Source organism: Salvelinus alpinus, chromosome 24, assembly GCF_045679555.1.
Source record: "Salvelinus alpinus chromosome 24, SLU_Salpinus.1, whole genome shotgun sequence".
NCBI lineage: Eukaryota > Metazoa > Chordata > Actinopteri > Salmoniformes > Salmonidae > Salvelinus > Salvelinus alpinus.
In genome coordinates this window covers 11,061,308-11,133,396 of record NC_092109.1, presented here as the reverse complement: position 1 = coordinate 11,133,396, position 72,089 = coordinate 11,061,308, and the positions used below count along the sequence as shown (strand labels likewise).

At 43.0% G+C, this 72,089-nt stretch overlaps 2 protein-coding genes across 5 annotated transcripts; both read right to left on the bottom strand.

Moving 5' to 3' along the window:
- Nucleotides 1-46,655: 46,655 nt before the first annotated feature.
- Nucleotides 46,656-61,520, bottom strand: LOC139552145 (V-type proton ATPase subunit B, brain isoform). The gene is made up of 14 exons (XM_071363580.1): nucleotides 61,323-61,520; nucleotides 60,942-60,997; nucleotides 60,689-60,787; nucleotides 60,472-60,565; nucleotides 55,860-55,937; nucleotides 55,611-55,750; nucleotides 55,022-55,123; nucleotides 52,171-52,268; nucleotides 49,960-50,083; nucleotides 49,589-49,739; nucleotides 49,233-49,315; nucleotides 48,974-49,078; nucleotides 48,424-48,553; nucleotides 46,656-48,300 (listed from the first exon to the last, which is right to left on the bottom strand). Exons 1-14 carry the CDS (start codon nucleotides 61,459-61,461, stop codon nucleotides 48,170-48,172), a joined length of 1,530 nt encoding a protein of 509 aa, XP_071219681.1. The 5' UTR covers nucleotides 61,462-61,520; the 3' UTR covers nucleotides 46,656-48,169.
- A 3,763-nt stretch (nucleotides 61,521-65,283) lies between these two features.
- Nucleotides 65,284-71,847, bottom strand: LOC139552144 (RNA/RNP complex-1-interacting phosphatase-like). Of its 4 annotated transcripts, none has more exons than XM_071363576.1 (10): nucleotides 71,625-71,847; nucleotides 71,320-71,370; nucleotides 71,151-71,226; nucleotides 70,498-70,629; nucleotides 70,280-70,403; nucleotides 70,084-70,144; nucleotides 69,935-69,981; nucleotides 69,783-69,858; nucleotides 69,568-69,696; nucleotides 65,284-66,394 (listed from the first exon to the last, which is right to left on the bottom strand). In XM_071363576.1, the coding sequence occupies exons 1-10, from the start codon at nucleotides 71,750-71,752 to the stop codon at nucleotides 66,001-66,003; spliced, it is 1,218 nt and encodes a 405-aa protein (XP_071219677.1). In that variant the 5' UTR covers nucleotides 71,753-71,847; the 3' UTR covers nucleotides 65,284-66,000. The 4 variants fall into 4 exon arrangements, with proteins under 4 accessions (XP_071219677.1, XP_071219676.1, XP_071219678.1 ...); XM_071363575.1 differs by having other exon boundaries at nucleotides 70,498-70,599; nucleotides 71,625-71,838; XM_071363577.1 differs by having other exon boundaries at nucleotides 71,320-71,412; nucleotides 71,625-71,825.
- Between the last annotated feature and the right edge of the window lie 242 nt (nucleotides 71,848-72,089).

Here is a 72,089-nt window from a genome sequence, read left to right as displayed (position 1 = left end):
GTCACCTACAGTTCTACACACATACACATAACCACATAACCACGGGCACACACTCAGGGACACTATTGTTATGTATGTTATGTAAGGTTAATGGCCCCCCGAGCCAGCCTGACCCATTATACACTACTGCAGAGAGAGAGAGAGTGAGTGAGAGAGAGCATGAGAGAGAGCATGCGAGTGAGACACAAAGAGAGAGTGAGTGAGAGAGAGCATGAGAGAGAGCATGCGAGTGAGACAAAAAGAGAGAGAGAGAGAGAGAGAGAGAGAGAGAGAGAGAGAGAGAGAGAGAGAGAGAGAGAGAGAGAGAGAGAGAGAGAGAGCATGTGAGAGGGCGAGAGGGAGAGAGCGAGAGAGAGAGAGAGCATGTGAGAGCATGTGAGAGGGCGAGAGAGAGAGAGAGAGAGAGAGAGAGAGAGAGAGAGAGAGAGAGAGAGAGAGAGAGAGAGAGAGAGAGAGAGAGAGAGAGCATGAGAGAGAGCATGAGAGAGAGAGAGAGAGAGAGAGAGAGAGAGAGAGAGAGAGAGAGAGAGAGAGAGAGAGAGAGAGAGAGAGAGAGAGAGAGAGAGAGCATGTGAGAGAGCATGAGAGAGGGCGAGAGAGCATGAGAGAAGGTGAGAGAGAGCAAGAGAGCACGAGAGAGAGAGAGAGAGAGAGAGAGAGAGAGAGAGAGAGAGAGAGAGAGAGAGAGAGAGAGAGAGAGAGAGAGAGAGAGAGAGAGAGAGAATGAGAGAGAATGAGAGAGAATGAGAGAGAATGAGAGAGAAAGAGAGAGAGACCATGAGAGAGGGCGAGATAGCATGAGAGTAAGAGAGAGAGAGAGAGAGAGAGAGAGAGGGCATGAGAAAGAGAGAGCATGAAAAGGAGGAAGAGCATGTGCGAGAGAGGGAAGAATATATGGAGTACATGGTGAATGTTGAGACTAGCAGACAGAAGGTCAATTCAGAACAAGTAACTCTAAGTCAGACTGGAACTCACTCACTAGTGTCATTGGTGCAGATGTGCGTGAGTGTGTGTGCAAGTGCACGTGTGTGGTTGTGGCCTCAGACAGGAGTAGAAATGACAAGGCAAACACAAAGTACAGCTGAGCCCTGGAGCACTTCATGTGTTTGGAGTCCAAATGAAAAGGCATAGCATCAGAGCACAAATAGGTGCAGGCCAGGCAGGATGACAAAGGCTGCAGGGGGCTCAGGTCAGTCCCTATAAAGAGGTACAACCTGGGCAGTTGTATTCTGTTTGGCTTTGCCGGCTCCCTAACCTCTGTTGCTAATGTGGCTAAGGCAGTCTTATATCCTTGCAAGGATGCCTGGAACTGCTTAAATGCTTGGTCTCAGGTGGGATTATTAGGATATTGCTTATCCGAGGATGGAGGGAGGGGGCCAGAGGGTGATGGTGCCATGTCATGGGATTGCTGTCCATAGTGCTGAATATGTTGGGAGTGATGCTGCAAAAAAAAAAGCTTTTCAGTGGCTGCTGTCCTTGGTTCTTAAAAAAAGATTTGCAGTGCTGCAGAGGTCGCATGAGTTCAGGGTGGCAGTACTGAAGGGATTCTGTGTTTGTGTGTGTTGTACTAGGAACTCAGACATTTCTTATTTTCATCAAAACGTCCTCTTTCCTGAGTGCAAGTATTTTCAGATAGTAGAGAACTATATTTATTTCCGAAATTAATAGAATGATCTATTCAGAAACTAAAATTGAACTCAATTACGGTGTCTCTCCTGGTCGGTCATGCCTTTCTAGCGGTAATTGTGGCTTGGCTTCTCAGACTCAGATCCTTTGAACAGTAAATTACAGCGGAACTCAAACCTTGAGCAGAACGGTGGGGACCATTCTAATTCTGACGACAGTGCCTGGAGTGAATCACGCGCAGACACCCACACACTTCTGCACACGTACACACATACAGACACAGGGGAGGGGGTAGGGGGTAGGGGTGGGGGGCAACCAAGAACAGGTAGGTACAAGTGTTTGAGAGTACTTGGAGCTTGGAATGACACATTACACACAACCACACACACACACCAACTCAAACAAAAACTCACACCAAAAAAAACCCCACATTTGTCCATATCAGCATGCTCGAACGGCCACAAGCATGCTAACACAGACAGGGAAACAAGGATTATGCAAAGCTTTGAGCTAATGAATTTGTAAATTCCAACCAAGGCACGTGATGATAATGACCTTAGTCTGTCCTGAGATCACAGAGCATACACACACACACAAGCAAACACTCCCACACACACATACAAACACAGGGTCGTGCACAAAGAAAATGACTTGTTGAACAATTATTACAAGATGAGGGGAAAGCAGCACAATCTGATGAGTGAAGTATTTTGCTAAACTATTTGGAAAAGGAATGTATGCTGCACTTATTGGCAAAGACCAACCCAATTCCAGTCAAAATAGGAGATCGTAAGAAATACTGTGTCATACTATTACTATATCCAACCCAACTAAGAAATGTTGTCACTATCATGTATTCCAATGGTTTTCAAAATGTTTGACCAGCTAACCCCAAAAGAGAGCGGTACAAAACGTGCGACCCCCGCGCTCGCACCTGCATGTGTGCACACGCGAACATGCGCACACAATCGCGGCTGAAATGTATAGCCTGTCATTACAGCCATAAACGGTGATGCATTTTCAAAACGCAAGATAGGCTACAGAAATAAACTGCGTTTTACACCTGCATTTGGAGCTGAAAGTCATTTTATGTTTAGCTGCCAATATCAACTAGGGATATATCATGTCACTTCTCTGGAGACCAGAGCAAGGAAAATCACACGGCTTACTTGTAGCAGAGGTTGCGTGATTGGCTGGAAAGCATGTTTTTTCTGCACTGCGCCATCACGTTGGAGGGCAGCATGCCTGCAGAGTGCTTGTTCAAGTTGCCAGCCGGGTAGCCCTGTTCTTTATCACAAATATCATAATAAATTCCCCAGAAATATGTTACATCTTCTTCCCATAATATTGAAGGCGGTGGGATTTTACAGCTGCTTATCTTTAGACATAGCCAGTAGCCACCCAAACTATGCCTATCTGAAATATGAAAGTAGTCAGATAGCGTATTGTTCTGGCAATGACTCTTAACTTTCCAACCTGTATTTTTTATTATGGATTATAAACGTAGGCCTAAACTGTATTTTTTTATATGGATTATAAACGTAGGCCTAAACTGTATTTTTTAATATGGATTATAAACGTAGGCCTAAACTGTATTTTTTAATATGGATTATAAACGTAGGCCTAAACTGTATTTAAAAAAAAAAATGGATTATAAACGTAGGCCTAAACTGTATTTTTTAATATGGATTATAAACGTAGGCCTAAACTGTTTTTTTTATATGGATTATAAATGTAGGCCTAAACTGTTTTATTTTATTTTATGGATTATAAACGTAGGCCTAAACTGTATTTTTTAATATGGATAATAAACGTAGGCCTAAACTGTATTTTTTAATATGGATTATAAACGTAGGCCTAAACTGTTTGTTTTTTTATATGGTGTAACGGTCCTGACCTGTTTTATGTTGTTTTTGTATGTGTTTATGGTCAGGGCATGTGTTTTGGGTGGGCAGTCTATGTTATCTGTTTCTATGTTGGTTGTGGTTGCCTGGTATGGCTCTTAATTAGAGGCAGGTGTTTTGCGTTCTCCTCTAATTAAGAGTCATATTTAGGTAGGGTGTTCTCACTGTTTGTTTGTGGGTGATTGTCTTCCGTATCTGTGTTATGTCTTGCACCATACGGGACTGTTCGGTTGTTCGTTTCGTTTCGATGTAGTCTGTTTCCTGTCCGTAAGTGTTACGTTTAGTTATGTAAGTTTATGTTCAGGTTTCGTCTACGTCGTTTTCTTGTTTTGTATTTTTTTAAATGTTTTGTTTTTTCGTGTTGCCATCGTCGTGTTAAATAAAAGATGGCTTATTTCCCTAATGCTGCATTTTGGTCTGATGATCCTTCTCTCCTCTCCTCATCCGAGGAAGAGGAGAACGACAGCCCTTACAGAATCACCCACCACGCTAAGACCAAGCGGCAAGGGAATGCTCAACAGAGCAACAAGGACTCCTGGACTTGGGAGGAGATCCTGGATGGTAGAGGACCTTGGGCTCAGCCAGGGGAATATCGCCGTCCCAAGGAGGAGTTGGAAGCAGCGAAGGCTGAGAGGCGCTGGTATGAGGAGGCAGCGCGTTGACGCGGTTGGGAGCCCGTGAGTCAGACCAAAAAATTTCTTGGGGGGGGGCACACGAGGAGTGTGGCAAAGCCGGGTAGGATACCCGAGCCAACTCCCCGTGCTTACCGTGGAGGTAGAAGGCGTCGTACTGGTAAGACACCGTGTTATGCGGTAAAGCGCACGGTGTCCGCAGTACGCGTGCTTAGCCCAGTGCGGGCTATTCCACCTTGCCGCACTGGGAGGGCTAGGTTGGGCATCGAGCCGGATGTCATGAAGCCGGCCCAACGTATCTGGCCTCCAGTACGTCTCCTCGGGCCGGCGTACATGGCACCAGCCTTACAGGTGGTGTCCCCGGTTCGCCTGCATAGCCCAGTGCGGGCTATTCCACCTCGCCGCACTGGCAGGGCTACGGGGATCATTCAACCTGGTAGGGTTGGGGAGGCTCGGTGCTCAAGAGCACGTGTCCTCCTTCACGGTCCGGTAGACCCGGTGCCACCTCCATGTACCAGTCCTCCGGTGGCAGCCCCCCGTACCAGGCTGTCTCTCCGGGTTCTCTCTCCTGCTGTTTCCTCCTCTCCAGCGCAGCCAGTGCCTAGACCACGCACCAGGCTGTCTCTCCTTCTCCTCCCTACAGAGCCGTCCTGCCATGACCAGCCAGAGCTGTCCTGCCATGATCAGCCAGAGCCGTCCTGCCATGACCAGCCAGAGCCGTCCTGCCATGACCAGCCAGAGCCGTCCTGCCATGACCTGCCAGAGCCGTCCTGCCATGACCTGCCAGAGCCGTCCTGCTATGACCTGCCAGAGCCGTCCTGCTATGACCTGCCAGAGCCGTCCTGCTATGACCTGCCAGAGCCTTCCAGCCGGGACCTGCCAGAGCCGTCCAGCCGGGACCTGCCAGAGCCGTCCAGCCGGGACCTGCCAGAGCCGTCCAGCCGGGACCTGCCAGAGCCGTCCAGCCGGGACCTGCCAGAGCCGTCCAACCGGGACCTGCCAGAGCCGTCCAACCGGGACCTGCCAGAGCCGTCCAACCGGGACCTGCCAGAGCCGTCCAACCGGGACCTGCCAGAGCCGTCCAACCGGGACCTGCCAGAGCCCCTCAGCCGGGACCTGCCAGAGTCCCTCAGCCGGGACCTGCCAGAGTCCCTCAGCCGGGACCTGCCAGAGTCCCTCAGCCGGGACCTGCCAGAGTCCCTCAGCCGGGACCTGCCAGAGTCCCTCAGCCGGGACCTGCCAGAGTCCCTCAGCCGGGACCTGCCAGAGTCCCTCAGCCGGGACCTGCCAGAGTCCCTCAGCCGGGATCTGCCAGAGTCCCTCAGCCGGGACCTGCTCCTTGTCCCGGTGCTGCCCCTTGTCCCGGTGCTGCCCCTTGTCCCGGTGCTGCCCCTTGTCCCGGTGCTGCCCCTTATCCCGGTGCTGCCCCTTGTCCCGGTGCTGCCCCTTGTCCCGGTGCTGCCCCTTGTCCCGGTGCTGCCCCTTGTCCCGGTGCTGCCCCTTGTCCCGGTGCTGCCCCTTGTCCCGGTGCTGCCCCTTGTCCCGGTGCTGCCCCTTGTCCCGGTGCTGCCCCTTCTCCCGGTGCTGCCCCTTCTCCCGGTGCTGGCCGTTCATTTAGGGGATGTTAGTTTTAGGGTGGTCATTGGGAGGGGAAGAGAGAAGCGGGGAGGGACTATGGTGGTGTGGGGACAGCGTCCAGAGCCGGAGCCACCACCGTGGTCAACTGCCCACCCAGACCCTCCCCTGGACTTTGTGCTGGTGCGCCCGGCGTTCGCACCTTGAGGGGGGGGTTCTGTAACGGTCCTGACCTGTTTTATGTTGTTTTTGTATGTGTTTAGGTCAGGGCATGTGTTTTGGGTGGGCAGTCTATGTTATCTGTTTCTATGTTGGTTGTGGTTGCCTGGTATGGCTCTTAATTAGAGGCAGGTGTTTTGCGTTCTCCTCTAATTAAGAGTCATATTTAGGTAGGGTGTTCTCACTGTTTTTTTGTGGGTGATTGTCTCCTGTGTCGTCGAATGTATGTACCATACGGGACTGTTTGGCTGTTCGTTTATTTTGATGTCGTCTGTTTCCTGTCCGTGAGTTTACGTTTAGTTATGCAAGTTTATGTTCAGGTTTCGTCAACGTCGTTTTCTTGTTTTGTATATTTGAAAGTGTTTTGTTTCGTGTTGCCGTCGGTTTAAATAAAAGATGGCTTATTTCCCAAATGCTGCATATTGGTCTGATGATCCTTCTCTCCTCTCCTCGTCCGAGGATGAGGAGGGAGACAGCCCTTACATATGGATTATAAACGTAGGCCTAAACTGTATTTTTTAATATGGATTATAAACGTAGGCCTAAACTGTTATTTTATATGGATTATAAATGTAGGCCTAAACTGTTTTTTTTTTTATATGGATTATAAACGTAGGCCTAAACTGTATTTTTTAATATGGATTATAAACGTAGGCCTAAACTGTATTTTTTTAATATGGATTATAAACGTAGGCCTAAACTGTATTTTTTAATATGGATTATAAACGTAGGCCTAAACTGTATTTTTTAATATGGATTATAAACGTAGGCCTAAACTGTATTTTTTAATATGGATTATAAACGTAGGCCTAAACTGTATTTTTTCATATGGATTATAAACGTAGGCCTAAACTGTATTTTTTAATATGGATTATAAACGTAGGCCTAAACTGTTTTTTGCAAAACTGGAGGAGATTTTTATTTATTTATTTTACCGTTATTTTACCAGGTAAGTTGACTGAGAACACGTTCTCATTTGCAGCAACGACCTGGGGAATAGTTACAGGGGAGAGGGGGATGAAAGAGCCAATTGTAAACTGGGGATTATTAGGTGACCGTGATGGTTGAGGGCAAGATTGGGAATTTAGCCAGGACACCGGGGTTAACACCCCTACTCTTACGATAAGTGCCATGGGATCTTTAATGACCTCAGAGAGTCAGGACACCCGTTTAACGTCCCATCCGAAAGACGGCACCCTACACAGAGCAGTGTCCCCAATCACTGCCCTGGGGCATTGGGATCTTTGTTTAGACCAGAGGAAAGAGTGCCTCCTACTGGCCCTCCAACACCACTTCCAGCAGCACCTGGTCTCCCATCCAGGGACTGACCAGGACCAACCCTGCTTAGCTTCAGAAGCAAGCCAGCAGTGGTATGCAGGGTGGTATGCTGCTGGCCAATGAAACAAGTTCTTTCTGGTCACAAATCTGGAAATGAGCAACTGCCTTTGCACGCCAATGGTGATGACTGGTAATTTGGTCAACAATCAAGACACGCTTTTTGGTTCTGATGCATAGATGGCAATTTAACAACGACCTGCTTGTAGTTAGTTCAGAACGATGAGAGAGAAAAAAAATTACCTGTAAAAAAAATAAACATTTTTGGGGAAATTATACCACCACCGAAAAGGGCACTTTGGAGACTGGAAGGGTAAAGGGTCATTTGCTCTGCACAGGTAGAGCCCTATCTGTCCATGTGCCTGTGCACACACACAGCTATCAGTAAGCGTATCATGGGTAAATAGCTAACAGCCGGACAACCGATGCAATATTAATTACAGAACATACTGGGACTGCTTGCATGGGGCCATGAGAGAGAGAGAGATAACGAGAGAGAGCCTGAGTACGAGAGAGAGAAAGAGAAACTAACCAGGGGATAAGCTAATATCTGTGTTTTTTCCCCCAGGGGATGAAACAGCAACACCAAAGCTATAACATGAAACTGTCTTTGTCTCCTACCAGATGTAGCGGTGATAATGTAATCTGCGTTTTGATGTTTTGCAGAATGAGGTGCCTGTATCTGAGATTCGATTCACGCAGTATACTCTATTATTATTATTTCACAGATCGCTCTCCTCTGATGAGAAAGGCAATGATCTGATAAACAGACAGATTAGACTTGTTAGAGAGTTTAGGCACTGGGGCAGGGTAGCATTTACTTCTCAACAGCTTATGAAGAGAATGTCACAAAACAGTTTTGAGAGCATGTACTGTACCTGATAAGAATGATAGAATGTGATGTCATGTATGAGTGCAGCCAGGTCACCCGTGATACAAGTCAGTATTCGACGTCTATTAATATCTGAGGACATAGGGAGATGACGTGGAAACTGGCCACTAGGAAAAACAGTGACCGCTGTTACCTTCAAGTAGGTTTCATTTTTGCTAGGGCATTGCGGACGGGGATAGTGGATGAGTGTAACCATCTACCTCTGGTGCCAAAGGTTCCATGTTTGAATCCAGCGATGGAAAGTTGTTTTCTAAGATTTTAAGTCTCAAGCTTATCTCGAACCTTAACCCTTACCTTAACCATTCGGAGTTAATGCTTAACCTTAAGATTTCAGAGTAAAGGCCTAAACTTAACCCTAACCTTAAAATAATGTGGAGTTAACGCCTAAACTTAACCTTAAACGCTTAAAAACGTGATGTTTGGAACATCTTCGAAATGTGACATTTGTGAAAGATGGATGAACGTCTAATTCTGCCGTGAGACCGTGAGAGTGATGACCCTGACGACCTTCTACATAGAATACCAAACAGAGCTCGAGCTAGCTGCTAGCGCAATCTCAACCCTTATGTCTTATTCAGTCTACTCACCTTAACTCAACCTTTCTTTTCTGAAGGAAATAGCACCTGATGCAATGCTTAGTAACCATTGACCTGGTCCTGACTTAAAACTACACAACCAATGTGTGTTGCATGTGTTACGTGAGCATTGAGTATTCTGTTAGGTTTTTGACTGCACTGGGGGGGGGAAATCCTGTTATTTTTACGGTAATTTACTTTACCTTTAAGTTACTGTCAAAATGAATGTACTGTTAACCAACGTTTTGGGGGAATTTACAGTAACATACTGTACCTTTTTTACAGTAATTACAGGTAACTGGCTGTCAGTAAGTTACCGTAAAAACAATGGGATTTTTTTTTACATTGTGCCAATGTTGTTTACACTTCACAGTCTCATAGCACCCTTGAAAATAGGCTTAAAAAGACGGCTACCTCACTGAAGTGTTGTTTGTGAGGCCGGTGTGGCATGTCTCATTGGTTATAGGTGATGCGTTTCAACGGTGGCTGACCAACGTTCAAAACACCAGATACGCTACGGTTGCAGTGTGGTCTCTTTGGGAACCGTGTCTGTCTGTTTGTAGCTGTCAGAACACAGGACAGTGTCAGCTAGAGAGACAGAGCTAAAACCCACAAGCCAGGGCACTCGAGATCCAAGGCAATATTCAACATTTGTCCAGGTCCCCAGGATGTCCGGAGATGCCTTCAAAACCACCCGGTAAATGTTATTACCATCAAGTAGGCTTGCGGCTTGCTAGGGCATTGTGAAAGCTGCGAGCTCCAGCTCGGAGGCTGTGTTCAATCTTAATGCTAGGCACTTTTTGTATTTTTTGGTTTTAACCGTATGCCAAACCTTAACCCTTACCTTAACCATTCGGAATTAATTACTAAACGTAACTGTAAAAATGTGATTTTATCCCCCCTGGACAAACGATGAATAGTGAAGTCAATCCGTATCCATTTGTGAGATCTTGTTGCACACACAGCCGGAGATCATCTTAATTAATTACTAATTCAGAACTAGGATGCTCTCACGCCTAAGAAGTAGGTCCACAAGCATGCATGCAAGCACGTATGCACAAACGCATGTATGGACACACACAAGCATGCACATACACACATTCCCACACACTTAGGGCTGTTGCAGTGACCGTATTACTGCCACACCGCTTAGTCACGAATATTAGGCTTCTCCAAACTTTGATGCTGCTGATGGTCATTAGTAGCCTACCAAACTTGCTAACTGCCTGGTACTCAGCACTCTATTGTCCCTCTAATCACTCTGACATCAATGCAAATGTCATCAAAAATCGAATCAAACACTTCATGAGAGCCCATGAGCTCATGTTGCGCAACATTTCTTTAGGCTATGCAATTGCGCGAGAAAATAGAGTGATGGCCTCTATTAAAAAGAGGAGGATCCCATCAGCTTTCTATAGTAATGGGTCAGCGGTCAAACAACCTCCACTCATCACTGTCAAATGCTCCCTGAAACACTTCAGCGAGCAGGCCTTTCTAATCGACCTGGCCGGGGTATCCTGGAAGGCTATTGATCTCATCCCGTCAGTAGAGGATGCCTGTTTTTTTTTTTTTTAATGCCTTCCTTACCATCTTAAATAAGCATGCCCCATTCAAGAAATTTAGAACCAGGAACAGATTCTCTCCAGACCTGACTGCCTTTAACCAACACAAAAACATCCTATGGCGTTCTGCATTAGCATCGAACAGCCCACGTGATATGCAACTTTTCAGGGAAGCTAGAAACCAATATACACAGGCAGTTAGAAAAGCCAAGGCTAGCTTTTTCAAGCAAAAATTTGCTTTGTGCAACACAAACTCAAAATAGTTTGCACTGCACTGAGGACAGGAAACACTGTCACCACCGATAAATCCACTATAATTGAGAATTTCAATAAGCATTTTTCTACGGCTGGCCATGCTCTCCACCAGGCTACCCCTACCCCGGTAAACAGCACTGCACCCCCCACAGCAACTCGCCCAAGCCTTCCCCATTTCTCCTTCTCCCAAATCCAGTCAGCTGATGTTCTGAAAGAGCTGCAAAATCTGGACTCTAGAAAATCTAGACAATCTGAACCCTTTCTTTCTAAAATTATTGGCTGAAATTGTTGCAATCCCTATTACCAGCCTGTTCAACCTCTCTTTCGTGTCGTCTGAGATTCCCAAAGATTGGAAAGCAGCTGCGGTCATCCCCCTCTTTAAAGGGGGGGACACTCTTGACCCAAACTGCTACAGACCTATATCTATCCTACCCTGCGTTTCTAAGGTCTTCGAAAGCCAAGTCAACAAACAGATTACCGACCATTTCGAATCCCACAATACCTTCTCCGCTATGCAATCTGGTTTCAGAGCTGGTCATGGGTGCACCTCAGCCACGCTCAAAGTCCTAAACGATATCCTAACCGCCATCGATAAGAAACAATACTGTGCAGCCGTATTCATTGACCTGGCCAAGGCTTTCGACTCTGTCAATCACCACATCCTCATCGGCAGACTCGATAGCCTTGGTTTCTCAAATGATTGCCTCGCCTGGTTCACCAACTACTTCTCTGATAGAGTTCAGTGTGTCAAATCGGAGGGCCTGTTGTCCGGGCCTCTGGCAGTCTCTATGGGGGTGCCACAGGGTTCAATTCTTGGACCGACTCTCTTCTCTGTATACATCAATGATGTCGCTCTTGCTGCTGGTGAGTCTCTGATCCACCTCTACGCAGACGACACCATTCTGTATACTTCTGGCCCTTCTTTGGACACTGTGTTAACAACCCTCCAGACTAGCTTCAATGCCATACAACTCTCCTTCCATGGCCTCCAATTGCTCTTAAATACAAGTAAAACTAAATGCATGCTCTTCAACCGATCGCTGCCTGCACCTGCCCGCCCGTCCAACATCACTACTCTGGACGGATCTGACTTAGAATATGTGGACAACTACAAATACCTAGGTGTCTGGTTAGACTGTAAACTCTCCTTCCAGACTTACATCAAACATCTCCAATCCAAAGTTAAATCTAGAATTGGCTTCCTATTCCGCAACAAAGCATCCTTTACTCATGCTGCCAAACATACCCTTGTAAAACTGACCATCCTACCGATCCTCGACTTCGGCGATGTCATTTACAAAAAGCCTCCAACACCCTACTCAATAAATTGGATGCAGTCTATCACAGTGCCATCCGTTTTGTCACCAAAGCCCCATATTCTACCCACCACTGCGACCTGTACGCTCTCGTTGGCTGGCCCTCGCTTCCTACTCGTCGCCAAACCCACTGGCTCCAGGTCATCTACAAGACCCTGCTAGGTAAAGTCCCCCCTTATCTCAGCTCGCTGGTCACCATAGCAGCACCCACCTGTAGCACACGCTCCAGCAGGTATATCTCTCTGGTCACCCCCAAAACCAATTCTTTCTTTGGTCGTTTCTCCTTCCAGTTCTCTGCTGCCAATGACTGGAACGAACTACAAAAATCTCTGAAACTGGAAACACTTATCTCCCTCACTAGCTTTAAGCACCAGCTGTCAGAGCAGCTCACAGAGTACTGCACCTGTACATAGCCCATCTATAATTTAGCCCAAACAACTACCTCTCCCCCTACTGTATTTATTTATTTATTTTGCTCCTTTGCACCTCATTATTTCTATCTCTACTTTGCACATTCTTCCACTGCAAATCTACCATTCCAGTGTTGTACTTGCTATATTGTATTTACTTCGCCACCATGGCCTTTTTTTTTGCCTTTACCTACATTATCTCACCTCATTTGCTCACATTGTATACAGACTTATTTTTCTACTGTATTATTGACTGTATGTTTGTTTTACTCCATGTGTAACTCTGTGTTGTTGTATGTGTCGAACTGCTTTGCTTTATCTTGGCCAGGTCGCAATTGTAAATGAGAACTTGTTCTCAACTTGCCTACCTGGTTTAATAAAGGTGAAATTAATAAATAAATAAATAGGCTAGGCCTACTATATTTATTTCTCAACTTTCCTAATATTAAGCAAATATTGAGCACATTGCTTATCTTTACAACAGGAGTATAGCCTACCTGGCTGGTATGAAAATGGACCACAGGAAAAGCGTCCTCCATTCGCTATTTAAGTGCAGAGAAGACATGAATGTCTTCCCTTTCCCCTGTTTTCGAGAGGGGCATGATAATGGTCCATTCTAAATCAAAACAAATTTCAGGGTTTTTCTTTATTACTACTATTTTCTACATTGTAGAATAATAGTGAAGACATCAAAACTATGAAATAACACATATGGAATCATGTAGTAAGCAATAAAGTGATAAATATATTTTATATATTTGAGATTCATTAAAGTAGCCACCCTTTTCCTTGATGACAGCTTTACACACTCTTGGCATTCTCTCAACCAGCTTCACCTGGAATGCATTTCAATTAACAGGTGTGCCTTGTCAAAGGTTAATTTGTGGAATTTCTTTCCTTCTTAATACGTTTGAGCCAATCAGTTGTATTGTGACAAGGTAAGGGTGGTATGCAGAAGACAGCCCTATCTGGTAAAAAAACAAGTCCATATTATGTCAAGAACAGCTCAAATAAGCAAAGAGAAATGACAGTCCATCATTACTTTAAGACATGAAGGTCAGTCAATCTGGAAAATGTCAAGAACTTTGAAAGTTTCTTCAAGTGCATTTGCAAAAACCATCAAGCGCTATGATGAAATTGGCTCTCATGAGGACCACCACAGGAAAGGAAGAAACTGAGATACCTCTGCTGCAGAGGATACATTGATTAGAGTTACCAGCCTCAGAAATTGCAAAATAATGTTTCACAGAGGTCAAGACAGACACATCTCAACATCAACTGTTCAGAGGAGTGTCACACCCTGATCTGTTTCACCGGTCTATGTGCTTGTCTCCACCCCCCTCCAGGTGTCGCCCATCTTCCCATTATCCCCTGTGTATTTATACCTGTGTTCTCTGTTTGTCTGTTGCCAGTTTGTCGTGTCTTGTTAGGTCTTACCAGCGTTCTTTCCCGCTTTCCTGTTTCTCTAGTTCTGTTTCCTAGTTTTTCCTGCTTCTGACCATTCTGCCTGCCCTGACCCCGAGCCTGCCGTCCTGTACCTGCCTGACTCTGACCTGATCACGAACCGCTGCCTGCCCTCGATCTTCCATTTGCCCCGTGTTTCGAATAAATCATCTGAGAACTGTACTATCAGCCTCCCGTGTCTGCATCTGGGTCATTTCCTGAGTCGTGATAGTACGAACTAGCCATGACTGACCCGGCAGACTCGGAACAGCTCCGCAACGCCGTCTCCTCCCAGGGAGCCACCATTGGAAGACACGAGGAGTTACTTCAAGTTCTTATGGAAGGATTCCAGACCTTGGCGGAATGCCAGGACCGTGCCTTCAACACATTGCTGGAGCAATTCCGCTGATTGTCTGTGAGGCAGCCCGCCACTACTGTAACCTCCCAGACTGTCAATAATGCTGCTACCAGCGGCGTTTCTCCCCAATCTAACCTGGCTTCCCAAGAACCCCGCTTACCTCCTCCGGAGCGCTAAGCGGGCGATCCCGGATCCTGCCGGGCATTTCTCTTCCAGTGTTCTCTCATCTTTGAGCTGCAGCCCTCTTCATTTCCATCTCAAGGATAGCGTACGTGATAACACTGATGTCAGGGAGGGCTCTTGCCTGGTCTATGTGGTTTGGAAGCAACAGTCCACCGTTTGCCTCAGATTAGAGGAGTTTTTGGTGGAGGTACGGAAAGTGCTCGAATCTCCGCTGTCCGGAAGAGAGGCGGCTCGTAATCAGCTCCAATGACGTCAAGATTCCCGTAGTGTGGCAGGCTACGCTGTGGAATTTCGTACGTTGGCGGCTGAGAGTGCCTGGAACCCGGAAGCCCTGTTCGACGCATTCCTTCACGTGTTGTCGGAGGTGATTACAGACGAGCTCGCAGCCCCTGGACCAACATTGAAGAATACGCTGATTCGGTGAGCGAGTTTATTAGCAAGTGCATCGGTGATGTTGTACCCACAGCGTCTACTAAAACATTCCCCAACCAGAAACCGTGGATTGATGGCAGCATTCGCGCAAAACTGAAAGCGCAAACCACTGCTTTTAATCAGGGCAAGGTGACCGGAAATATGACCGAATACAAACAGTGTAGCTATTCCCTCCGCAAGACAATCAAACAAGCTAAGCGTCAGTATAGAGACAAAGTGAAGTCACAATTCAACAGCTCAGACACGAGAGGTATGTGGCAGGGTCTACAGTCAATCACAGACTACAAAAGAAAAACCATCCCCGTCGAGGACAACGATGCCTTGCTCCCAGACAGACTAAACAACTTTTTTGCTCGCTTTGAGGAAAATACAGTGCCACTGACACGGCCCGCTACCAAAACCTGCGGGCTCTCCTTCACTGTAGCCAACGTGAGTAAAACATTTAAACGTGTTTACCCTCGCAAGGCTGCAGGCCCAGACGCCATCCCCGGCCGCGTCCTCAGAGCATGCGCAGACCAGCTGTCTGGTGTGTTTACAGACATATTCAATCAATCCTTATCCCAGTCTGCTGTTCCCACATGCTTCAAGAGGGCCACCATTGTTCCTGTTCCCAAGAAAGCTAAGGTAACGAAGCTAAATGACTACCGCCCTGTAGCACTCACTTCCATCATCATGAAGTGCTTTGAGAGACTAGTCAAGGACCATATCACCTCCACCCTACCTGACACCCTAGACCCACTCCAATTTGCTTACTGTCCCAATAGGTCCACAGACGACGCAATCGCCATCACACTGCACACTGCCCTAACCCATCTGGACAAGAGGAATACCTATGTAAGAATGCTGTTCATCGATTACAGCTCAGCATTTAACACCATAGTACCCTCCAAACTCGTCATTAAGCTTGAGACCCTGGGTCTCGACCCCGCCCTGTGCAACTGGGTCCTGGACTTCCTGACGAGCCGCCCCCAGGTGGTGAGGGTAGGTAACAACATCTCCACCTTGCTGATCCTGAACACTGGGTCCCCACAAGGGTGCGTTCTCAGCCCTCTCCTGTACTCCCTGTTCACCCATGACTGCGTGGCCATGCACGCCTCCAACTCAATCATCAAGTTTGCAGACGACACTACAGTGGTAGGCTTGATTACCAACAACGACGAGACGGCCTACAGGGAGGAGGTGAGGGCCCTCGGAGTGTGGTGTCAGGACAATAACCTCACACTCAATGTCAACAAAACAAAGGAGATGATCGTGGACTTCAGGAAACAGCAGAGGGAGCACGCCCCTATCTACATTGACGGAACAGTAGTGGAGAGGGTGGAAAGTTTTAAGATCCTCGGCGTACACATCACGGACAAACTGAAATGGTCCACACACACAGACAGCGTGGTGAAGAAGGCGCAGCAGCGCCTCTTCAACCTTAGGAGGCGGAAGAAATTCGGCTTGTCACCAAAAACACTCACAAACTTTTACAGATGCACAATCGAGAGCATCCTGTCGGGCTGTATCACCGCCTGGTACGGCAGCTGCTCCGCCCATAACCGTAATGCTCTCCAGAGGGTAGTGAGATCTGCACAACGCATCACCGTGTGCAAACTACCTGCCCTCCAGGACACCTACACCACCCGATGTCACAGGAAGGCCAAAAAGATCATCAAGGACATCAACCACCCGAGCCACTGCCTGTTCACCCCGCTATCATCCAGAAGGCGAGGTCAGTATAGGTGCATCAAAGCGGGGACCGAGAGACTGAAAAACAGCTTCTATCTCAAGGCATCAGACTGTTAAACAGCCATCACTAACATTGAGTGACGGCTGCCAACATACTGACTCAACTCTAGCCACTTTAATAATGGAAAAAATGATGTAATCAATTTATCACTAGCCACTTTATATAATGCTTACATACCCTACATTACTCATCTCATATGTATATACTGTACACTATACCATCTACTGCATCTTGCCATCTTGATGTAATTAAATGTGTCACTAGCCACTTTAAACAATGCCACTTTATATAATGTTTTCATACCCTACATTACTCATCTCATATCTTCATTAGGGTAGGGGGCAGCATTCGGATTTTTGGATGAAAAGCGTGCCCAAATTAAACTGCCTGCTACTCAGGCCCAGAAGATAGGATATGCATATAATCAGTAGATTTGGATAGAAAACACTCTAAAGTTTCCAAAACTGTACAGATAATGTCTGTGAGTATAACAGAACTGATATGGCAGGCGAAAACCCGAGGAAAATCAAACCAGGAAGTACTATTATTTTGAAAGGCTGTTTTTCCATTGAAAGCCTATCCACCATACAAAGACTTAGGACCCAGTTCACGAGCTCTGTGTCTTCCTCTACATGTGGCCAGTCTTTAGGCATCGTTTCAGGCGTTTACTCTGAAAAATGAGGGAGATACAGCACTTTCAATCAGTGGCCAGTGGAAATTTCCATTCATAAGCCATGTGCCTGATCGGGAACGCGCCTTTCTTGTTTCTCCTTTCCTATTGACCACGCTTTTGAAATATTATTGATTATTTATGACAAAAACAACCGGACGATTGATTTTAAACATCGTTTGGCATGTTTCTACTAACTTTTATTATACTTTTTAAAAACTTTTCATCTGGAATTAGTGCACGCTCCTTAAGCATTCGGATTACTGGACAAAACGCGCAAACAAAAAGGAGGTATTATGTCATAAAGAGGGACCTTATCGTACAAAACAAACATTTATTGTCTAACATGGAGACCTGGGAGTGCCAGCAGATGAATATCATCAAAGGTAAGTGATTAATTTTAATGCTATTTCTGACTTTTGTGACACTCTCCTTGCCTGGAAAATGGCTGTATGGGTTTCTGTGGCTAGGTGCACACCTAACCTAATCGCAAAGTGTGCTTTCTCCGTAAAGCCTTTTTGAAATCTGACACAGCGGTTGCATTAAGGAGAAGTTTATCTTTATTTGTATGTTTAGCACTTGTATCGTTTATCAATGTTTATGATGAGTATTTCTGTAATTTGATGTGGCTCTCTGCACTTTCACCGGATGTTTGTTTGAGACAATGCATATCTGACCATAACGCGCCAATGTAAACTGAGATTTTTGGATATAAATATGAACTTTATCGAACAAAATATACATGTATTGTGTAACATGAAGTCCTATGAGTGCCATCTGATGAAGATCATCAAAGGTTAGTGATTAATTTTATCTCTATTTCTGCTTTTTGTGACTCCTCTCTTTGGCTGGAAAAATGGCTGTATGGTTTTCTGTGACTAGGTGCTAACATAACCTAACATAATCGCATGGTGTGCTTTAGCAGTAAAGCCTTTCTGAAATCGGACACTGTGGTTGGATTTACAAGAAGTTTATCTTTAAAATGGTGAATAATACTTGTATGTTTGAGGAATTTTAATTATGGGATTTCTGTTGCTTTGAATTTGGCGCCCTGCAATTTCACTGGCTGTTGTCAAGGTGGAGCCTTCCCACTTGTACCAGAGAGGATATGTATATACTGTACTCTATACCATCTACTGCATCTTGCCATCTTGATGTAATGTATCACTAGCCACTTTAAACAATGCCACTTTATATCATGTTTTCATACCCTACATTACTCATCTGATATGTATATACTGTACTCTATACCATCTACTGCATCTTGCCTATGCCGTTTGGGCATCACTCATTCATATATTTTTATGTACATATTCGTATTCATTCCTTTACACTTGTGTGTATAAGGTAGTTGTTGTGAAATTGTTAGGTTATATTACTTGTTAGATTTATTTTTGCATGGTCGGAATTAGAAGCACAAGCATTTCGCTACACTCGCATTAACATCTGCTATGTGTATGTGTGTGTGACAAATAAATTTGATTTGATTTGGACCTCAACTCCCTCATAGCCTTGACCATCCAGATCGATAGGCGGCTACGGGAACGTAGGAGGGAGAGGGAGTCTGCTTCCTGTCGCCGACGCTCGTCCTCGAATTTCCACCTCGCCTCTGAGGAATCCCGGAAATCCCCGAAGCCCACATTTCCGAGTGAATCTGAAGTCGGCCGAAGTCTCTCGGAGATCACCGAGGGCTGTCAAGTCATTTCCTCCAGAGCCCATGCAATTGGGCAGGGCTAGATTGTCTCCTGCTGAGCGCTTACGCAGACTTAAAAAGGGTTTCAAGCTTGTTTTTTGAAAAATGAGCTAGAATTTGTAGTTTTTCTAGGTGGCTCTCATTTTGACTGTCGTGTTGTGGCGCGTGTGGATGAGGGCACGCACTTCGTTATTTATCTCCGGTAATGAACAAACTATTCTCCATCTTAAATTTGATCATTTATTTACATATTAGGGTACCTGAGGATTGATTTGAAACGTTGTTTGACTTGTTTGGATGAAGTTTATTGGTAACTTTTTGGATTCCTTTGTATGTATTTTGAACGAGGGGAACAGGTGGATTACTGAATCAAGCGCGCCAACTAAACTGACTTTTTTGGGATATAAAGAAGGACTTTATCGAACAAAACAACCATTTGTTATGTAGCTGGGACCCTTGGGATTGCAAACAGAGGAAGATCTTCAAAGGTAAGTGATTTATTTTATCGCGATTTCTGACTTTCTTGACACCTCTGCTGGTTTGGAAAATGTTTTTAATGCTTTTGTACACATGGCGCTGTCCTCAGATAATTGCCTGGTATGCTTTTGCCGTAAAGCCTTTTTGAAATCTGCCAAAGCGGCTGGATTAACAAGAAGTTAAGCTTTTAAACGATGTAAGACACTTGTATTTTCATGAATGTTTCATATTACGATTTTTGTATTTTGAATTTCACGCTCTGCAATTTCACCGGATGTTGTCGAGGTGTGCCGCGAGCGTCACGTCTAGCCCAAAGAGGTTTAACACCCAGAGCTGTCTGTGTTGTTGAGTGAGATGCAAGGTGCTTTGGAGTGGGCATCATTTAGGGAGAAGGACTGCAAAAGGCATGCATTATGGCCACACAAAAGGGATGCTGCTGGGAAATTCAAGGCATTATCAAGTGATTCTCAAATTGTGAATGTGAGACTGCCTGCGAAAAAAACAAAGCAGAGCTCATGCCTTTCAAGCAACTTTTTTCAAACCATCATTAGAGTTGCATCATGCAGCCTTACAATGTATTAAAAAATCTAAGCATATAGCCCAACGTTTGTAGAACAACTAAAGTTACATTAACAACTCTAAATTATGCATATAGGAGTACCTATTTCTTTGTTAACCGCTCAACACAGAATAGCCGCATGTGCACACTCAAATCGTTTGGAGAAAATATCCTTTCTATTTTATTCAGCTTTGTTCAATTGTATTCTTCATACTATAAAATAATGCAGCGGAATTCTAAGCAAATCTTGTCTGCTAAATGAACTAGTGTAGCCCACAACCATATGACATAGCCAGATCAGGACCTAACATAAGGACAACTCCGAGTATGCTATGCTGTTCTTCTGAAATAGACTACATTTTCTTCATATCATGTTTCTTTAGACCTGTCTAAAATAAACAATGGATTTATTGTGAAGGAGTAGGCTATATTACATGGATTTATTAGAAGCCAGGAGATGCTAAATGTGTTTATGTTAATTAACGGTCAATTACCGTGAAGCCAGCGGTTATTTGCTTGACAATCACCGGCTAGCGAAACTTTGACCACAACAGCCACCATCTCTATATTTCTCCCTGCAGTGACAGGACTGATCTCCCTCTCAATGTGCTCAGAGCAGAATGGTCTAAGTGCCCATTTGAAGCCATTATCATCCAATATGAGCCATTATAAGCCATTATAAGCAGTCATAGGTGTCAGTTGTTCCCCGTTCAGAGACAAGAACCCTGCCGCCTTCAAATCAAATCAAATTGTATTAGTCACATGTGCCGAATACAACACAGTGAAATGCTTACTTACGAGCCCCTAACCAACAATGCAGTTTTTTTTTAAAGGAAAAAAAGAAATACGAATAAGAAATAAAAGGAACAAGTAATTAAAGAGCAGCAGTAAAATAACAATAGCGAGACTATATACAGGGAGTTACCGGTACAGAGTCAATGTGCGGGGGCACCGGTTAGTCGAGGTAATATGTACATGTTGGTAGAGTTATTAAGTGACCATGCATAGATGGAAACAACAGAGAGTAGCAGCGGTGTAAAATAGAGAGGGGGGGAGGTTATGCAAATAGTCTGGGTAGCTATTTGGTTAGATGTTCAGGAGCCTCACGTCTTGGGGGTAGAAGCTGTTTGGAAGCCTCTTGGACCCAGACTTGGCGCTCCGGTACCGCTTGCCGTGCGGTAGCAGAGAGAACAGTCTGTGACTAGGGTGGCTGGAATCTTTGACAATTTTTAGGGCCTTTCTTTGACATCACCTGGTATAGAGGTCTTGGATGGCAGGAAGCTTGGCCCCGGTGATGTACTGGGCCGTACGCACTGCCCTCTGTAGTCCCTTGAGGTCAGAGGCCGAGCAGTTGCCATACCAGGCGGTGATGCAACCAGTCAGGATGCTCTCGATGGTGCAGCTGTAGAATCTTTTGAGGATCTGAGGACCCGTGCCAAATCTTTTCAGACGCCTGAGGGAAGCTGTCCAACTTTGAGACCTGTCCAACTGTCAGATCTAACTAGATAGGAAGGAAGTATTATGGATGAGCATCTATTTTTTACGTATTAACTCTGGGTGCTTGCAGGGTTAATTTCACGTGGTTATAGGGTTAACCCTTTCCAGTCCATTTATTAAAAAATCAGAAACATGTTTCCAATGTCAGGTCAATATCTTCGTGCTACAATCATATATATATTTTTATTTTGATAGGTTACAATGTCTGCATTAAATAGAGATGATTGGTTTAGGGGTTAAGGGGCGGTAATTAGGCTTCTCTCTCAAAAGGACAAACTCAATATGAAAATGTCTGATTTGACGCTGTTGCCACAGGGAGCCACCACTCCCCCATTTAATCTAACAGGTTACGACTAACTTTGGCAGCGCCTTCATTCAGATTTGGACAACAATATCAAGGTAAGAAGCTGTATATACTTTTGTTTTTACGTTGGTAATGATTATATTTCCATTTTAGAGTATTTTTTCTATCTATGACGACAGATGAGTCTGTGTTGGTCAAGTCAGTCACCCAAGACAGAGAACGTTAGACTGCTGGATGTAGCTCTTGTCTTGTCTTTTTACTGTCAATGTTTTCTTTGATAACTGTGCAAAATAAAATGCATTTGTCATTAGGTATTGGAGCTAAAAAATGAACTGGCTAGTGATTACATTTTGTTCCTAGCCAGGCAGCTAAAAGAGAGAGGGGGTGCTGTGAGGCAAAATTGCATGGCTATCCTCATAGATACTATATCTATATCTCATTAGGTGTCTGTTTATCTGTGATATGTTTCCTATCAAATATTAGGTCTTCTGGCTGTAATTTCAAGAATTAATGTAATGTTATACCCTTATGATAATAGCCTATGAATAATGATTTTGTGGTTGTCGGCTCGGTAACTAAATGTTCCTGGTCCAGCTGGTTTGTGATTTTGCTACTTACAGGCATACATTATCATATTATTTCAGTTACGGACTATGCAATTATATATGTTTTCTCAAATGTTGAAGTCAAATCCTTTGGATAGTAAAATGTAACTTTGTCACCTTGCAATTGATACCTTTTGGATACACCATTTACATTCATTGATGATTCTCTTTTTTGGTGTATTCTGAATATAACTTTTTGTCAGTCTCAGGCTATTCTTTGGAGGGGTTGTACCTTATTTATATTTGAAATTTTCATTTTCATTTTTTGTCTTTATGTTTGAGTTTTAGAAATGGACAGAGGAGACCAGTGCCGGGAGATAATGCAGCCCCTGCCCATAAGGAGGAGGACACTGACGGAAGATGAGCTGCGGGTCAACGATGCGGAAGGCCTACATGATGAGGAGGACCACGAAGGCCTTCTTAGAGGAAGATGACCTTGATACTGATCTATGTGGAGAAGACGAGGATGAAGAGAATGAGATCAAGCAGACAGAGGAAGTTGAGGAGCCACCACCTGAGGCCTCTCGGTCAATCTCTTCAACTGGAAGGTAACTATAAATGATGTGTTATTGTTGTTTATTATCAGGCCTTTATGTATATACACTACCGTTCAAAAGTTTGGAGTCACTAAGAAATGTATTTGTTTTTGAAAGAAAAGCAAAAAAAAATGTCCATTAAAATAACATCAAGTTGATCAGAAATACAGTGTAGACATTGTTAATGTTGTAAATGACTATTGTAGCTGGAAACGGACAATTTTTAAAAACAATTATCTATTTTCTCTTGTCTTGTCTCTAAGTCTTTCTGTTCGTGTTCCACATCTTCCCCGATAGCACATTTCAGTCCTATGAGGGTGTTGATACGCAGGCACTGGAATCCATCCCTTTCATGCCAGAACGTCCAGTTGGTTTAGATTTTGGCAGTGTACGTCAGGCAGCTCGGTCGAACACTCATGAAAGACTAAGAAAGAGAGACTTCTTCTTGTTGTTTTTCACGCAGGTATTGGTGGCAGAGGTTTGTGGAGTGCCCGTCGTATGGTGATTAGCTCGGAGCGTGGCTTGATGTTACACCTGCAGAATTCTACCGGTTTCTTGGACTGCTCATTTCCATGGGACTTGCCCAACTGACAGAACCTTCAATGATACTGGGTTACAAAGTCTCTTCAAGGGTTCTTGGACTAGAGCTTTCATGTTGGGCCAATCACTTCAAGGCTCTGTTTGCTGCTTTATAAATCGTTGATCCACTGAGGATATTGCAGATAAGCTGAGAGAACTGTGATACTTGTTGGACCACCTGAAACAGACTTGTAAAAAAGCTGTATCAGCCAAACCAAAACGTAGCCATAGATGAGCGCAAGGTCAAAGCAAATGGGCAATCAGGATTCAAGCAGTATATGAAAGGGAAGCCAATTAAGTTGGGATTCAAATTATGGATCATTTCTTCATCTGACACAGGATACACTTTGGATTTCAATGTGTACACCGGCAGTCGGGATGGTTGTGCGGTTGGCCTAGCCAGGAAAGTTGTTGAGGAATTAGTTGTGCCATACAGTTGTGCCATACCAGGGTTACAACGTTTGGTTCGACAACTCTCATACATCACTCGCGCTCGTAAGTGGTCTGAAAGAACCTGGGGTTCAATGCAATCATCAAACCGAGCGTGGGGATATGTGTTGGTGTAGGATAGGGGGCAACGTATTGGCCATACAGTGGAGAGACACAATCCAATTTTCACAATGTAAATGATTCCACTCAAGTAACGAGGCTAGTTTGACAGGATGGTGTTTGGAAGAGGAAGGTGGTCCGCCAGCCTGCTTTCATCCACGATTAGAACAGACAGATGGGTGGGGTTGACAAGCGTGATCACTCCAATGTTTTGCAGAAGACCCAGAAGTGGTGAGAAAAAAAATCCCACTGTGTTGAATTGCAGTTGCCTTTTGTTCCAGGAATGGCTGTGCAATCATGCAGCACCTGGCAAGGAAAATGGTAAATCTGGTTACTGCCAGATTACATTCAGAGAGAACCTTGCTCGTCAGTTAGGATACATTGATGTTAATGACAAATGACAAGCATCCATCTTTTGACAGACCTTTGTCAGTGAAAACTGTAAGCTCATCTTTTCACACAGGGCACGTGCCCAGTCTACAGGTCCCCTCTAGAAACTGTTGACTGTGTTACCAGAAAGATGCATAGAAAGGAGAATGGGACCCGGTGCGTTCGTGTGGCACCTGACTGCTAGGGCAAATGGTTTTGCATCGTAGAGGAGCGAAATTGTTTTAGGTTGTGGCACTCCAGTGAGTGTGACTCATTTCGGAAATAGGCACTAGTAAAGGGACTCAGATGTAGCTCAGATTTTCACAAGTCATTTTTCCTCTCTTGCATGTTTCCCTTTCCTGCATGTACCCCTTCTCCTCCATATCCCTTGTCTAAGAAGAAGGGAGAATCAGCGAAGGAGAGGGAGGGCGATGGAAGAGAGTTGCTAGGGAAGGAGGAGAGGGGTTAGTGGTTGAGAAAGGAAAGGGTAGAGGAGAGAAGAAAAGGATACGGATACAAAGATGAGAGAGAGAGAGGCAAGCAAAAGGAGGGAAGGAGAGAGTGGTAGATAGAGGGAGAGTTAAATGGTGTGATTGTCTTGAGTAGCAGACAAGCCCATTTTCTGACCCATCAATCTTAGATAGAAGCTCTACCAAGGACACACACCAGGGTAAGTGCTGCAGTCATTGCCAGGGACATTGTGTGAAACCATATTCTACAGATAATCACCAAATAGCCTCAAAGCATTTTGCCCTCTCTGACTGACTGCCAAGGCCTATGGGAGTAGGGAGGGATGGACATACGGTTATGCACACACACACACATTTACACACGCAGACACTCACTTTCTCTCTCACACACATGACACTCACAAAGGTTTAACCCTCTCTGCCATAACTGACCATACTACACACTATATTCAGTATTATTCTGTTAGGTTTCTATTAGGAAATACACTCATACTCACAGACATTACATGTCCTTAACACTGTTAAACTTTCACCAACACACATGTTTACTAGAGAGTCCATGTGTGTCTATTTATAACTATGCTAATAAAGCGTGTGTCTGGTATGATCGTGTTAAAGAGGAAACGAAGACAGGTTGAATGGAGATGGGATGTGCCATACCAGCAGCACAGTGTTTCCCTAAGATTCACACACACACACACACACACACACACACACACACACACACACACACACACACACACACGCACACACACACGCACACGCACACGCACACACACACACACACAATGTCATAACCTGACTTTAACATCAATCTGAAGACTGTTATTTATCTAATTACCTAACTATGTTTAACTGTTACCCGATGAAATGAATCATGTTACAATTAACTCATTAGGATCTGGGGCACCACAAGAGCGGTTCTATAAAGAGATACCATCTCTCGAATTAAACTCTATCACATCTAAAAACAGTAAACTTATTAATCATAACCTAGTAGCATATCATCATTATGAACAGTCGTAACCTCCTTGCATCTGCAAAAACCTGAGCCTTACTTATGATTCAGTACTACACATATTGGTTTAATTATTTATTTACTAGCTAATTAAATGGTGATACAGGATAAACATACATGCTAAATACATTAAAAACAGGTCCCTAGCGGAATGACAACAACATGGCTGCTTGTTACAAAAGAGATGGAGAGAGCGAGAGAGAGAGGGTCAGAGACACTTAACATTGGTACATTTAGAAACTACTCTCACTTACAGTAATCATATATTTGCACACGAACTGCCGCCCTCTTTGAGTAAGAAATCATGAATGCATTTACGTGAAATGTCTTGGTTCGCCGGATCTCTCTCAGTGGACAGGGCTGCCTGTGAAAGGGAGTTGGGCCTTTTTGCGGCACGCTTGAAAGTCTCTGACTGTCCAAAGGGCTTCCAACAAGTCTACTACTGTTGTTCTCCTGCAGTTGTCCGGTATCCAGTGACTTGTCGTGTAGTCCTGAACATCCCTACAGAGTTTATTCTCCGTCCATTCGCTCTGTAAGATGCTTCCAGCCATGTCAATGGTTCCCAGTGGGGTGATGAGAGTGGCGTTATACGTTGGTTTGAACAGAGTAGTAGAATGGTTCCACTTAAATTCACTTTGGAAGATACTTTACTTAGGACAGCTAATCAGCCATGACAGATATTGCCCGGGAGGTGAGGATATCGTCTCTACTTCGTGTTTAAACGTGAAGCTTTAGCTGGACCCGTTTCTGGTCTCGTATGTTCATTTCTTACTCATCATTGATACAGTTTGCAGGAAAGGGGCAGTTCCGGGGACGGCTGACACGCTCTCTGACCTCACTCAGGGGCGTGACTTGTCACTTGTACAAAGTTATGTAAAACAGTTATCTCTTTTTGGTTCTCACATCACATCCCTCTCTTAACAAAAACTCTTTAATAATTGTTTATATCACATGCACATCACTTCACAAAATAACAAACAACATGACAGTAGTGTTCTATAGATCGCCTCACCATTCCCCATGTTCTATGTTCGAAATATTGTTCCAGTATTTGCTTTTGAACGTGGTGAATATTGGAGGGAGACATGAATATTCTCAACTTGATTTACAACAGGACGTGAGTCCCCCCCCCCCCCCCCCCCAGTTGGATCCAGTCATGATCCAACACACAGACATACACACACACAGCTAACTGTCTCTTTCTATCCCTCTCTCCCACTCGCTCTCTCTCTCACACACACACACACACACACACACATACATATTGCAGGTGTTCCCCTGTCATGCGAGGTTATAAGCATGAATCCTTTGTTGCTCTTCAAAGCATGTTTGACATCTCTGTCTCTCTCTCACACACACACACACACACACACACACACACACACACACACACACACACACACACACACACACACACACACACACACACACACACACACACACACACACACACCCTGAGAGGCTGGGAGGATAAATAGAGTTCAGTGGTGATGAAACATTTATGATGTGTTTGACAGAAGTTGATGTTGCAGTATAACTACAGCCACCTCTGCAAGGTGAACAACACTGTCACTAAAGGAGTTCTGACTGCACTGGCTCACACAGAGAGGGAGAAGAGAAGAGAACAAAGAGAAAGGGATCTCTCTCTCATTCCATCTCTTTTTCTCACCCTAGCTGAGTAGAATCTCCGAGCAGCCTCAGCCCGTCATTATACAACGGCAACCCTAGAGACACATCACATGCAGTTGGATAAAGCTGTAGATAGAACACACACTCTCAGGTACAATGCTGATTGTTTTTTGCTTGGTCAAACACACACACCCAGCAGCTATAAACAGCACTGTGTCAAGAGGTAAGAGATGAGTCATTTTAGAGAGAGAGAGAGAGAGAGAGAGCTATGTTAATAGCCAGGTAAGAGTTCAGACAAGTTAAACAGTTTCACTGATTAGAGTGTTTAAACTGTCTCTTTGCCTTGTCGGGGTGAGACCTGCTGAGACGTGTGTACGTGCACGTGAACATGCATGTGTTTGTGTCTCTGTGACCACACAGGCACACACATGACACAAGAGCAAGCGTGCACACCAAAAGAATGCTGGGTTGTTTGGATGACCGAATTGCTGGGTTGCAGGTATTGGGTTACATAGTTGGGTTGTTTTCTTTAAAAAGAGCATGTTGGGTTATTCATGCTGAGTTATTGATGCTGGGTTATTGAGATATGACCTATTGGTTCAGATGAGAAGACTGAGGGTGTGGCTTAGATAGTTCTTTTTTTTAGCCACCCGTGAGTGTAAATGTCATTCCGGTTAATCTTTTCTGTTGTATTGATATTACCGATGGGCATTCCGTCTCTTTTCAGGGAGCCGGCTCGTTCGGCCCAGCTCACCAAAAAGAGACAGCTCTTTTGGCTCCCATACGGCTCTTTATAAAAAAATATGTTTTGTATTTTTTCAAGTCAAACAGTTTGCGATAGTTTGACTATGATTGGTGTTAAAACATTATTTTTTTTTATTTATTTTTTTTTTCTTTTAAAATTTTATCCCCTTTTCTCCCCAATTTTTTCGTGGTATCCAATCGCTAGTAATTACTATCTTGTCTCATCGCTACAACTCCCGTACGGGCTCGGGAGAGACGAAGGTCGAAAGTCATGCGTCCTCCGAAGCACAACCCAACCTAGCCGCACTGCTTCTTAACACAGCGCGCCTCCAACCCGGAAGCCAGCCGCACCAATGTGTCGGAGGAAACACCGTGCACCCGCCCCCCCGGTTAGCGCGCACTGCGCCCGGTCCGCCACAGGAGTCGCTGGAGCGCGATGAGACAAGGATATCCCTACCGGCCAAACCCTCCCTAACCCGGACGACGCTAAGCCAATTGTGCGTCGCCCCACGGACCTCCCGGTCGCGGCCGGCTGCGACAGAGCCTGGGCGCGAACCCAGACTCTGGTGGCGCAGCATAGCACTGCGATGCAGTGCTCTAGACCACTGCGCCACCCGGGAGGCCGTTAAAACATTATTAAATGAAATCATACTCTACCTTAACCACAATGTATTTAAAAATGCACTGGTTTGTATTGAAAAATAATGCTATTACACATGTGCATTTAAAGTATAACTTTTTAATGCATATAAACAAAGTACATATAAATCTAACCATTCAAAACGAATACAATCTGAACAGCATTATAGAATATTGCACCATATCAAAGAAAAATGAATAACAACGTGCGAAACCTCAGCATCCCACAAATTTAAATAAATGTAAAAAAGAAGGATGCCCTTACACATGTGCATTTAAAGTAAACCTTTTTTAATGTACATAAACAAAGAGCATATAAATGTAACAATTCAAAACAAATACAATCTGAACAAAATAATAGAGTATTGCACCATATCAAAGAAAAATAAATAACAATGTGCAAAACTGCAGCATCCCACTTAAAAAATTAAACTGGTCCCTCTTTTCTCTCTCTTCTTTGTTGCCATGTTATAACCAGCAGCACACAGCAATGCTGACCATATTTTGCTTTTATGAGACATTTGGATTCAGAAATGCAAGCTGCCTCACTTTTGAGGGGCTGATGCGGTTTCTTCTCAAAGTAATAATTTGTTCCATTTTCAAGACGACCCTCTCAGAGGGAACAGATGTGGCCACTATGCAGAGTCTCCCTGTCATGACTTTAGTAAGCTGTGGGTAGACAGAGGCCTTGTTCTTCCACCAGCACAGAGGCTCTACAGATCCTCCAAATAGGATCGGACCTCCATTATGGCATCTGGTGAGGGCTTCCTTTGTGCTGCATCCCCAGTTGCTCTCTCGTCAAACAGCAGACGTTTGTGGCACTACTGCTGGTGCTTCTGCTCCATCTGATCCCTCTTCTTCCTGTTGCCCTGGTGCCTGAGCCAGCTGACTGCTGGGACTGTCCCTCCCTGCTGCTGAGGTTATTCTTTGAAGAGCCTCATCAATCGCTCTGGCATCACTGAAGGCTAACTTCTTAAACCTGGGGTCAAGTGCAGCAGTTTCTGATAGCACATGATTATAATCCATTCTGTGGAACTTTCTGTCCATTGATGAACATAGGGTGTCCATCAACTCTGTCACATGTCCTGAAGTTACATTTGCTTCTCTCTGGCGGCTGGCTGTGATTCGCTGCAGACCCATACACAGGACTATCATTTTTGAGGCTGTCACATAGCTGAAAAGAAAGAACAGTAACTTATTAGTTCAGGTTCATGTTTTGTTTACTGATACTACATTCTACTGCTGCTCATATACATATATAACACTGGATTAAATAATGATGTAGTAATAACTGCTTACTGTACCTCTCTCCGCTGATCTCCACAGTGACCTGCTCAAAGGGTTCCAGGACTCTGCATACCTCCTCCACCACCTCCCATTCCTCTTGGGTCAGAGCATCAATAGGTGCATTGACAATGGCCAGGGTAGAGATGAGGGTATCCTTTGACTCAAGAAACCGCTTCAACATATAAAATGGCAAACTGCAGTAGCTTTTTGGACTATTTCCCGCACTGAAGCCTGTGTGCTCTCGTGCAGTTGTGGAAAAAGTGATTTTGAAAGGGTTTTCCTGCTTGGAATTGTGTACATTGGATTTAGACTATTGCTAGAATTTCTAAAACCTCTGTCCTCCACGATCGAAAATGGCTGGAAATCGGTGGCAATAATTTTAGCCAATGCGATATCAATTTGGCCTTGTTTTGCTACGGACACAGACTTTGGCATAAACTGGTCCATAGAAGACTGTGTTGCTGTGGGTCGCGGAGTAGGTCTACTTGACTGAGTGGATACATCTCCACGTGTGGAGGTGCTGGCTCCACCACTATCACTAGCAGGCCCGCTAGTTTCTCGAAGCTCTGCTACAGCTAGCTTCACAGTTGGGTGCACAGTTCGCAAATGCCGGTGTAGGTTGTGCGTAGAACCGGCTTTATATGAGATTTTGTTTTGGCAAATTCTACACTGTGTTCGAACATTGTCTACATTATTCAAATGCATCCTTTGCTGTGCTCTACTGTGCTTCCGACTCATTTTCCGCTGTTGTTTTCACAGCAGTCCTTCCTCTCTCTCCTCGGCTGCTAAGTGTGTGACTGACTGTGAGTTGGCTCGGCCCTCCCTCACGTACCTTTGGTTCATTGGTTGACACTGCGTGTCTGATTGACAGGAACAACAGGTGAGGCTGTTAGTCTGTGCAGAATGTCAGAACAAATGTGTGTGCGCTTGAGCATTTAGGCCCATTTATTTATTTAATTTTTTCGTTTTATTTTACTTTTGACTATTCATATCTTTTTTTTTATATATATATTTTTATAAATAGATTTGACTCTTCTGATATGCGAGCCGGCTCCCAACATTCACCTACAAGAGCTCTTAGATCCGACTCGTTCGCGAACGACCCATCATTAATTGATATCACACGATAAGGTTGAACACTGACACTTTTGTCTTTTTAATGAGGCTTACACAAGTGTATGACTTGCTCAAGAGCTTATTCATATCTTAATATTGGTGTAGTTACTGCTTTGTTACGATTTGTAAATAATGATATTATTAACACAGCCCTAATAGGCTGCATTAAAAAAAGACCCGGCATGAAACTGAATAAAAACCCAAATGATGGTTAATAAATTAACCCACGTTTGGGTAATCCTAACAACCCAACATGTTGACAAACTCAGCGTTTGTTCTGTCCAATATTTACCCAGTGCTGGGTTACCAAATAACCCAAATTTGGGTTGTATTTAAGCCAGCATTTTCGTGCACACACACTCACGAGTTGTTCTCTGATGTCCTTCAAGGTCCTCATCCAGATATAGATAGTTAGCCTGAGGACGGACAGGAAGGAGGGTCATACAAACAGAATCCACTCTGGAAAAAAGAACTGTCCAAACCACCTAAAATAACCAGACACACACAGACTAGGTGACACAGGATCTGGACTGTTCCACTGGTCATTTATGTTCCAGACAGTCATAAAAGGCCGAAATCTCTTTCCCTCACCAAACATTGTGTTTGTAAATGTGTGTTTGTTTGAACTAGGACCTGCAGACTCCAGACCAGACAACACCTACGGGAAACCAGTATCAGGTTCAGTAGACACACACTGTAGCACAACAACACCGAATACAAATATCTCTGTTCTTATTAGTCAAGTTCAGGTGTTACCACCGTGTTTTGAAAAATGTTTCACGCCTCCTGAACATGACTCTGGTGAGTAATATGGCCAATCAGTAACATTGGTTAACAGTACACTTGAATTGATTGGTAACTTGACAGAGGCCAACACCAGCTTCAAATCATTAAAGGCCCAGTGCAGTCAAAATGTGATTTCCTGTGTTTTATTTATAGTTCAGCAATATGAGGTTGGAATAATACTGTGAAATTGTGAAAATTACGATAATGCCCTTTTAGTGTAAGAGCTGATTAAAAAGACCGCCTGAAATCTCAGCCTTTTTTGGTGGCATGGAGTTTTGGCCTGCCTAGTGACATCACGTGGAAGTAAATTGGTTAATAGACCAATAAGAAAGAGAGTTCCAAACCTCTCTGCCAATAACAGCTTGTTTTCAGCTCTCTGCTAAGAATCTGTTTTTGTAAAAAAATATATATAATTTTTATTGAAAACAATCACAGTATATAGACTTTTTCTACTGTATTATTGACTGTATGTTTGTTTATTCCATGTGTAACTCTGTGTTGTTGTATGTGTCAAACTGCAATTCAAATGGGTTACATTCAAAGAAAATATGTTGGGCTATTATAGAGTGTTTCCATTCAGTCGTGTGTGGAGAAGCACATAGCGCTCCTTCACTAACTACACATTTCACAAACATTTCCATTCTAATTAGCGGTAGCCGTGGTAACGGTCGGTTAGCGCCATGCGGCATTGTTTTTGTTTGTTAAAAACACTGTAGCAGTAAATACACGGACCATGATAAATTCTAGATATTTATTACTGTTCAAAATACATTCATTCAGATAGAACAATGTTATGTAGACCAAATATGCCTCTCTGACATGTAGAACAAGGAATCACATTGGTTCTATTCATGCCATTTCTATCTGCAACATTTGACAACGGTTGGCAACTGGTAAAGTCTCAGATTCAGAATCAGTTTGGTATTGGGGTAGTGTGGCTGTGGATAGCCCACAGGCCAGGTTTAATGCTCAGGTAGCCTTTCTGGTCTTTTTGCACTGCGGTGTTTTTCAAGGATATTCCTGTTATTATTTACAGCATTTGTCAACTTGTCTACTTCGCTTTGCTTTTCTGGTTTATACATTTTTTGGAAATATATTTTGTACAAGATGTTAGCCATTTGGTCTTTCGAAGCCTTACAAGAACATAAAAATCCCTAAACGTGGATTCCTGGAGCCATTATTCCCACCTTCCACTCCACCAACTGCTGCTAATGCCATCTGTCACAAGACTCAGACTGTAGGTCTCTTTCTTACAGTAAACAACAAGCTTCAAATCATTACGAGTGTTGACATTTCTTCACCAGTCACTTTCAATCAATGTTCAGAATGTTTTATGTGCTATTCAAATGGCTTGCAATCGAAGAACATGTTGTATACAATATGCTAAATGTTCAAGTCGAGTGTGTCTGTGTTCAAGTCCGAGTGTATTTTTGGGTGCGTGCATGCGACCCGTGCGTGTGTGCCTGCATTGACTCTTACTCATTGCACTAATGGGTGTTGATTTGTCTACAGAAGTGCAGTGGTGTGTGTGTGTGTCAGCATTGCTTCTGGCAGTTATGGGATGCTGTCATCTCAGCTTGTCTCTCTCTCTCTCTCTCTCTCTCTCTCTCTCTCTCTCTCTCTCTCTCTCTCTCTCTCTCTCTCTCTCTCTCTCTCTCTCTCTCTCTCTCTCTCTCTCTCTCTCTCTCTCTCTCTCTCTCTCTCTCTCTCTCTCTCTCTTTCTCTCTCTCTCTCTCTCTCTCACTCTCGAACATAAGACAACCACTAATAGAGAGACACAATAATTGCTACTGACTCATACACACATTTTCCATTTCCAGTAGACTAACTGAGCGATGCTCAACTCCGATGCCATTTTAAATGTCACCCAACTTCGCCTCAATCCACCCTCCCAGAGAGAGAGTGAGACGGAGAGAGAGATAGAGAGTGAGAGAGAGTGAGAGAGAGGGTGAGCGAGAGCAAGAGTCCTAGAGCTGAGCAATTAACCAAAATGTCAGTAATTTTTTGTTTTTAAACAACTAATCAGTTAAACTATTTGAGAATATGAGAGATATATTTAGAGATAAATAAAATTAAGCCTGAACTGTGCGATGCAATAGGGAGTTGTAGTTTCCAACAGGCCAATATTCTACATAGTTTAGCGCAGAAAACATGGTAATTAACTACAGTTTCATTTATTCTAAATATTCTAAAATCTGCATGAAGAAAATATTCACATTTTCCCACTGGTGTGGTGTGTTTCCACCAAATGAAATTGTTGCTGATAAAAATCTGTGTGTTATGAGGTAGTGCACACAAAATGTACTTTTTCGCTTAAGTTTTCAAATCAAATCAAATTCATGTACCGAATAAAAATCTCAAGTTCATTGTGTTTCCATCATATTTTAAACTCTACTGATAGTTTTGTCACAAACTTTTGCGTCAAATAGCAAATGTGCTACTCTGGTCTTGTGTGCCAACACCTGCCCAAAGGTGCCTACACCTGTCCTCTAGCCAACACCTGCCCAAAGGTGCCTACACCTGCCCTCTAGCCAACACCTTCCCACCTGCCCAAAGGTGCCTACACCTGCCCTCTAGCCAACACCTGCCCACCTGTCCAAAGGTGCCTACACCTGCCCTCTAGCCAACACCTGCCCACCTGTCCAAAGGTGCCTACACCTGCCCTCTAGCCAACACCTGCCCACCTGCCCAAAGGTGCCTACACCTGCCCTCTAGCCAACACCTGCCCACCTGCCCAAAGGTGCCTACACCTGCCCTCTAGCCAACACCTGCCCTCTAGCCAACACCTGCCCACCTGCCCAAAGGTGCCGCCAACACCTGCCCACCTGCCCAAAGGTGCCTACACCTGCCCTCTAGCCAACACCTGCCCACCTGCCCAAAGGTGCCTACACCTGCCCTCTAGCCAACATCTCGCAGATACAGTGCAGGTAGCTGTGCAGGTTGTCTAGTCTACATGATGACGTTATTAGGGATAAGAGCGAGAATATTTGTGTTTGTCAAACGGTAGTCAAGCATTGATTATCATGTCACCAGAATAAGACCCTCAATATTTATTGGAAAGGAGCATCAAACTCATCACTGTACACATTCACCACCCTGTGAAGTTCATCATCAATTCTTTAATCTGTACCCTAATAAAGGGCATGGTTTCCTGAGTCATACACACCATATCATCGCGTGATTCCACGTTTACTTCGATATGATGGTTATTATGTCAATATTTGCACATCAAGGCATTTCCACCGCCATTTCTCACATAGTTCATTTATCAGAAACGAAAAAGATCCCACCAGGTCGAACAAACAAATGATCTGTCAGCATTTATAAAATTGTACCGAATCGTCCTGTTTCCATCACAGCTGTCATGATGGAAACGTGGCTAGTGACCATAATCCATTGCATGCCTACTTGTCTTGTCTGTGTAAAGCAGACACGGAGACAGAGAGAAGAGACAGAAGAACTCGGGATCGAGAGGGATGGAGAGCAGTTGCTTCGTGAGGTATCTCTACCTGAAAATACATGATCTGAGTGATTGATAGTTGGTATTCCACAATCATAAAAGTATGCATTATTTACCTTGAAGATCTCCTAAAATAGTGATTTTGTCGGACAGCATAGGCAGCAGCTCTATAGAGATGATAAACTAACTGTTTAATTATGTGTTGTTGCAGCATTCAACCCACATAATACATAGTGAATTTAATATCAAATAAAAAATACAATAAATAAATATGTGATTCTTTTTGAAAAAATCTAACAGAAACCGAACGTCAAAAAGCACTAATCGTTTAGCATTACTGTCTGTGGAAGGATAGAGCGGGGGTGAGGCAGGAAAAAGGGTGTCAGGTATCGGTCTTCCTGTCGCTCAGTTCTCTGGTTACAGCCTCCCTCGTCACACACACATACGCTCAAACACGCCGATAAAGCTGATTAGTTGAATATGTGAACTCTACCCTACGAGACTGTTCACTAAATATTATTCAGTAGGAGTGAAACGTCATAGAAGCATTCAAAACATAAAACATGAGTCCTGCCAGATATAATTCAGCAACAAGCTCTCACAATCTCACTGCAGAATTAGACGTTCATCCACGTTTCTCCAAAACGTCAAAATAATGTGTTTCTCCAAATGTCAAATTTCGACGTGTTTTTGACATCCTGGGTTGATTCTTCCTGTTCAGTATCATACCGTTTCTCCAAATGTCCAATACAGAAGGTTAAGGGTTAAGGTTTTGGATAGGGTTAAAACATCAAGTTTAGACACTCATTCCGAATGGTTAAGGTAAAGGTTAAGGTTTAGGATTGGGTTAAAAACAAAAACAAAAAAAACGTGTGTTCACTACTAGGGTCAAACACCCAACCTTCTGATCCACAGTCATGGGATCCACAACACCCTAGCAAAACCCAAGCCTACCAATTTCGAAGTCACTTTTGAGCGATCTGCCTGGAATCAGATACGAGTTCACTGCTAAAACTGCAGAATATGAGAGTCAAAGAAAGACATCAGCACACACACAAACACACACACACACACACACACACACATGCACGCAGAGACTTATACTTCTCTCCTGTCGCACTTCTCTGCTCTGTCCTCTCCATCCCTTTAAAAGGGCAATCCGCAATTGAAACAATAACAAAGGACCCACCCAACCTCCGTTTTATTAAAAAGCTGAGGGATGGGCCTGGACAAATGTAACCACTCTTAAAGGTAGACTCAGCGAAATGACGTTGCCACGAGCAGCGCTGCATATATTGAGATGAGCGAGATGCAAGACTTCGCTCTCACACACAGTATCTGCGTACGTGCACAGGCTTACTTCACGCTGTTACAGCATGGTAGCCAGGGCACCAAAACAGCGGAGAAGATGAGCCTCGCGTTTCACCGCTCTTAGTTGTTGCAGAAATTGACCCACTATGCTGTTTACTTTCTGCATCTACGTCATATCGCTGAGTCTACCTTTACATTCATAAACAGATGAGTTGATGCAAGGACTGACCATACAAGATATTAAAATTATTATAAACATTGGACCAAAAAAAACATATATTTGGGGTTCTGATGGGGTATGACAGTTGAAATTTCAAATTTATTTTCTTCAAGAATCAATGAGTATATATCATTAATTTATAAGTCCAAAAATGTATATAACGACTGTGGATTTCCCCTTTAACTCTCTTGTTCTCTTTAGTTTAATTTGATAAAGCATCAGCAACAGAAGCTATCTGTAGTGGCTATATGTCAGCGCAAACACAGAAGAACAAACACACAAACACACACAGCGGGGGCGGAGATCAATAGTAATATTTTTTCTGAAGCCACTTAAAGGCTCACCTCTGATTGGTAGATCCTGGAATAACCCAATCATCAGATGAGTTACCAGACGGAGAGTAAGAATGGAGAGGAATGAAAGAGAAGGAGTAGGAAAAATTTAAAAGAGCAGTTAGTGGAAAGGTAGGTCAGAAATGATTCACTAATCATACACTATGGGGGGGGGGGGGGTCTCCGGTAAAATTAAGCTCTGGTCAAGTCACAATGGGAATAAAACACATCGATAAAGAGAAAGAGAGAGATAGAATGATTGTGATAGAGAGAAAATATATCCATTTTGGGAATGTACAAACACAACTAAGAGGCATGTTGCCATATCTACACATTCCATAGAGTATATTCTATCTACACATTCCATAGAGTATATTCTATCTACACATTCCATAGAGTATATTCTATCTACACATTCCATAGAGTATATTCTATCTACACATTCCATAGAGTATATTCTATCTACACTTTCCATAGAGTATATTCTATCTACACATTCCATAGAGTATATTCTATCTACACATTCCATAGAGTATATTCTATCTACACATTCCATAGAGTATATTCTATCTACACTTTCCATAGTGTATATTCTATCTACACATTCCATAGAGTATATTCTATCTACACATTCCATAGAGTATATTCTATCTACACATTCCATAGAGTATATTCTATCTACACTTTCCATAGAGTATATTCTATCTACACTTTCCATAGAGTATATTCTATCTACACATTCCATAGAGTATATTCTATCTACACATTCCATAGAGTATATTCTATCTACACATTCCATAGAGTATATTCTATCTACACTTTCCATAGAGTATATTCTATCTACACATTCCATAGAGTATATTCTATCTACACATTCCATAGAGTATATTCTATCTACACTTTCCATAGTGTATATTCTATCTACACATTCCATAGAGTATATTCTATCTACACATTCCATAGAGTATATTCTATCTACACATTCCATAGAGTATATTCTATCTACACATTCCATAGAGTATATTCTATCTACACATTCCATAGAGTATATTCTATCTACACTTTCCATAGAGTATATTCTATCTACACTTTCCATAGAGTATATTCTATCTACACATTCCATAGAGTATATTCTATCTACACATTCCATAGAGTATATTCTATCTACACATTCCATAGAGTATATTCTATCTAAACTTTCCATAGAGTATATTCTATCTACACATTCCATAGAGTATATTCTATCTACACTTTCCATAGAGTAAATCATATCTACACTTTGCTGCTCTGTCCCTGCTCTACGGCTCCCTTTCTTGCTCCCTCGCTCTCTCTCTCTTTCTGTCCAGGGCCTAATTGTCATGCAGTGAGGGAGATGTGCGACCTTCCTCTCTCCTCTCCAATCTGTTCATTTCTTGTCGTTTACTCTCCTAACAAGGCCTTATTCACCAGTAACGCCCCCAAGGAGAAGACGACGTCTCCTAAATAAATAATTGAAAGAATCAGGATGGATAATACATGACTTTTATAGTGTGTGTGTGTGTAATCAAATGGATTACTCAGGGCCGGCTACAGGCATACGTGACCTAAGGCCGCTAGGGCCCCAGGCCGCTAGGTAGCCCCTAACCCCCCCAAAAATATATTTATATTTTGTTAGTAACTCTCACTCAGATATCATGGCATAAGTCATGGCGAAATGTGTAGAATTGCAGGGAATTAGCTTTAAAACTTTTACAAATTCTCTCCACCCATGGCAAAACAAGTAGAATTGCAGGAAATGTGCTGTAAAACGGTCATTTCTTTCCCTCTGCCCCATTGCAAAATGAGTAGAATTGCATGAAGTTTGTTATAAAATTGCTGATCCACATCATGACAGATGCTGCAAACGGATTTCACTTTCTGTCAAAACAAGGCTTTTCACTGTGAGACACACACACACACACACAAGCATCCCTGAGGGTTACCAGTGACACTCCCTTTGGAGGTCTGAACCCTGCTCATTCAGCACTCAGAGTTCACCTACAGGTCACTTAGGATCCGATTCAGACTTAGGAAATGTATGGTATTCCTATGCACGCCTTTCCTACACACTTCTCAGTAGTTAGTAATCAGGCTTACCTTAGGCAGGTGCCTAACAGGTTTTGCAGGCATGGTTCCCTTGCGCACGCAGAATAAATGTAATTCAACCGCTGAAAGCCTTCCCACTTCCTGGCCAACAGATTTTCTCCTGGAGTTTTCATTCAATAGAGTTTTCCGTGGGATACATTTATCTAAAGCCATGCCTTTAAATTTGGTGTACCATTTCATTTAAATCTTCTCGACAGACTCGCTAGAATTTATGGAGAGAACGGTTCAGATGATTATGACAAAAAGACATGTAAACACATGCATATTGATCTCCTTTTCAGCACCAATTGGTAGACTTAAAAAATACTCTGATCTTGTATATTATTTAGGGCTAGGAAAGTATTTCCAAACAATAATAAAAAAATTGATTGCGCACAGAATATATTGGTGAATCAAAAATAAGGTTTTTGGATTCATTTGGAAAGTTGCCGTATCCAATTGTTCAATCTATGAAATATTGGAAGGTGAGAAAAGTGTACAATAGGGGTTGAAGAGTAGTACTATTAATCCACCCAAATAATCCTCACTACTCATGGAGCTGTGATGACAACGTCCAGTCGTCTTGAACCGTGTGGCAGGCTTCAGGTTTATACTGCTACGTATGGTGTGCGTTCCATAATGATTCAGGCTGCAAATGATTGCACAACTTGCACAATGATCCACTATTTCTAGCAATCCTCCGGATCAACCACATGAATATGACAGAGGTAAGAAAGGTAAACTAACAACGGAATGGAATGATGCAAAATGTAAGGAAACGAACACTAAAGTCAGTGACAATTATACATGTAGGTATAACTGACGGTGATTACCGATAGTGACTAATATTTAACAAGATACAAATTGTAAAAAATACAGTGAAAAGTCTAGGCATATAATTAAAACATTTTAGAAATCAGAAATCAACTCGGAAGGTTTGGCGGTACCCACTGGGCAAAAACTGGTTGCATCAATGTTGTTTCTCAACAAAATAATTCAATGCGATGACGTTAAATCAACGTGGAAAACTGATTGGATTTGAAAAAAGTCATCAACATCAGGGAATCTTTTTTCACCTAACTTTTAACCTAAATCCAATGACAGGGTGTAATGTTTCATTGAATTCACGTTAGTTGACAACTTAACCAAATATAAATCAAAACTAGACGTTGAACTGACTGTCTGTGCCCAGTTGGTATACTGACATTTGTGCACGGCTACAGAAGCTTACACTAACAAATTTCTGTAGATTTACAGCAAAACTTTTACAGTTAGCTACTGTAACAGTATATAACATTACTGTAAAGAGCAATGCATTATGGGGGCTCAATGGCATTACACTACACTGCTGTAATTTTACAATAAAAATGTTCAGTAAAGTACTGTATTACATGTTTTGCTTTATATTTACAGAAGCATACTGTGAATTATGGTGCATTTTGGGAAAATGTTGTGGGCGGGAAAGAATCTCTGGCTCATTAACATATTTTGAGGCGTACCTTGTAAAAGGCTATACTTGTTGCACCGATTAGTGAGAATGCTGTACCCCACAGAATACATTACTATACCATATTTTAAAAATATTTGTTCTGAAAATCCTCTTTCCTCTCCTCTCTCATTTTGTCCTCCCCTATCCTCTCCTTTTGTGTCCTCTGCTATTTCATCTACTCTACTCTTGTGTCCTCCCCTCTCTACTTTCATCTACTCTACTCTTGTCACCTCTCATTTCCTCTCCTCCGCCCTCCTCTCTTCTATTCTGGGGCAGCAGAGAATACAGTAAAATACTGTATTTTGGTAGATTTGTCCTGTAAATCTACAGTAACTTACTGGCTACTGTGCTGCCAGTAAATTACTGTAATTCACTACCACCCCACAGAATACAGTACCATACCGTATTGTTGGAATCAAAAACCTTTTAATGTAAATCAACAGTAATTTACTGGCTACTGTTCTGCAAGTAATTTACTGCAATTCAGCACACCCCCAGATGAATACAGTACCATACTGTAATTTTGGAGTGCCAAAAACCTTTTGTGGGTGCATGGTATTGCTGTGGCTCATTAACAAATTTTGAGGTGTGGCTTGTAAGAGGCTATATTTGTTGCACCCATTAGTGAGAGCGCTGTACCAATTTAAGGGATATGTGGTAGTAATCCCCTAATAACTTAATAACTAAAGGAGACAGATGAGAGTGACAGCAAGTCTCGAACCTAAGTGTTTAGCCATGTCCTTTTGATCGGTTTTGCTCTGCACTCACTACCAGTTTAGAAGCCTTTCTTAAGGTCTCTACAAGTGCTAGCGATATAAAACCCCAAATATTGAAAGGGTGTGCTGTATAATGCAATTAAATATTCACTGTTATCAATTACTATAGTTTCATTAAAATACAATATAACAATAGTCTTTTTTTTTGCTGTATATTTACTGCAGCGTTCTGCAAATGATGCTGCATTGTGGAACATTTTTGTGGGAGGGGAAAGAATCACTGTCTCATTAACATATTTCAAAGCGTGCCTTGAAAGTGGCTATATTTGTTGCACCCGTTAGTGAAAATGCTGCACCAATTGAACTGATATGTGGTACTGTAGTAATACCCTGACAATTTAATGTGCAGTACCAATCAAAAGTTTGACACACCTACTCAATCCAGGGTTTTTATTTATTTTACTATTTCCTACACTGTAGAATAATAGTGAAGACATCAAAACTATGAAATAACACATATGGAATCATGTGGTAAGCAAAAAAGTGTTAAACAAATCAAAATATATTTGAGATTTGAGATTCTTCAAAGTAAGCACCCTTTGCCTTGATGACAGCTTTGCACACGCTTGGCATTCTCTCAACCAGCTTCATGAGGTAGTCACCTGGAATGCATTTCAATCAAAAGGTCTGCCTTGTTAAGAGTTAATTTGTGGAATTTCTTTCCTTCTTAATGCGTTCGAGCTGTGTTGTGTTGTGACAGGGTAGGGTTGGTATACAGAATATAGCCCTATTTGGTAAAAGACCAAGTCCATATTATGGCAATAACAGCTCAAATAAGCAAAGCGAAATGACAGTCCATCATTACTTTAAGACATAAAGGTCAGTCAATCCAGAACTTTTCAAGAACTTTGATTCACGAGCAAAGGATATTAGACTGGTGGAACCAAGTTTGAGATTTTTGGTTCCAACCGCCGTGTCTTTGTGAGAGGCAGAGTAGGTGAACAGATGATCTCCGCATGTGTGGTTCCCACCGTGACGCATGGAGGAGGTGTGATGGTGTGGGTGGGCTTTGCTGGTGACACTGTCTGTGACTTATCTAGAATTCAAGGCACATTTAACCAGCATTGCTACCACAGCATTCTGCAGTGATACGCCATTCCATCTGGTTTGCACTTAGAGGGACTATCATTTGTTTTTCAACATGACAATGACCCAACACGCCTCCAGGCTGTGTAAGGGCTATTTGACCAAGAATTAGAGGGATGGAGTGCTGCATAAGATGACCTGGCCTCCACAATCATCCGATCTCAACCCAATTGAGATGGTTTGGGATGAGTTGGATGAGTTTTAGCTTGCTGCGCCACTCGGGAGGCCATTCACTTACATGTTCAACCTCTACTTGAACAAGTCTGTAATACCTCCATGTTTCAAGCAGACCACCATAGTCCCTGTGCCCAAGAAAGCCAAGATAACCTGCCTAAATGACTACCGCGCTGTAGCACTCATGTCTGTAGCCATGAAGTGCTTTGAAAGGCTGGTCATGACTCACATCAACACCATCATCCCAGAAACCCTAGACCCACCCCAATTTCCATACCGCCCCAACAGATCCACAGATGACGCAGTCTCTATTGCACTCCACGCTGCCCTTTCCCACTTGGAGAAAAATAAGACCTAAGTATTTGAGAATGCTGTTCATTGACTACAGCTCAGGATTGAATACCATAGCATTGACTCGGTACCAGTACCCCCTGTATATAGCCTTGTTATTGTTATTTTATTGTGTTACTTTTTTTACTTCAGTTTATTCAGTAAATATTTTCTGAACTCTTAAGGGCTTGTAAGTAAGCGTTTCATTGTAAGGTCTACACGTGTTGTATTCAGCGCATGTGACAAATACAATTTGATTTGATTTAATCACAGTCAGTTTGGAAGCTTTTGGTTTAGGCCTCTAGAAGTGCAAGTCATATGAAACACCAAATATTCATAAACATACTGTAATACACAAATACCATGCAGCCAACCTGCTTGCACTAATCCCATGTAATTACTGTAACGTGCCAGCATGATCAGTAGCATTTCCTTTCTTACAGTAGATTGGGCTAGTTTAACATTATTGTCATTGCTCTGCGTTTTCCAGTAACTTACTGTAAATTTTACAGTAACATTATTTGCACTAACCAGAGATCGGCAAAGATACATTCAAAAGGTATTTTGTTACAAATACAGGGTATGTTGAAGGGGAATGTATCCTTAACTACACCAACATTCCCAGTAATGGATACAGAACCATTTTACTTGCTATCTACAACAACATTCCCAGTAATGGATACAGAACCATTTTACTTGCTATGACTGTGATATGTTGTTTTTTTTAAGTCGGTCTGGACAAGAGTGTCTGCAAAATGACCAAAATGTAAATGTTAAAAATGAACACTTGCAAAGCACACACCTGGGTATTATTCTAATGAGCTCCGCCCTCAAACGATTTGTATTTTGATCCAAGTCGGCCTTGTTTGGGGGCGGAGGTCATTAGAATAATACCCAGCAGTGTGCTTTGCAAGTGTTCATTTTCATTTCCATTTATACTTTTTTGGGGGTCGTTTAGCAGATACTCTTATCCAGAGGGACTTACAGTCAGTGTATTAAACTAAGGTTAACAATAATATACCACAGTCATAGCAAGTAAAAAGATGATGTTACCGTGACAGAGAAACGTTGTAGTTAAGCAGGCTACTTTGCAAGTATATAGTTGTATAAAAAAAATACATGTATTCTAATTAAACTGTTACATGAATTGTAGTCTAGGCTAGTGAAATACAGAAGAGGTATTGAAATACATATATCAAATACATGGCACTAGCTATCTGCACTGTAAATCTGCAACAGTTTACTAACCCACTGTGCTTCCAGTAATGTGCTGTAAATTTAAAAAAAATACAGCATGTTGCTGTAGTCAGGTGTTCCGGTAATATCCTGTAAAGTGTTACAGTAAAGGTCCTGTACATCTACAGTAATTTACTGGCTTCTGTGTTGCCAGTATATTACTGTATACTGTATGTACAGTAACCTACTGGCTACTGTGCTGCCAGTAATTTTCTGTAAAAATTACAGGAAATGTTTTACACTGTAGAAGGTGGAAAAGGTGATATGTTGATATTCTTCAGATTGCTGCCATATGACTGGTTTCACATTTGTCTCCAGCGATCATAAGGTAAAATCGATCTAAAACAATTGGCATTGTTTTAGACTCTCACCTCTTCTCTTGTTTTCACTCCTCTCGTGTCTCCTCCCCCTTCCTCTCCTCTCCTCTCCTATTTCATTTACTCTCCTGTCCTCTCCTCTCCTTTCGTGTCCTCTCCTCCCCTCTCCTCATATTTAATTTACTCTCCTGTCCTCTCCTTCCCTCTTCCATCTACTCTCCTCTGCTCTCATTTCCTCTCCTCCGTCCTCCTCTTCTCTCCTCTATTCTTGTGCAGCACATTGTGTGTCCCCTTCGATACAATAAAAAGCCCATAGAGACTGTGAAAAGGGTTAAGGTTGGCTCAATTAAATATCGATTAAATACATAATAATAGTCCTCTGACTATTACCATTCACACTCTACTGCTCTCTCACAGTTGCCTGGATACAGGCCATTTTAGTGGTGTGTGTGTGTGTGTGTGCGTGTGCGTGTGTGTGTCCTTCAGCACACGTCCTTATGCTATCGTCATTACTTCAATTATGTGTGTTATCTGACTGTGATCGCATACAGACAGCTCATGAATAATTCCAATGCGTGTGGAGAAGAGAAACCATATGTTTGTTTACCCTGCAAAACACACACACACACACCACACACAAACACACACGTCTGATTAATAGAAAGATACAAGTGACAGAACGGAGAAGCTCACAGCATGTGACACTCAGCATAATAAAACTGCTCACACACACAGGTGTGTATGTGTGTGTGTGTGTGTGTGTGATCTATGAGATGTGACAGTGTGTGTCATCATGGCAGACACACTGAGGCTTTGAGGAATGATAAACACACATGCCCTCTAAAAATGCCACCCCACGCAAAGACCTTCCCTTGTACCAAGCTGTGTGTTTCTTCTGCTTGGCTTGTATGTCTGATTTACATCCAGTGATTCACCTCCCTGTAGGACTCGACTGACCCCCTACACGTGTGTGTACACATGCACACACAAAGACACAAGAAAATTCACACCTGTCCTCACCAGGGAGAACACAGCTCATTTCCACCCCACAGAGAGGTGTTTAGCGAAGGTGTGAGTCTGGCATAGGAGGGAGAAGACAGAGAGCGAGGGAGAGATTAGGTTCATTATCTGTTTGAAGGCCAGAAGAGACTCGAGAGAGAACAAACTGTCTGTGTGCATGAGGACACAGTAGAACACACAGCCCTCTGCCTACAGGGCATGTCATGCACACATATCTCCTCTTCTCTCTCACTCCCCCTTCTCTCCTCGCTCCCTTCCTAAACACTAACCTTAAATCCTGTCTGTACTCAGTGGGACTGAAGAGCCAACCAGCTTGTTTCTCAGCATGTGTTCAGTACAGAGCAACTGTCATTACTTACAATCTACCTATAAGGTGTAGGCCTACGGTAGGTTCACTGATTGGAGAGGGGAGCAGTTTATTACGTTCATTAGTACACAGTTCAACAGCACCACCCTGTGGCCTTTTACTGTACTGCATCTGCTATCACAGAGGACTGTCTGTCTCCGCAACTGTGTGTGTGTGCACTGCATGTGCAAGGCCACGGCCGCAAAGAGACGCATGAAGACGTACGAAATTGCATGACGCATTCATCATTGTCTGTTTTTTTGTCCGTTAAAAGTTAAACTCTTTCTGGACGAGTTTCATAAATAAAAACTGACAATTTGTACGTTTTCTGTCGGACAATCATCTCTGTTGTCCGTCATCCATCAACGGATAACATCCACTGAAAAACCATTGGCTCAATCCGTAATTTCCGGATGCCAAAAGTCTGTGTGTCAGCGTCCTTAAAGAGCTGTGTTAGGAACCACAGAAGAGAGCGGGAGCAGCGTGTATTCCTTTATTGCACAGACACACTCCAAAAAGCTGAGCAGTCATGCATGCATTTCGACCAAAACTACACTAACCATAAATCCCGAAACAGAACATTTACCAAAAGATATAGAGGAACACATACATAAATACAGTACATCCATCTACTCTAGAGGTCTTCACTGTAAATAACAACATTGCCATCACTAAACCACAGCGTGCGTGTCGACGGAGCAGCTACAATAGAGAAATATAGAGAGAAATATATAGACAACACAGATACACTGAGTGTACAAAACATTAGGAACACCTGCTCTTTCCATGACATAGACTGACCAGGTGAATCCAGGTGAAAGCTATGATCCCTTATTGATGACACTTGTTAAATCCACTTTAATCAGTGTAGATGAAGACAGGTTAAAGAAGGATGATTTTTAAGTCTTGAGACATTTGACATTCAGAGTGTGAATGGGCAAGACACAAGATTTAAGTGCCTTTGAGCGGGGTATGGTAGTAAGTGCCAGGAGCACCGGTTTGAGTGTTTAAAGAACTGCAACGCTGCTAGGTTTTTCATGCTCAACAGTTTCTCATGTGTATCAAGAATGGTGCACCACCCAAAGGACATCCGGACAACTTGACACAACTGTGGAAAGCACTGGAGTCGACATGGGCCAGCATCCCTGTGGAACGCTTTCGACGCCTTGTAGTCCACGCCCTGACGAACTGAGGCTGTTCTGATGGCAAAAGGGGGTGCAATTCAATATTAGGAAGACGTTCCTAATGTTTATGCACTCAGTGAACAGGCAATAATAACAACAGGCAGTTTATGTGTTGTATCTCTGGCTTTAGTTCAATGAATTAAGGGAGCTTTCAGGTTAACTCGAGGCAGAAACGCCACTGATCTATGCAGAAGATACTATCAGCAACACACAGGCAACTTATTGGTCATAACAAAAGACCATTAGAAACGTACACAATCACTTGTGAGTGAAATAGGCTGTTGGGCTTGATCCCATCTTTCAAACACATGCATCATCACTGCATATTCACTAGTCGACACCTACAGTACACCTACACATCCTGATAAAAATACCTTATACCATCTCTCTGACTTATAACAGACCATTCACCATTCATCCATCTATCCTTCCATCCATCCATCCTTCCATCTATCCATCCATCCAATACATCTAACAGCCAAGGCCAGGAGATTTTCCTGATCATATGATCTGACCAGGGAAAATCCCAGACCCTATTACCAGGCTATTTGGCTCTGCTGGTCAGAGAGAACCTCTCTGGCTTGGAAACCACTGTCTCCATCATGTGCATCTTCTACTTCTATAGGTTTATCTGTTAGGGTAAGGGGTTGTCTCTGTGTGTGACAGTATCAGTACTAGCCTATGACAATGCGTACAGTACAGAAGCTACTGGCAATGTTACAACAGCAACACCATTACAAAGAGACCGAGCAAGAGAGAAGGGTTGGAGTTGTGTGTGTGTGTCACTATGCATCCCTATGTTATCATCATTACTTCAAGCGGGGGTAGAACTCTGCCAGGGTGCTCTGAGGGATTCTTTTCAGCATCTCTTTGGGGAAGATTCTCATCAGCTGCCAGCCGATATCCAGTGTCTCAAACACAGTCCTGTTCTCATAGGCTCCTGGAACAGAGAGAGAGAGAGAGAGATTACACACTTGCACACGCACTCAAACACGCACGCACGCAGGCAGGCAGGCACACACACACAGTCCTCCTGTCCGCTCCCCCCTATGCCCCAGTGTACCCTGGGCGATGAAGTTCTTCTCAAACTTCTGTAGGAACTCCAGGTAGAGAAGATCATCAGGCGTCAGAGCCTCCTCTCCTACCACAGCCTTCATCGCCTGCACGTCCTTACCTATAGCATAACACGCATACTACACACACACACACACAATAACAGATGTTTTCCAGCAGAAGTGTCTAATGTTGTTGAGCAGCGTGTGTGTGTGTATGTGTGTGTATGTGTGTGTATGTGTGTGTATGTGTGTGTATGTGTGTGTATGTGTGTGTATGTGTGTGTATGTGTGTGTATGTGTGTGTATGTGTGTGTGTGTGTGTGTATGTGTGTGTGTGTGTGTGTGTGTGTGTGTGTGTGTATGTGTGTGTGTATGTGTGTGTATGTGTGTGTATGTGTGTGTATGTGTGTGTATGTGTGTGTATGTGTGTGTATGTGTGTGTATGTGTGTATGTGTGTGTATGTGTGTGTATGTGTGTGTATGTGTGTGTATGTGTGTGTATGTGTGTGTATGTGTGTGTATGTGTGTGTATGTGTGTGTATGTGTGTGTATGCATACCAGCTGGTTGGAGACATCAGAGTGGTCTTTGCGTGTCATCCCCTCTCCGATGGCTGACTTCATCAGACGAGACAGTGATGGCAGAACATTGATGGGAGGATAGATCTAGAGAGAGAGAGGGAGGTAAAGAGGGAGAGAGTTGGAAACATCACAACATCAATTGAGAGAATCGATTTGCCAGACACTAGAATCCTGCCAATGCCCAGAGGCACTTTTGAAGGTAACAGCCACATAGCTGTGTGTGTCTCTGTGGTGTCACCTGTCTGTTGTGCAGCTGTCTGTCCACGTAGATCTGTCCCTCAGTGATGTACCCTGTCAGATCAGGGATGGGGTGAGTGATGTCTGAGAGAGAGAGAGAGAGAGAGAGAGGGGGGGAGAGGTAAAGAGGAAGAGAGTCAGAACATCACAACATCACTTGAGAGAGAGGAAGTAAGTAAAAGACTGTCCATATTTGAGCAGTCAGTTAAGCAATACATGTGTGTACAGTAGCATCGTTGGGTAAAGGGATATGGGTGATCGACATATCATTGTTGGGCATAGTGAGTGTAGGGATCTGGGTGATCGACATGCCATCGTTGGCCATAGTGAGTAAAGGGATCTGGGTGATAAACATACCATCGTTGGGCATAGTTAGTATAGGGATCTGGGTGATAGAGCCGTTGCGTCCCTCCACCCGACCAGCTCTCTCGTAGATGGTGGCAAGGTCAGTGTACATGTAGCCTGGGAAACCACGACGACCTGGGACCTCCTCTCTGGCCGCTGAGACCTGAGAGGTGGGGGGATGACATTTACTCGTTATCATTGATTTAATGTGTAATAATGTTGATGTTTGCTGTGGCGATGTCTCACCTCTCGTAGCATCATAGCGTGTTTGTGTTTGTGTGTGTGTGTGTGTGTGTGTGTGTGTGTGTGTGTGTGTGTGTGTGTGTGTGTGTGTGTGTGTGTGTGTGTGTGTGTGTGTGTGTGTGTGTGTGTGTGTGTTATACCTCTCGTAACGCCTCTGCGTAGGAGCTCATGTCAGTCAGGATGACGAGGACGTGCTTCTCACACTGATAGGCCAGATACTCTGCTGATGTCAGAGCTAGGCGGGGCGTGATGATACGCTCTATACTGCGAGTAGAGAGAGGAACATAATTATGATCATTTGTACACTGCAAATTGACCACAACTAGGCCCAAAAATAGATTGTATTTGAAAATAAAAAACATTTCATACCTTGATTACATTGAGACACAATGACATATGTATCTTTTTTTATTCGTGGAAATACTTGAGAACAGATTTCCAAAATGAAACAAATTTTCCGATGAATTCCTGGTGATTATACAGTAAAAAAATATATATATTATACAGTACATTTTAGATTTGTTTTGCCTGTCGCCCGACCCATGCATTAGGGTGTCCACCTCCAGTGCTCAGAATGACAGGAATCACATTTACATTATGGTAGTTCATCTTAACATTGGGCTCCTGAGTGGCGCAGCGGTCTAAGGCACTGCATCTCAGTGCTAGAGGTGTCACTACAGACACCCTGGTTCGAATCCAGGCTGTATCACAACCGGCCGTGATTGGGAGTACTATAGGGCCGCGCACAATTGGTCCAGCGTCGTCCGGGTTTGGCCGGTGTAGACCGTCATTTCTTAACTGACTTGCCTAGTTAAATAAAGGTTAACAGAACATGCAACTCTTGTAATGAAGCAGCAAATAAAACGTAATTTTCCAAAATGCAATTAGCAGGAAACCACCATTCTAAACATTTAGCCGACGTTCATATCAAGAGCGACTTACAGGAGAAATGAGCGTTAAATACCTTCGTCAAGGGCACATCAACAGATTTTTCACCTGGACAGCTTGCGGATTCAAACCAGCGACCTTTCAGTTACTGGCTCAATGCTCTTAACCACTAGGCTACCTGCACCTGATAATATAAGTTCCATATGTGACAGAGATGAAAATCTCTGTTGGAAACTTGGAAAGACGGGGACTATAAAGATGCAACAACGGGGATGGATTGCTAATATGACTAGGATTGTGCTTTTGGCTGCTGGACTACAAAAGAAAGTTGATGTGAAAACCAATAGAACAGGAAAGAAATTCTGGTTTCAATGGCATATGAGGAAGTCTTTATAAAACAATTGCCTCCATGTTTCTAGGGTCAGATTTTGCCTAGGATCATTTGAAGCAAGGTAAGACATACCTCATAATATGAAATAAAAAGTTCAGGTTTCAAACAATTAAGTATATGTTTTCAAAATGCCTCCGACTCGCATTGCAAAGTGGTGTGTGAGACACTGATACCCCAGCCAGGTCACCAATGACACAAGTCAGTATTCGACTTGTGTCGAATCTATGTCTGTTGACTTAGGGGCAACAGCGAGCACTGTTACCTTCAAGTAGGTTTCAGTTTGGCTAGGGCATTGTGGATGTGTGTAACTATCTGCACCTGATTCCAAATGTTGCAAGTTCAAATCCTGCGAAACAAAGCTATTTTTGTATTAAGCTTAACCCAAAATTTAAACCCTTACCTTAAAAAATCAGAGGTAATGCCTAAACAACCTTAAACACTTAAAAAAGTGCAACAACTTCGAAATTTGAGAAACACGGACGAACGTCTAATTCTGAAGTGACACTGTGAGAGCTAGTTGGATACCCTGCCTACTGTTGCCTATGCACTGAATGGCAAATGGGAGGCACGCTTCAATTACGAGTTGAGAAAAAACATGGACATCAAAACGCAATTACATTTAGAATTGTTGCACAATGACTGTGCTTATAAAAGCACGTTTCACTCCAGCAGCAGCTCTACCGCTGTCCGACTAGTGATATTCCCCTCAAAATTAGCTCTATATACCGTGACGTGTGATAAATAAAATACATGCGACTAACGAAAATACACACGCCCCAATTATTCCACTAAATGTAGCTAATTAACCTATAAGCCAATAAGCATGATAGTCAACTGTATTTACATCAACTGATATTTCCATCAATTAATAAAAATAATACTTTTTCAATGGGATTGTTTTTTCTCCCGGTCAATTTGGCTGGCAACGATTCTATTTATCAGCTACAACAAAAAATATATTGCCCAAAAACAGGCAATTACCAGCTAACAAAAACCCTGCAATGAAGGTTAATTGGACAGGTTGAGGAGCAGGTGAGATGAGGGTAGAGGTTAAAGGTTAGAAGTGACCTACGTGGGGTCGTTGGCCAGGTTGAGGAACAGACAGACATTGTCCATGGAACCATTCTCCTCAAAGTCTGACTTGAAGAACCGAGCTGTCTCCATGTTGACCTGGGGTCAAGGGTTAGAGGTCAAAGATTAAAGCTGGAATCCTTCATTGAAATAATAACAAAGCGGTCACCCTGTAGTGGGGTATTATTTGATATGTGTATATTATATATACACTACATCAACAAAAGTATGTGTACACCAGCTCGTCGAACATCTCATTCCAAAATCATGGGCATTAATATGGAGTTGGTCCCCCCTTTGCTGTTTAACAGCCTCCACTCTTCTGGGAAGGCTTTCAACTAGATGTTGGAACATTGCTGCAGTCAGGGCTCTGTGCAGGTCAGTCAAGTTCTTCCACACCGATCTCCACAATACATTTCTGCATGGATCTCGGTTTGTGCACGGGGGCATTGTCCTGCTGAAACAGGAAAGGGCCTTCCCCAAACTGTTCCCACAAAGATGGAAGCACAGAATTGTCTAAAATGTCATTGTATGCTGTAGCGTTAAGATTTCCCTTCACTGGAACTAAGGGGCCTAGCCCGAACCATGAAAACCATTATTCCTCCTACACCAAACTTTACAGTTGTACTATGCATTGGGGCAGGTAGCGTTCTCCTGGCATCCGCCAAACCCAGAAAAGTCAGTCCGACTGCCAGATGGTAAATCGTGATTCATCACTCCAGAGAACGCATTTCCACTGATCCAGAGTCCTATGGCGGTGAACCTTACACCACTCCAGCCGACGCTTGGCATTGCGCATGGTGATCTTAGGCTTGTGTGCGGCTGCTCAGCCATGAATATCCATTTCATGAAGCTCCCGATGAACAGTTATTGTACTGACGTTGCTTCAGAGGCAGTTTGGAACTCAGTAGTGAGTGTGGCAACCGAGGAAAGACGATTTTTACTCACTACGTGTTTCAGCACTCGGCGTCCCCGTTCTGTGAGCTTCTGTGGCCTACCACTTCGCGGCTGAGACATTTTTGCTCCTAGACGTTTCCACTTCACAATAACAGCACTTACAGTTCACCGGGAAAGCTCTAGCAGGGCATAAATTTGACGAACTAACTTGTTGGAAAGGTGGCATCCTATGACACGTTGAAAGTCACTGAGCTCTTCAGTAAGGCCATTCTACTGCCAATGTTTGTCTATGGAGATTGCATGGCTGTGTGGTCGATTTTATACGCCTGTTAGCAACGGGTGTGGCTGAAATAGCCGAATCCACTAATTTGAAGGGGTGTCCACATACTTCTGTATATATAGTGTACCTCACATGCGACTCATAATAAGACTATGCAATTAGCCTACTCAAATTGTTATCTTTATCTGACTCCCTTTAACATTATAATAAACATTATGAGAAGTGAATATCAAAGCAAGCATCATTTCATTACTTTGCAAAACAAATGGATTCACATACAAGGCATACAACTTAAGTTACAAGGCAATACTGACATTAACAAAGCATAATTATGAGCATATAGATCCTCAGTTAACTTACAAGACAAAGCATGAACAAAGAGATGCCTACTAGGCCAGAGTCCTAGAAAAATCTCAATTGATCATATAACCTTCAAATGGACAGGATACAGGATGAGAGAGAGAACAACAGACCTTCATTTCATTTATAACATCTGAATGTGTAAAACCAACCACCATTGTCCAATCAAACAATACCAAGTTTACAGTAACCTGATCACTCAGGCCCAATCTCCACAGGGTGTCATAGCATCTAACTTTCATTTAGATTTTTAATTAAGGTCAACCACATTACAATGATTTTGATATAAAGATGATATACAGTATAGAGTCCCAGTCAACAGTTTGGAAATTGTTTGGAAACTCATTCAAGGGTTTTTCTTTATTTTACTATTTTCTACATTGACTTGCAAAATGTTCTACATTGTAGAATAATAGTGAAGACATCAAAACTATGAAATAACACATATGGAATCATGTAGTAACAAAAAAAGTGTTAAACAAATCAAAACATATTTTATATTTGAGATTCTTCAAAGTAGCCACCCTTTGCCTTTATGACAGCTTTGCACACGCTTGGCATTCTCTCAACCAGCTTCATGAGGTAGTCACCTGGAATGCATTTCAATTAACAGGTCTGCATTGTTCAAAGTTCATTTGTGGAATTTCTTTCCTTCTTAATCTGTTTGAGCCAATCAGTTGTGCTGTGACAAGGTAGGGGTGGTATACAGAAGACAGCCTTATTTGGTCAAATATGTAACACTTTTTGGGATTACTACATGATTCCATGTGTGTTATTTCATAGTTTTGATGTCTTCACTATTAATAGCAAAAATAAAGAAAAACCCTTGAATGAGAAGGTGGTACTGTATATTAATAAAAACATTTTTGGGGCAGGGTTGGAAATTCTCCCGGGGTCACAACCCCTACATTGGGAACCGTTGCTTTAAAGGGTCAATCTGCAGTTGTTACATTTTAAAAAATTAACTTAGAAATGTATAATATGTATCCATTGTTTCTGGAAGAATATAACTTATAAATGCCCCATGAGCTAAGTTCAACTGTCACATCCTGTCAGAACAACAAATATAACCTTGTTTGACTCCAATGTTTGTAGACATTGTAAATCTAAAAAAACACTGAATAGCCTCAAAACATGCTTTAAACTATACATGTGATATCATGGATGGTCAGTCCTTGCGTCCATTGCTCTGTCTATGAATTTGAGAGTGGATACATTTCTCCAGGCCTATCCATCAGCTTTTGGCCCTTTACGGATTGGCCCTTTAAGGGGCCACGTGCGTGTAACCATGTTCGTGTGCGTGTATGTGTCTCACCCCCATTGCGGCGAAGACGATAGCGAAGTTGTCATCACTGTAGTCCATCACATCTTTAGACTTCCTCACCAGGCCTGCCTGACGACAGATCTGAGCCGCTATCTACAGAGAGAAAGAGAGAGAGAGAGAGAGAGAGAGAGGGGGGGGGGGGAGAAAAAGACAGAGGAGAAGAGATGGGGCGAAAGAAAGAAACACACTGCAGGATATGAAAAAACAACTGTTTCCTTCCTTGGAGGAGAGCCTCAAAGCTCATTTCCCATTTAATCAAACTGAACTAAGTAAAAGAAAATGATACAAATTAATGAATCAATTTAATTAGTGGGTTTAATCAGCACTAGACCCTATGGATGTGCTACTTCAATACCTTCACACAAATTGCCAGGCCATTCACACAGCTCTTAATGCTGAGGATGGGGGTTAACGGAGGTAGTGTGTGTGTGTGTGTGTGTGTGTGTGTGTGTGTGTGTGTGTGTGTGTGTGTGTGTGTGTGTGTGTGTGTGTGTGTGTGTGTGTGTGTGTGTGTGTGTGTGTGTGTGTGTGTGTGTGTGTGTGTGTGTGTGTGTGTGTGTGTTTGTGTGTGCATGCGTACCTCGTTGTGTGGCAGTCCTGCAGCAGAGAAGATGGGTATTTTCTGCCCCCTAGCGATGCTGTTCATGCCGTCTATAGCAGAGATCCCTGTCTGGATCATCTCCTCCGGGTAGATACGACACTGAGGGTTGATAGGCTGGCCTGGACACACGCGCACGTCCACACACACACACATTATCATCTCCTCAAAAAAGAAACAATACTCTCTATTGTTATATTCATCTCTCAATCTATAACTCTAGACGTGTACCCATGATGTCCAGGTAGTCTTCTGCCATCACTGCGGGGCCTTTGTCGATGGGCTTGCCTGAGCCATTAAACACGCGCCCTGCAAACAGAAATGCACAGATTCAGATTGACTGTTCTTAACGTGTGTTACTGTACGTGTGTATACAACAACAACAACAACAACAAAACATTTACAGTGAGGGAGAGGTCGAAATTACACAATTGTTACCAAGAGGAAAATGGGGGAGTCATGCTTTTTTTCAATTTCAGTCAGGGGGAGTGCTTAGTATTTTTTTATTTCGTTCAGGGGAGGGTTATGTCATTTGTAATCGATTAAATGTCGTTTTGCTCAGTGTTTGAGAATTAGTTGCTTATTATAACTCGATGTGTGCCCGATGCTGCCCCTCATAGGTGATTCTCTGCTGGGCATGCAATATCAAGTGTGCCTAGTGTGGTCTCAATCAAACGATCCATAGCCTATACCGTAGGCTACGGCTATACGAAGAGCATGCTGAGAGAAGCACTGGGATGGTGTATATAACACTAGGCTACACTGCATTACACACCGCAATGGATAGGCTATCCCAATCATAAGCCCTGGCCTGCCCTGTTCTTGCTGAAGCAAACCCCTTTTGTGCTGCCAAACCAATGGCTGTGCTGTGCACCGGTGGCAATTCAGGGCGCGAATCAAAGGCTTCTTCCAGGAAATAATGTTGTATTTGTCCAAAATGTTCCGTTTGAAAGAGAAGATGAGGAGGAGGACCGGAGGTAAGTTTGCTACTGCTACAATTGATTTGAATAAAAAACAATATGTTTCATTGCCCATAATGAAGCTATTTATTAGCGTTATTGATCTCACAATGAGCCATAATCGAGTAATTTACATAACTTATTGTACATTACTATGAAGCGGCAGCCGTGGAGATGGACAAGCAATGGATGCTGAAAGTCGGCTAATTCCAGAAGGCCTAATTCATTCATTTTAATTAGATTTTAGACTACTAACAACAAGAGGGGCATTGTGTTGGAGCCTATCTCTTCCTATTCAATAAAGAAGTAGGCCTACCTGTTTGACAGATTAAAGTATAGTCTACTATCCATAGATTTTGTCAGCCAATTCCTACTGTTTGATAAGTGAAAATATTCTCGCTCTCATCCATAATAATGTCATCATGTAGACTAGACAACCCGCACAGCTACCTGCACTGTATCTGCGAGCTGTTGGCTAGAGGGCAGGTGCCCGACCAGAGTAGGCACGTTTGCTATTTAGTGCAACAGTTTTTGTGACAAAACTATCAGTAGAGTTGAAAATGCGATGGAAACACATTGAACTTTAGATTCTTTACGAAAAAGTCGATTTTGTGTGCACTACTGTTCCTTTGGAAAGTATTCAGACCCCTTGACTTTTTCCACATTTTGTTACGTTATAGCCTTGTTCTAAAATGTAGTAAATAAATACAAATTCTCAGCACTCTACACACAAAAACCATAATGACAAAGCGAAAACAGCTTTAGACATTTTTGCAAATGTATAAATGTTTTTTAACAGAAATACCTTATTTACATAAGTATTCAGACCCTTTCTATGAGACTTGAAATTGAGCTCAGCTGCATCCTGTTTCCATTGATCATCCTTGAGATGTTTCTACAACTTGATTGGAGTCCACCTGTGCTAAATTCAAATGATTGGACATGATTTGGAAAGGCACACACCTGTAATAGGTCCCACAGAGCGAAAACCAAGCCATGAGGTCGAAGGAATTGTCCTTAGAGCTCCGAGAAAGGATTGTGTCGAGGCACATATCTGGGGAAGGGTATCCAAAAAAATTCTGCAGCATTGAAGGTCCCCAAGAACACAGTGGCCGCCATCATTCTTAAATGGAAGAAGCATCTAACCACCAACTCTTCCTGAAGCTGGCTGCCCGGCCAAACTGAGCAATTGGGGGAGAAGGGCCGTGGTCAGGGAGGTGACCAAGAACCCGATGGTCACTCTGACAGAGCAAGAGAGTTCCTCTGTGGAGATGGGAGAACCTTCCAGAAGGACAACCATCTCTGCAGCACACCACCAATCAGGCCTTTATGGTAGAGTGGCCAGACGGAAGCCACTCCTCAGTAAAAGGAACATAAAAGCCCGCTTGAAGTTTTCCAAAAGGCACCTACAGGAATCTCAGACCATGAGAAACAATATTCTCTGCTCTAATGAAACCAAGATTGAACTATTTGGCCTGAATGCCAAGCGTCACGTCTGGAAGAAACCTGGCACCATCCCTAAGGTGAAGCATGGTGGTGGCAGAATCATCATGTGGGGATGTTTTCAGTGGCATGGGACTGGGAGACTATTCAGGATCAAGGCAAAGATGAACAGAGCAAAGTACAGAGAGATCCTTGATGAAAACCTGCTCCAGAGCTCTCAGGACCTCAGACTGGGGCAAAGGCTCACCTTCCAACAGGACAACATCCCTAAGCACACTGCCTAGACAGCGCAGGAGTGGCTTCGGGACAAGTCTCTGAAAATAGCTGTGCAGCAACGCTCCCCATCCAACCTGACAGAGCTTGAGGATCTGCAGTGAAGAATGGTAGAAACTCCCCAAATACAGGTGTGTCGAGCTTGTAGCGTCAAACCCAAGAAGACTTGAGGCTGTAATCGCTGCCAAAGGTGCTTCAACAAAGTACTGAGTAAATGGTCTGAATACTTATGTAAATGTAATATTTCAGTTTTATTTATTTTTTATAAATTTGCAAAAATACATTAAAAAACTGTTTTTGCTTAGTCATTATGGGGTATTGTGTATAGATTGATGAGGGGGGGAACTATTTAATCACTTTTAGAATAAGGCTGTAACCTAACAAAATTTTGAAAAAGTCAGGGAGTCTGAATACATTCCGAAGGCACTATACGTCATCAAGCATTGATATTTATCCACAACAGGTCCATTAGTGGTAACATACCACTGGTGGGGAAATGCTAATTGAACGTACTGCCAAATTCTCTAAAACGACGTGTATGGTATAGAAATTAACATTACATTCTTTAGCAACAGCTCTGGTGGACATTCCTGCAGTCAGCAAGTCAATTGAATGATCCCTCAAAACTTGAGACATCTGTGGCATTGTGTTGTGTGACAAAACTGCACATTTTAGAGTGGCCTTTTATTGCCCCCAGCACAAGGTGCACCTGTGTAATGATCATTCTGTTAATCAGCATCTTGATATGCCACACCTGTCAGGTGGATGGATGGATTATAATGGCAAAGGAGAAATGCTCACTAACAGGGATGTAAACAAATGTGTGCACCAAATTTGAGAGAAAAAAGCTTTTTGTTCATATGGAACATTTTCTGGGATCTTCTATTTCAGCTCGTGAAACATGGGACCAACACTTTACATGGAAACCTAGCTAGTGTCAGTAAATGTTGAAACTTGGATGGCTTGGTGTGCTAAGTTAAAATCAGGACTAGAATTGATGGGGTATGTGAAGGTATTTGTTAAAGAAAAAGGCTAAAAGCATAGGCTTACCTCTTAAGATGTTTTAATGTTTTAATGGACCTGATTATATAAAGCGATCTATAACTAAGCTTTAGTACGCAATGCCATTTAAAAAAATCAATTGTGAAGCATTTGTTACACACAACAGGCTGGCAGGAGCGCTCAGCATTTCAACAACACATCAACAACATGCCCATGAATTTGACATTTAGGCTGTATAAAATGTTAACTAATTACTTAGAATTAGATAGTAATTAAACAAAATAGTCTTATTATGCTATACAGTCTTTCTGCAGTGCCTTTTGAATTCACTTGAAGAAATATGAGTTTGGCCAGTCTTTGGTTTGAGGATCATGCAGTGACCTACGCATGTTCAGCAGATGCTCTTATATTTCATTGCCCTAATCACAGTGACCACAAATCTATTTTGTAACAACAATATCATGGAATTAAATATAATAAATTAGAAAATGATAGTTTTCCAAATGAAAAACATGTTACAAGCGCATACCTGATGATATGCGGCTGCTGTTTTAATAAACAAATGGCTTTTTCTCGAATTCTTTGATGACGATCAGATACTTCAGTTGTCATTGGTTCTGTTGCGCTCAATTTTTACAGTTGATAGACAACTGTACCACTGTTCCAAACTTAGACTACCCTCTTTTTTTAACAATAGCCTATATAAAAAAATCTAAACGTCTCTGTTGCTGCAGCAGGCGCTTATTCGCTGTCGGGCTCTGTTGTGGTATTAAAAACCGATTCTGCTTGTCTCCAGTCATGTAAAATGACAGAACTGTATCAAATGCGTTTTTAAATGGATATTTTTTCTCGGACCGCTAATAAGATGATAGGTTCATTCAGTGCTTTTAGAATAATGGAGATCTTTTCACCCCTTCCCTTGTCCGCGGTGGTCTGCCTTCTGGCTACGTTGTAATGCTTACAAAATGAAGGACAGTTTCTAAAACTGCATATCAAAGGGTCTGGTCTGTCCTAGGAGTGAGGGTAAATGACAGGCATGTTCTCTGCTATCCACTGTGTTTTTATTTATAATTTGGGTATAGGGGAATATCTGACCTCACTTCAGAGGTCAGATTTTCTCCAGGTATCCCTCATTATAAATAACGTACAGTTCCTAAGTGCCATACCCAGCATATCTTCAGAGACAGGGGTGCGTAGGATGTCCCCTGTAAACTCACAGCTGGTCTTCTTAGCATCAATACCTGATGTCCCCTCAAACACCTACACACATTCGCACACCCACAAACACGTGCGCATACGCAAAAGGACAGTTAACACAGGGCTCTGAGTTGTAGGATTTTGAGACATGATGGGCAAGTCACACACAAATACATACACACTGACCTGTACCACGGCTTTAGACCCTGTAACCTCCAACACCTGGCCACTCCTCTTGGTTCCATCTGGCAGGGTCAGGTGGACGATCTCTGCATACCTGGGGAACTGTCCCACAAACACACACACACACACACACACAGGGTCATGAGGATGATTTCATCACACCTGGGAAACTGAATAACATGCCCGCTGGTCAGAGACTGGCTGTGTTTTAATACAATATGTTGATTTGAAGATGTACTGATCTGTGATCTCTCACCTTCACCTGGTCCAGAATCACGAGAGGCCCGTTCACTCCAGACACTGTCTTATAGGCTACAAACAGAGAACAGAGTTACTCACACACTGCTCACACCCGTTGTAGTAAGAAGCTGCAAGTCATGCAACTGCTGCAAAACATTTTGAGGGGGTGATGGTGAAATTCGATTTATTTGAATTCATTAGGATATGAGAAACGTATATTTCCCAGCAACATATGATACAAATTGGTTTCAATAGCAATCGATGGCCCTGAATACTACTACTAGTCATCATCACTTGCCGCAGAATGCGCAACGTTATCTCCTATCGGGCTGTCTGGCTAGCCCCTCCGTTCCTGCGTTATTCTCCGGTTTACCGGGCACGATAGCTAATAACTCACTCAGGCGCGGCTGGGAGATGTAGTCGCGTTTAACGGCCAGGACTTGCTCCCGGGAGGCAGCCGTCTTGTTGCCGGTAACGGCTGATGAGAGCTCGTTAACAGCTCCGCTGACCATTCCCTTCAGCACCTTCAACGCCATGTTTACCTCTGGATTGGAGTTGGAGCAGACAAGTCGTGACAGCAAAACTGCGCATGCGAGGTAGCTACGCGGAGGAGCTGACCAAGGTGCTGATTATTCCAAAATGTGTTTTATTATAAGGGGTGTAAACTGACATTTTGGGCTAAAACAAGTATTATAAATTGGGTGGTTCGAACCCTGAATGCTGATTGGCTGACAGCCGTGGTAAATCATACCTGTATACTACTGGTATGACTAAACAATGTACAGTATTTTAAAATGTTCACACATTTATAGGGAAATTTTATCAAATCAAATAAAACAATCAAATGTTATTTGTGACATGCTTTGTGAACAACAGGTGTAGACTAACAGTGAAATGCTTACTTACGAGAAATAATTGAAACATAATAATACAAATAAAAGGGATAACTACACAATGAGTAATAATAACTTGGCTATATATTATATTAACTCAATACATTAAGTAATGACTTAAGAATGATGACCTTCTACACTAAAAGATAACGAACCTACAGCACTAGACTAAACTTCACGTGTCATCCTTGTGGTATTGAGAGATAAACATGGTAATGACTTCCCTGACTGCACATAAAGGGAGATAGTTCCGACATGATAGAGTGCTTGCTTTGTTATCAAACTAATCTTGTGTCCTTTCTGTCATCCTGTGAACCCTGTTAATTGCTGCTAGCAGCTATATTTCAGTGTTGTGTTTCTGTGATCCTCAGAGGCTGAGAAATTGGCAATTGCGCAGGAGGTTGGTGGCACCTTAATTGGGGAGAAGGGCTTGTGGTAATGACTGGAGCGGAATTAATGGAATGGTATCAAATACATCAAACACATGGTTTGATGCCATTCCATTTGCTGCGTTCCAGCCATTATTATGAGATGTCCTCCCCTCAGCAGCCTCCACTGAATCTGACATACGTTAGCAAAGTGTAGTTGGTGTTTAATTTCAATGTGTATTAAAAACACAGTTTGAGACCAGTGGTTAGAAGGGGGAATCGAGTTTTCCAGAAAAAAGTTGTCAGAGATTGCAACAGTAAACAAGGTGATCGGGGCTTAACGAAGAGCCAATTGCATCTGAAAGCTGAGACTCTCAACTTGGTATAGAGACATTCGTTTATTTTTTATTTTTCATTTAGGTCTGGTGGCACTTTCAGGGTTAAGGATCGGACCCTTTTTTACAATTTTCGCCTAAAATGACATACCCAAATCTAACTGCCTGTAGTTCAGGACCTGAAGCACGGATATGCATATTTTTGATACAATTTGAAAGGAAACACTTTGAAGTTTGTGTTAATGTGAAATGAATGTAGGAGAATATAACACATTAGATCTGGTAAAAGGTAATACAAACAAAAAAACATCAGTTTTTGGGTACCATCTTTGAAATGCAAGAGAAAGGCCAGAATGTATTATTCCAGCCAAGGCACAATTTAGGTTTTGGCCAATAGATGGCAGCAGTGTAGGTGCAAAGTTTTAGACTGATACAATGAACCATTTCATTTCTGTTCAAATGTTGTATCAAGACTTCCCAAATGTGCCTAATTGGTTTATTAATAACTTTTCAAGTTCATAACTGTGCACTCTTCTCAAACAATAGCATGGTATTATTTCATTGTAATAACTACAGTAAATTGGACAGTGCAGTTAGATTCACAAAAATGTAAGCTTTCAGCCAATATCAGATATGTCTATGTCCTGGGAAATGTTCTTGTTACTTACAACCTCATGCTAATGGCATTAGCCCATGTTAGCTCAACCGCCCCGAGGGGGACCCACCAATCCTGTAAAGGTTATTAATATGTAATCAGATTATGAAATCAAATCAAAATCAAATTTTATTTGTCACATGCGCCGAATACAACAGGAGTAGACCTTGCAAGACCTTACAAGCCCTTAACCAACAATGCTTTTAAGAAGATAAAAAATAAATAAATAAGTGTTTAGTAAAAGATTTATAAGAAATAGAAAAAAGTACCAAATAATTCAACAGCAGCAGAAAAATAACAAGCAAGGCTATATACAGGGGGTATCGGTACAGAGTCAATGTGCAAGGCACCGGTCAGTTGAGGTAATATTTACATGTAGGTAGAATTAAAGTGACTACGCAAATATTATAAACAGAGAATAGCAGCAGTGTAAAAGAGGGGTTTGGGTAGCCCTTTGATTAGCTCTTCAGGAGTCTTATGGCTTGGGGGTAGAAGCTGTTAAGAAGCCTTTTGGACCTCGACTTTGCGCTCCGGTGCCACTTGCCGTGCAGAGAGAACAGTCTATGACTAGGGTGGCTGGAGTTCTTGACAAATTTTAGGGCCTTCCTCTGACACAACCTGATATAGAGGTCTTGGATGGCAGGAAGCTTGGCCCCAGTGATGTACTGGGCCATACACACTACCCTCTGTAGTGCCTTGCGGTCGGAGGTCGAGCAGTTTTCCTACCAGGCAGTGATGAAACCAGTCAGGATGCTCTAGATGGTGCAGCTGTAGAACCTTTTGAAAATCTGAGGACCCATGCCAAATCTTTTCAGACTCCTGAGGGGGTATAGGTTTTGTCGTGCCCTCTTCACGACTGTCTTAGTGTGATTGGACCATGATAGTTTGTTGGTGATGTGGCAATCCGTATGGCCCTGCGGTCTTGAGATTGTTAACCTGTTTAAAGGTCTTACATCGGCTATGGAGAGCTTGATCATACAGTCATCTGGAACAGCTGGTGCTGTCATGCATGTTTCAGTGTTACTTGCCTCGAAGCGAGCATAGAATTAATTTAGCTCGTCGTGGCTGTGCTTCCCTTTGTAGTCTGTAAATTTGCAAGCCCTGCCACATCCGACGAGTGTCGGAGCCCGTGTAGTACGATTCAATCTTAGTCCTGTATTGACACTTTGCCTGCTTGATGGTTCGTCGGAGGGCATAGCAGGATTTCTTATAATCTCCCGGGTTAGAGTTCCACTCCTTGAAAGCAGCAGCTCTATCCTCAAATCAAATCAAAAATATATATATAGCCCTTCTTACATCAGCTGATATCTCAAAGTGCTGTACAGAAACCCAGCCTAAAACCCCAAACAGCAAGCAATGCAGGTGTAGAAGCACGGTGGCTAGGAAAAACTCCCTAGAAAGGCCAAAACCTAGGAAGAAACCTAGAGGAACCAGGCTATGAGGGGTGGCCAGTCCTCTTCTGGCTGTGCCGGGTGGAGATTATAACAGAACATGGCCAAGATGTTCAAATGTTCATAAATGACCAGCATGGTCAAATAATAATAATCACAGTAGTTGTCGAGGGTGCAGCAAGTCAGCACCTCAGGAGTAAATGTCAGTTGGCTTTTCATAGCCGATCATTAAGAGTATCTCTACCGCTTATCGTGAGATACTCTACCTCAGGCGAGCAAAACCTCAAGACTTCCTTAGAATTTGTGCACCAGCTGTTGTTTACAAATATACATAGGCCGCCTCCCCTTGTCTTACCAGAGGCCGCTGTTCTATCCTGCCGAAAAAGCTTAAAACCCGCCAGCTGTATGTTAATCATGTCGTCGTTCAGCCACGACTCGGCGAAACATAAGCTTTTACAGTTTTTAATGTCCCGTTGGTGGAATACACATGCTCGTAGTTTGTCTATTTTATTATTGATTGATTGTACGTTGGCTAATAAGACCGATGGTAAATTACCCTCTCGGCGATGGATCCTTACAAGGCACCCGGACCGTCTTTTACAATACCCCCGTATTTTCCTCCATGCAAATGACGGGTATTGTTTCATTCTCGTAGTTTGAACAGACCATGTAGTTAGTTAAGACATAGTGACCATTCAACCATGAGACAGACCATGTTTTTTCAGCTCCCAATATTCTTTATTACCTTTGATCACAAACACTCAGACCAAAAAGCACATAAATGACATGGTCACGTATGTATATGATTTGCCTGTCATACATGATACATACATGGAACAGAGAGTGCATTGGCAACTCATGTCTAATGGAAACCAGTCAGTCAGCCAACAGTCAGTAAATCAATCGTCAAGTCATCTCATTCCCAGGCACTTCCACCCAAATTGCGCGAAGAGCCTGGAGAACAAACGTGTTAGACGTGGCCTCCGTTAGCCAATACAGAAAGACCTGGAGAAACTCCAGGTGCATAGGCATGAACTTACTCAGCTTAAATCTACCAACCAATCATCTCCCATAACACCTCCCCCATACGTTAACACACCACAAGCAGAGTCTCGCCTTTCACAAGTGTTATGCTCTCAAATAAAATGCCACTTTACCCAGTAAGGCCAACATTAAATCGTTGATGTACCAGCCTTACATACACAATAGCCTGGGGACAAGGTTAGTCAGTCAGTAAACAGTCAGTCAGGCACTTTATGTAAGTGAACTAAGGCCTTTCTCTCCGTCTCAACCGAACACATCTCTCAATTAAAACCTAAAATATGTTTCTAAAAGCAAATCAAACTATTCAGCCCCCATGGAACTGCAGCAGTCAAACACCTGGAAGCTTCACTTTTCATTTTTAAAAAGCAAACTGCACTCCCCCCTCTCCTCTATTTAGTCCAGTCTTTGCTGTGTTTGTGTCGTGGGCGGACTTTCCACTGTGGGCCACTTATCTCTTCAGAGGGGAGGGAGGAGGCAGACCACTCTGGCTCATTAGTCCACCCTTTGGGGGAGTAAAGGGGGAGAACAGGGCAAGGGGGAGGGCAGTGAACTCTCCTCTCGCCCTCGTGGTGGGATGACCTCCAGTCCCCCCCTCCCCTCCTGTCTTCCTCTGGTGGGTAGGGCCTCCTCCAGTTGTTCTGTGGCGGGGGGGGTGTCCATTGGTAGTTGTTGAAGTGAGGAGGATGGGAGAGAAGGCTAGGATGGGGAGGCCACATGCCATAAGGAGGTAGAGGAGGAGGGAAGCCGTGAGTCTGGTGGTTCATACCCCTCTGGTGGAGAGGCCTGTAGAGAGAGCAAGAGCAGAACCGGCACACCAAAATTAAACATATGGAGTGAATTCGGAAAGTATTCAGACCCCTTGACCTTTTCCATATTTTGTTACGTTACAGCATTATTAAAAATATATATTAAAATGCCCCCCCAATCCATCTACACACAAACCAAAAAGTGTTTAATTTTTTAAAAGCTCATTTACTAAAAACTTAAATATCACATTTACATAAATATTCAGACAATTTACTCAGTACTTTGTTGAAGCACCATTGGCAACAATTGAAGCCTAGAGTCTTCTGTGGTATGAAGCTACAAGCTTGGCACACCTGTATTTGGAGAGTTTCTCCCATCCTTCTCCGCAGATCCTCTCAAGCTCTGTCAGGTTGGATGGGGATCGTCGTTGCACAGCCATTTTTAGGTCTCTCTACAGATTTTCGGTCGGGTTTAAGTAACGGGCTCTAGCTGGGCCACACAAGGACATTCAGAGACTTGTCCTGAAGCAAATCCTGCGTTGTCTTGGCTGTGTGCTTAGGGATGTTGTCCTGCTGGAAGGTGAACCGTCGCCCCAGTCTGAGGTCCCCAGCACTTTGGAGCAGGTTTTCGTCAAGCATCTCTCTGTACTTTGCTCCATTCATCTTTGCCTTGATCCTGACGAGACTCCAAGTCCCTGCCGCTGAAAAACATGCCACGGCATGATGCTGCCACCACCACCATGCTTCACCGTAGGTATGGTGCCAGGTTTCCTCCAGATGTGACACTTGGCATCAGGCCAATCTTGGTTTCATCAGACCAGAGAATCTTGTTTCTCATGGTCTGAGTCCTTCAGGTGTCTTTTGGCAAACTCCAAGCAGGCTGTCAGGTGCCTTTTACTGAAGAGTGGCTCCCGTCTGGCCACTACTATGGTGAAGTGCAGCAGAGATGGTTGTCCTTCTGGAAGGTTCTCCCATCTCCACAGAGGAACTCTAGAGCTCTGTCAGAGTGACGATTGGATTCTTGGTCCCCTCCCTGACCAAGGCCCTTCTCCCCCAAAAGCTCAGTTAGGCCAGGCGGCCAGCTCTAGGAAGTCTTAGTCGTTCCAAGCTTCTTCCATTTAAGAATGATGGCCACTGTTTGCCGGGCGCTTCAATACTGCAGACACTTTAATGTACCCTTCCCCAGATCTTTGCCGCGACACAATCCTGTCTCGGAGCTCTACGGACAACTCATTCGTCCTCATGGCTTGGGTTTTGCTCTGACATGCACTGTGAACTGTGGGACCTTAAATAGACAGGTGTGTGCGCTTTTCCAAATCATGTCAAATCAATTGAACGGAGTCCACCTGTGGTAAATTCAAGTTGTAGAAACATCATGGATGGCCAGTGGAAACAGGATGCACCTGAGCTCAATTGCAAGTCTCATTGCAAAGGGTCTGAATACTTACAGTTGAAGTCGGAAGTTTACATACACCTCAGCCAAATACATTTAAACTCAGTTTCACATTTCCTGACATTTAATCCTAGTAAAAATTCCCTGTCTTAGGTCAGTTAGGATCACCACTTTATTTTAAGAATGTGAAATGTCAGAAGAGAGAATTATTTATTACAGCTTTTATTTCTTTCATCACATTCCCAGTGGGTCAGAAGTTTACATACACTCAAATAGTATTTGGTAGCATTGCCTTTAAATTGTTTAACTTGGGTCAAACGTTTCAGGTAGCCTTCCACAAACTTCCACAATAAGTTGGGTGAATTTTGGCCCATTCCTCCTGATAGAGCTGGTGTAACCGAGACAGGTTTGTAGGCCTCCTTGCTCGCACACGCTTTTTCAGTTCTGCCCACACATTTTCTATAGGATTGAAGTCAGTGCTTTGTGATGGCCATTCCAATACCTTGACTTTGTTGTCCTTAAGCCATTTTGCCACAACTTTGGAAGTATGCTTGGGGTTATTGTCCATTTGGCAGACCCATTTGCGACCAAGCTTTAACTTCCTGTCTGTTTTCTTGAGTTGTTGCTTCAATATATCCACATAATTTTCCCTCGTGATGCCATCTATTTTGTGAAGTGCACCAGTCCCTCCTGCAGCAAAGCACCCCCACAACATGATGCTGCCACCCCCGTGCATCACGGTTGGGATGGTGTTCTTCGGCTTGCAAGCCTCCCCCTTTTTCCTCCAAACATAACGATGGTCATTATGGCCAAACAGTTCTATTTTTGTTTCATCAGACCAGAGGACATTTCTCCAAAAAGGACATTGTCCCCATGTGCAGTTACAAACCGTATTCTGGCTTTTTTATGGTGGTTTTGGAGCAGTGGCTTCTTCCTTGTCGAGGGGCCTTTCAGGTTATGTCAATATAGGACTTATTTTACTGTGGATATAGATACTTTGGTACCCGTTTCCTCCAGCATCTTCACAAGGTCCTTTGCTGTTGTTCTGGGATTGATTTGCACTTTTCGCACCAGAGTACGTTCATCTCTAGGAGACAGAACGCGTCTTCTTCCTGAGCGGTATGACGGCTGCGTGGTCCCATGGTGTTAATACTTGCGTACTATTGTTTGTACAGATGAACGTGGTACTTTCAGGCATTTGGAAATTTCTCCCAAGGATGAACCAGACTCTACAATTTATTTTCTGAGGTCTTGGCTGATTCCTTTTGATTTTCCCATGATGCCATGATGAAATACATCCACAGGTACACCTCCAATTGACTCAAATAATGTCAATTAGCCTATCAGAAAATTCTAAAGCCATGACATCATTTTCTGAAATTCTGTAAGCCGTTTAAAGACACAGTTAATTTAGTGTATGTAAACTTCTGACCCACTGAAATTGTGATACAGTGAATTATAAGTGAAATAATCTGTCTGTAAACAATTGTTGGAAAAATTACTTGTGTCATGCACAAAGTAGATGTCCTACACGACTTGCCAAAACTATAGTTTGTTAACAAGAAATTTGTGGAGTGGTTGAAAAATGAGTATGTAAATAAGGTATCTGGTTTCTTTTTTTGCAAAAATGTCTAAATACCTGCTCTCGCTTTGAAATTATGGGGTGTTGTGTGTAGATTGATATATTTAATCAATTTTAGAATAAGGCTATAACTTTAAATTTTGGGGGAAAAAGTCAAGGGATCTGAATACTTTACGATAGCACTGTATATAGACATACCTGTATGTCTATAAGGGTTAGAGGTCAGGGTGCTTACACAAATTGGTTGTGGTCATGCCTGTCGTAATGTCTGTCGCGGTGGTGGGCAGGAGAGTCGAGAATGTTATGACGACTGCCAGAGCGGCCTCTGATTGGCTCCTGCTCCGACTCCTCCATCCCATCGTTACTGCAGAGGGAGGAGAAATGGATGAATAAAAGTATGGATGGACAGAGACAACGATAGAGAGACCGACCAACAGACACACAAATTACCTTCTCTTTGGCCCAGTCTGTAGGTCTTTCAGGTAGTTCTCTCTTTCTATGGGGTGACCCCGCGAAGAGTTAAACACTGGAATAACACATGGGGAAAAACATTACACACATGCATGCGTGCACACAATTTTTGAATGAGGTTCAGTACTCACACTCCACAGCCTCTTTAGGATCGATCCCATCTACATCTATCAGATACCTGAAGAGGAGAGAGAAGAGGAGAAGAGAAAGATATAGGTTACAAACTAAGCACATGTAGAATCTACCAGAAACTCCACAAAATCTGCTAAAAGCTCCTTACCTACAGACCAGGTAGCCTGTCCTGTTGAGCCCATGAGTACAGTGTACTCCGATCAGCTTATCTTTGAAAGAGAAAGATAATAAATACGTTTACATTATCTTGTATTTCTGCTGATGTGTTGACGATTAACTAACAAGACACAGACAATCAGTTTCACTAACCACCAGTGAGGGTGTGTGTGTGGTGTGTGACTGACCGTTGTGTGTGTTGTCTCGTAGGAACCCGCGGACGGCACGTTTGAAGCTAAGGATTGTGGGGTCGCTGGGAACTTCATGACCAGCTGTGAAAATCTTCAGGTAGAACACGGAGTCTGGAAGGTCCTACACACACACACACAAACTACACTAGACTACACAGTAAGTGATTGTGTGTGTGTGTGTGTGTGTGTGTGTGTGTGTGTGTGTGTGTGTGTACCTCAGGTTTGTAGTAGCGCGTAGTAAAGGTGAGGTCTATAATCAGTCCCAGCTCCTGTCCATCTTTCTCCATAGTCTGCATCAGCTCCCATGGACCAAACGCCTGCGAACGTTCAACATGACGACACAGGGACTGGAACACACACAGTTATTAGCCTAGTAACTACTAACAATCCTAGCTACCAGGGGTGTACCATTAGTTGACATATTCAGGTAGGTCCCTCACCGTTTTGTTTGCTCTGTTTGCATCCTAGAGTAAAAGGTTCCTGTTGCAAAACGTTTTGCAACGGAATCTGAATAACGAATACATCCCAGTATACCTATTACAAACCCCAAGGCCACTAACACCAACCCCGTAACCCAGTGCTTAATCTCTTTTGGACAGACTCGCATAATGGTAGGCCGTCATTGTAAAATAAGAATTTGGTCTCAAATGACTTAGTTTATTAAATAAAATTAAAACATAACATTGAGCATCTGACACAATCCCGCTAGATTCTAGTTCTGGGTTCCCTAGACTACCCAGTGCTTGACAACACACCAGGGGGACACACAGCGAAGTCACTGAAATCCACCATGTATTTCACATCAAGTACATCGTGGAGTTGAGTGACTAAAACACACACACACACACACACAACTCTTGACAGTTACCGGTTTCAGAGGGACTTTAAAAGCGATGAACCGCGTCCCAGATATAATCTTCCCTACGGCCTGGTAGTCTTCCCATCTGTAGGAGAGATTGTAGGACATCAATATGACAGTCTATAATCCCGTCTACATTAGCATTAAATAGTTAACCGTTCAAACAGTGGCTATTTACCTGTCCGGTATCCCGTTTTTCTTGTGAGGTGGCATCTTTTTCTTGGGTTCACTTTTGGGTAACAGACAACCTTACTTATACAATCAACATGATCTGAAATAAAATGTGTATTAGCTACTAGCAGCAAAACCAAAGTATTTCTACGTCAGATAGTTAGCTATCAAATTATATCGACAACACAGACGTATTGAGAGAAGTATCAAAAATGTCTGGGCTATCGACAGAGGATTAGCTAGCGCTAGCTAACTACGTTAGTTCTCAAGGCACATTTTTGCTGTAACGTCGTCAACATTTTCCTTACTCACCCAGTAAAATATGAATTATTCTCAACAGTTAACATAAATCGTGTTTCCTTTGATCTGAAAACAGAAGTCAATGTATTTAACCGAAAACAATTTAGCACGAATCGCATTCCACCTTTCAGCTGCCGCATTTGGATGACGTAAGGAAAGTCTAGTGTATCTTGCGGCCAGAATGTCTCTGTTCTCCCCTAGTGGTTTGGATGGGTTATCGCAGGAGAGGAACCCCAATTTAAGCCTGAATACAAGCATATTTTATTTATTTTATTTTTATTTCACCTTTATTTAACCAGGTAGGCTAGTTGAGAACAAGTTCTCATTTGCAACTGCGACCTGGCCAAGATAAAGCATAGCAGTGTGAACAGACAACACAGAGTTACACATGGAGTAAACAATAAACAAGTCAATAACATGGTAGAAAAAAAGAGAATCTATATACAATGTGTGCAAAAGGCATGAGGTAGGCAATAA

Coding starts and splice junctions, on each gene's coding strand:
- LOC139552145 (XM_071363580.1), bottom strand. CDS start 61,461: ATGGCGTTGAAGGTGCTGAAGGGAATGGTCAGCGGAGCTGTTAACGAG. Junction 55,938..60,471: donor TGTCTCTGAAGATATGCTGG/GTATGGCACTTA, acceptor TTCTGTTTGCAG/GGCGCGTGTTTAATGGCTCA. Junction 50,084..52,170: donor AACCTGGCCAACGACCCCAC/GTAGGTCACTTC, acceptor CTCTACTCGCAG/TATAGAGCGTATCATCACGC.
- LOC139552144 (XM_071363576.1), bottom strand. CDS start 71,752: ATGCGGCAGCTGAAAGGTGGAATGCGATTCGTGCTAAATTGTTTTCGG. Junction 69,982..70,083: donor ACAGGCTACCTGGTCTGTAG/GTAAGGAGCTTT, acceptor TCTCCTCTTCAG/GTATCTGATAGATGTAGATG. Junction 69,697..69,782: donor CAGACTGGGCCAAAGAGAAG/GTAATTTGTGTG, acceptor CTCCCTCTGCAG/TAACGATGGGATGGAGGAGT.